The sequence below is a fragment of the Myotis daubentonii genome, chromosome 9 (genome assembly GCF_963259705.1).
Source record: "Myotis daubentonii chromosome 9, mMyoDau2.1, whole genome shotgun sequence".
In the NCBI taxonomy this organism is placed as follows: Eukaryota; Metazoa; Chordata; class Mammalia; order Chiroptera; family Vespertilionidae; genus Myotis; species Myotis daubentonii.
Window position 1 is genome coordinate 68,180,204 of NC_081848.1, and position 72,089 is coordinate 68,252,292.

Sequence of the window (72,089 nt, forward strand, 5' to 3'; positions counted from 1 at the left end):
AATGCCCGACATAAATTCCAGAATGTCAGAACTTCAGGGGACCTGGAGATTGCCTGATCCACTCCGTTGAACTCAGGCTTATAAAGGGAAAGGAAGAGAAGGAGAGTGGCTGAGGGACTTGTCTCTTCAAGCCTGTAACCTTTGAAGGCAGCATGCCGCCTCTTGGTACCTGCTGCATTTGCTGACATTAACAATTCTGTACATACAAGAGGCCTGCAATGGGCTCACACACCACAGGCTTCATTTACCTTCCAATAATTTGTCTCGGCACCACACTTTCCTCATGGCATTCTTCATGTCCGTGTTTCTCAGCGTGTAGATGAGAGGGTTAAACATGGGGGCGATCATGGTGTAAAACAAGGCAAAGACCTTGTCGTTATTGACAGAATCAGCTGTGGGGACATAGGTGAAGATGAGGGGCAAGAAGAACATGAACACGACAGTGATGTGCGAGCCGCAGGTGGAGAGGGCTTTGCGGCAGCCCTCGGAGGAGCGTGTCCTCAGTGTGGACAGGATGATGATGTAAGATATTACCAAGGCAACAAAGGTCAGAATGGACAGCACCCCGGTGGTGGTAATGATCAAAATAATCAACAGGCTTGTGTCGGTGCAGGCCAGCTTCAGCAGGGGGAATACATCACAGAAATAGTGGTCTATCTGATTGGGGCCACAGAAGGGAAGTTGGACAATAATCAATACATGCAGGATGGAATGGATAAAACCCCCAATGACAGAGGCCAACACAAGGACATAGCATGCCTTTCTGCTCATGATGACCATGTAGTAAAGGGGTTTGCAGATGGCTACATAGCGGTCATATGCCATGGCCACCAAGATGAAGATCTCAGTGCCACCAAAAAAGTGTGCATAAAACATCTGGGCCATGCAGCTGTTGTAGGAGATGGTCTTCCGCTGGGCCAGTGAGTCTGTGATCAGTTTGGGGGCCACCGTGGAGGTGAAGCAGACATCCATGAAGGACAGGTAGCTCAGGAAAAAGTACATGGGCTTTTCACTGAGGCAGCTGCCCCTGATGGTGACAAGAATGAGCAGGTTTCCTGAGAGAACAGCAATATAGCACAGTGAGAAGAGCACAGAGCAGGCAACCTTTGCCTCCTCACCACTAAAAAGTCCCAGGAGGATAAACTCTGTGATGTTGTCCTGTCCCATGGCTTCTGTGGGTTTGACCAGATAGAGGGAGGAAGTTAATATACCTGAAACACTCAACTTTCTGAAATTATTGACTTAAAAGTCACTGATCTAGTCAATAAATACGCATTGATCATTTATTATGATGCAATCACTATAATTGGTGCTAAGGGTAAGCAGTGTACAAAATAGGATCTCTATCTACAAGTACAGTGCAGTTCATTTGGACAAACAGAGGGTAAAAATAAAAGAACAAATAATCAATTAATTGCAATCATGATAAATCCAAGTCCCTCATGTACCATGAAAACACAATGAATACTTAAAAGATGAAAAGTCCTTTTTCTGAAAAATTCTTGAGAGGCAATTTTAGTATTATAACTTAAGAGTGATTTTTAAATCTGTTCTTCAAGGGCTGTGACCTCACTATAATCTCAGTCCTTTCCAATGACTAAACCTGTGCTAAATCCTGAAAGTTCAGTATTGTCCTTAGACTTCAGTGAGCTCATAATTTTAAATATTGGACATCTGGGTGACAATTTCAGAAAGTGCTCCTAGAACCTTTATACATTTTTCGAGGTAAAGGCCTTAAGCAAAGAAAAAGAAAAACCTCATAGACACAGACAACAGTGTGGTGATTACCAGAGGGAACGTGGGGTGGAAGGGGGTACAAGAGGGTGAAGGGACGATAAATGGAGATAGAAGGAGATTTGGCTTTGGGTGGTGAACACACAATACAATATACAGATGACACATATGTAGAATTGTACATCTGAAACCTATATAACTTTATTAACCAATATCAACCCAAAAAATTCAAGAAAAAGTTTTTTTGAAAAGAACCTTTTCATGCCCTAACCGGTTTGGCTCAGTGGATAGAGCGTCGGCTTGCAGAATGAAGGGGTCCCAGGTTCGATTCTGGTCAAGGGCATGTACCTTGTTTGTAGGCACATCCCCAGTAGGGGGTGTGCAGGAAGCAGCTGATCGATGTTTCTCTCTCATCGATGTTTCTAACTCTCTATCCCTCTTCCTTCCTCTCTGTAAAAAATCAATAAAGTATATATATATATATATTTTTTTTTTTTAAAAAAGAGCCTTTTCATGAACATATTTTTTAAGTGAAGGGAGAAAAAGAGCAACAAGCAGGACTTTGGGGGGAAGTGTTGCTGCATTGTAGGGACTTTTAATGCATTTACCGCTTCCTGAAATTGACCTTATTTCCCAGTTCACTTTCCAGTCTAACCCAGGAGTTCTCACCTTTTTGTCCTTCAGTCACCCTTTCCGGTGCTTGCTTTTAGGACACACTCTTGAAGGAGCTAACTGCATCCAGAAATCCTTTTTCACTCCATCTGTTTCACCACCTTGCAGCTCCTTGAATTGAACCACATTTTTCCTTCCCAGGCTTACTGCACACTCATTGGCCCAAGTCTTTGGAATATTTTAGTTACAAGGAAGTGCTTCTTTGGTGCAAAATATTATACACCATCTCTGACTTCCTCTCTGCAACCTGATCTATAATATATCACAAAATTGCTAAACTCAAAGCTCAGTTTTACAAAAAATAAATTCTACACATTGATTAGCCTGTTTATGAAGGATTATAAAGGTAATTGAACAATGTCTTTTACTTCATCTGAATTCCTATGAAATTGTTTTAGAAAAATGAACATTTGGCATACAAAGATAATTTTAATAGGATTTTAGGGAGTTCATGGATTTTTTTTATTTGAATTCCATTCATCAACCCCAAGTAATACCCTTGATCTAACTTCATGCAAAATCTCTGGAACTTTCACAAAACTCCAATTACAATTGTCCTGAGCTGTAGTACAATTTGTTTAAAATAAACAATTAAAAGTTCTTTTTAACTGTGAGTTACCTATTCTAGCCTAAAAGGTAGAATCCCTTACTTGAATACAGAATTATATTTAGATATTTATTTTTTAATACATTTTATTGATTTTTTACAGAGAGGAAGGGAGAGAGATAGAGAGTTAGAAACATCGATGAGAGAGAAACATCGATCAGCTGCCTCCTGCACACTCCCTACTGGGGATGTGCCCGCAACCAAGGTACATGCCCTTGACCGGAATTGAACTGGGGACCTTTCAGTCCGCAGGCCGACGCTCTATCCACTGAGCCAAACCGGTTTCGGCCAGAATTATATTTAAACATATAAAAGGATTGCAATCATAAAAAGATATACCAGGTTTATGGTTAAGGAATAGCAATATAAAAAGATGTCAATTCTTTCCAAATTAAACAATACAGTCAATAATTAAAACAAAATTCTTGTAAAATTTGAAAAGTTGGTTCCAAAGTTCAGAAACACTTCACATCCAGAATAGCTAAGCTAACTTTTTAAACGGAGACAGAAGAAGGTAGACATTCCTTCTCAGAACAGAAATATGTTATCAAGCTATGGCAAAGAAAGAGTTGTTGATAAAGACACAACAGTGGACTTAAAGGCAGTCAATAAATAAACACATAACTATACTGGAATTCATTCCATGTTTAAGTTGTGATTTCAAACTGATGTGAAATAATGGACTTATTAGTTACTGATGTTAGGACTTTGAATCTCCTTTTGGGGAACAAATATATTCCTCAAAGGCACAAAAAAATTATGTTCTACATGGCTGAAGATGCAAATGTACCAGTAAAATAAGAAAAATATTTAAGAAAAATTTAGAATGGGTTTATATCTTAAGTAGGAACATTTCTTTAAGCAAAGCACAAAAGGCAAATTTGTAAAATATATATAATATGTCTAAAATTTCTGTGACAAATTCCATCTGAATCAAAATTTTTAAAACTGGCAAAATCGGGGTATATATGAATCCTGTAAATCAATAATATATAACTAAGTAATCCATTTTTCTAAAACAGCAAAACCTTTTAGTAAGCAATATACAGAAAGGAAATTCCAGCTGGCCAAAACATATGTAAAAATATTCAGGATAATGCAAACTAAACAGTAATGAAATACTATTCTCACTTATCAACTTCATAAAAGTACAATTTTAAGTCTGTTCATATAAAACTTTATGAGCAACTGAGCAAAACTATCCAGAAGCATTCAGAAGTGTGTTTGTTGAAGACTCATTTAAATTTTGAAGATAGAAGTGATCTAAGTACCTGACAGTAGAACAGAAATAAGATGTGATATGTTCTTATTATTGAAATGTAGACAGAAATTTAAATTTTGGCTCCATATGACACATCTACCATGATACAAATCACTAAGATCTATTTTGAGTGTGAAAACAGATTTAGTCACATGAAAGCACTGAATATTATAGTGCCCTCATCACCCTTAAAGAACAGATGACCTCAGTACTATTTTCTAGATACATGGATATCTATTTCCTCTCCAGGAAATAAAATATTAGTATTCATGGATTCTTCCAGCTGCAAATAACTAATGTTTTTAAATCAAGTGATATACTAAATTATTTATCAATTAATGTATCAAAGTCATCAATTTTCCATGTTTTACAATATTTATTCTTTTTGTTATTGCTGTCTTCATCAATTATTTGATCATTTTTTCAAACTTTTATAGTTTTGTATCATTGCTTTCCTATCTGAAGTAGAGTACAAAACACCACTATTTCTCATAGCCTCCTGTCCTAGCATCTAACAATCTCAAGTTTCAAGCCAGATTTCAAGAGAGCATTCCCCTTGTTCATTTCCTGTTAAAACAGACCTCTTAAAATCATTTTGTAAACTATTAAAATGCCAATTTTTACATGAATTAGAAGCCCATAAAAGTTATAAAAGAAATAGTTACCAGGGAGATATATTTTTAGAACACATATTTATGGAAAATATCATTTCCTAAAAAAAGAAGCAGATAAGGATAGATTATTCCATAGCTACTCAAAGAACTAAGTTTACTTAGACTTGGACATTCAAAAGCAAAAAAGGAAGGAAAAAAAAGATATAAAAGGAAAAGAAAAAATAGGAACTCACATATTGAATATCAGTTCATTCCAATCAATATCTGAAGGGAAATCCTTGTCTTCTTGAACTCATGCCAAAAGACAAAAAAAAAAATCTATTCTAAATCAAATAGATCTCTTAGGGGAGAAAGGCAATGAAAAAAAGTCTCATGCTTTGTATCCAGCTTTCAAATTATATTTAAAATAAATATATTTTGAAAATTAACTTTCTGTATACACATAAAAGGAATGAGCATTACATCACAAACTGCAGGGAAAACGCCAAAAGCTCTCATCTTTTTTCCCTCCAACACAGTAATAAGCAGCAAGGCCCAGCTCCCTCAGTGCATAGGGCTTGGAAGCACCTGGGGAAGCTGCAATCAGGAGTATTTAAGGGCATGAGAGGACCTGGGTGCCATCTCACAGGCAATCCCCATGGTGATTCTTGGATAAGACCAATGAAAATAAATTGGTGATTTTAATTTGCTCTTGCTTCGACTTTTCAAGTGTGCTGTCAAAGAAATCCTTTTAAATTGCTTCAAATATGTGATGTTAAGTATTACATATAAATTTTATGGTCAGTGACCAAGTGGACTTAAAAGTAGCTTTATTACTTTCTATGAAGGGATAAACCCTAATACACTGATTATATTTCTTAAGAGCCTCCTTTTGCTTCCATGTCCAAGGCTAATATTAATTAACTAGAGGCCCGTTGCAGGAAGATTTGCACAATAGGGTTTCCTTCCCTTGGCTGCCAGCACCGGTTTTTCTCTGGCTCCTAGGACCCAGGCCTTTGGTCCAGCTGCAGCAGAGAAACCAGTCCTCTTCAGTCTTCAGTTGTCTTCAGTCTTCGCTCCGTGCCTGCATATGCAAATTAACCCACAACACATCTGGTGGTGGCGTCTGATTCTGCCCGCCCCGCCTCCCCGGGTCCCCAGTTGGGGCCCAGACCCAGTGGGTGGCATTTGGTGCTGCCCACCCGCCTCCCCAGGTCCCCAGTGATGCTGGCCCCAGCCCCTCCTTGAGCAGCAGCCAGTGCAGGCAGGAAGCTTTGCTTCCTCTGTCGCCTGGGGCAACCCAAGTCTCCAGCTCTGTGGCTGCTGCCATCTTTGTTGTGTTAATTTGCATACTCACCCTGATTGGCTGGTGGGCATAGCAGAGGTATGGTCAATTTTCATTTTTCCCTTTTATTAGTGTAGAAGAGGCCCGGCACACAAAATTCATGTGCAGGTACGGTCCCTAGGTCTGGCATGCAATCAGTGCCAGTGGCCCTGCAGCCGGCCCTGCCCCCCACCTCCACCCACCCCCCGGTTCCTCATTCGCCATTGGGTGATCAGTGCCTGATAGACGGGGGAAGGGACCAAGAGGTGGTCAGTGTTCCTTATAGTGACTGGTCCGGTGGTTGTTCTGGTCATTCTGCCATTAGGGTCAATTTGCATATTACCCTTTTATTATATAGGATAGAGGTCTGGTGCATGGGTGGGGGCTGGCTGGCCTGTCCTCAAAGAGGCCCCGTATCGGGGCAGGGGGTCCCCAATGGGGGACATGGTCAGCCTGGGCAAAGGGCCACAGGTGATTTGCATGCCAGCCATGCCCCTGGCTTTGTCAGGAAGGACATCTGGAAGACATCCAGTCTATCTGGTCTAATAAGCATGTTACCATTTTATTAGTATAGATGTTGACGGTGCTCAGCTTTTTCTTAACATGCTTAAGGTCAGACTTAAATGTCCCTATTTCCACAAAGCCTTTCCTCATTATGTTGTCTTTCCTATAACTGCATTTCATACCCCAAGTTATCCCATCACACTCCCAGTACCTAAATGACCTCACTTTCCATTTTCACAGGTTTACATTCTCACACAGAGAAATTATCATCTTTTTTTTCATGCTAAAGAAGTTCTAAAGTTCCTAGTATGACAAAATTTAACACAGATTTAGTAATCTTAATATAATTTAGTAATTTATAAATAGAAGTGGAAGTTCCAAATTTAAAACAAATACTCATGTTGACTTTTCTATGTAGATAAAAATGCAAATAAGAAAACATTGAAATCAGAAAGATTCTTAGTGATCATGTAATTAGAGACAATGATATTGACAGATGGTGACAAAAGGTGGTATCCATCTCTATTGCATTAATATATTTTTCATCCAAATATCTCAGTCTCTCTGAAGTTACTGTCTTTTCTGGATTATATTAAAACTCGCTAAAAATAATTCATACCTGTGATGTAACTATTCTGCTTTAGCCTAAAAATCTTCCTCTGATTATAACATTTTTTGTCTTTAATTGGTTATTACTTTAAAATTCTCTACCATCAACTACTGTCTCCTTTACTTCTAACCCACATAAATATATCTACCTTAATTTGGGCCACTATGTGACAATCATAATAACTCAATGTTATGAACAAGTTACCATAATTGGTATGATTAAGAGAAAACTTAGTACTTCCCCAAAATTCAAAGGGATCATTTTTGGAGGAGAAAAAAAAAAGTAGTTTTTAGAAAAAGAATAATGAGTGCAACCTCAATAGCTAAAAGCTTTCAAAAAAAAAAAACTCCTTCAAAATGTGAACTTTCTCACCACGTTCTGTCACTGTACCAAAAGGATCTAGGTAAACATGAGAAAAATTTGAAATATTATCCCAAGAACTAAAGGGAGATTAACTAGATTATCTATATATTGTCCCTTAAAACATGAAGATCCTACTATTATTTTAATAGAATGCTTTCTTCTGAGTCAGGAAGAACAAGCAAGTTGAAGGTCTATGCTCAGACATTTAGAACACAGTGTCTAATAAATGAGACACTAGGAAGAAGAGCCTGCTGAACGATGGACATAAGTACATAATGTGTAAGTATAAACAGAACACTACAAGCCAACATGAAGCAGGGCAGGGAAAACACCAGGTCAAAATCACAGTGACAGTAGGCAGGCAAGAAAAGCAGGGAACAGTGATGGCTGTTTGTTCCTGGGCTGTATCTTCTTCTACTTAAAATTGACTGGAGTCCTAGCTGGATAGCTCAGTTGGGTAGAGGTCATCCCCATACTGTAAGGTTGTGGGTTTGATACTCAGTCAGGGTACATAAAAGAATCAACCAATGGCCCAGCCAGCATGGCTCAGTGGTTGAGCCTCACAGTTCAATTCTTGTTCAGGGCACATGCCTAGGTTGCGGGCTTGACCCCCAGTGTGGGGCATGCAGGAGGCAGCCGATCAATGGTTCTCTCATCATTGATGTTTCTATCTTTTTCTCCCTCTCCCTTCCTCTCAAATCAATAAAAATATTTATTTTTAAAATAAATCAGCCAATGAATGCATAAATAAATGGAACAACAAATCAATTTCTCTCTCTCTCTTTTACTCTCTCTCTAAATCAATAAATAAAAATAAAAAATATATAAATAAATATAACTGACTTGACACCACCCAGTATATGTGTGCACATTGCCTTTCTTCCTGAAGAAATTAATTCTAATGCCCCAAATTAGCATGATATTAACTCCACAATAAGAAGATAATATTCTCTGTGGGCTTCTTCTAGATAGGTCCAAACTATGAAGAAAAATTTGCAAGTTCCAGTCATCATTTGTCATCTGAGACGAGCTTCCTGCTCCAGAACTTCCTCATGGCATTTTTCACCTCTGCATTCCTCAGTGTGTATATCAAAGGGTTGAGCAAAGGTGTTCCAAGTGTATAAAACACAGCTATCATCTTATCCAGGGGGTAAGTGGTCGCAGGGCGGGTGTATGTAAAAATGCAGGGACCAAAGAACAAGATGACCACGATGATGTGGGAGACGCAGGTGGAGAGGGCTTTTCTCCGCCCTTCAGCACTGTGGTTTCTCAGAGAACGCAAGATGACCACATAGGAGAACATCAGCATGACAAAACTCACTGTACAAATGGTCCCACTGTTGGACACCAAGAGAAGATTGATCACATAGGTGTCCGCACAAGCAAGTTGCAACAAGGGCTGCAATTCACAAAAATAGTGATCAATTACATTGGGGCCACAGAAAGGTAAACTCAAGGCCAGAAAAACCTGAACTAAAGAATGCACACAGGACCCCACCCAGGCCACAGCCACCAACACGCCACAGACCCGCTGATTCATGATGGTCATGTAGTTAAGGGGCTTACAGATAGCCACATAGCGGTCAAGGGCCATGAGGATCAGGATGAAGATCTCCAGGCAGCCAAAGAAATGGAATGAAAAGACTTGGACTATGCACTCATTGAAAGAGATAGTAGTATTCTTCAAAAGGGCGTCCACAATCATTCTAGGGGATACGGAGGTAGAGAAGCAGGTATCAGATAAGGACAAATGGAAAAGGAAGAAGTACATTGGACTCTCAAGTGTCCGGCTGGTCTTGATAGTAGTAATAATCAGAAAGTTCGCCAGCAACATCGCCAAATAAAAAAGCAAGAAAGTGCCAAACACTATTTTCTTCTTAATAGGATCCTGGGTCAATCCAAGCAGAATGAACTCAGTCACATTATTATTCAGCTGCATGATTTCATGAAAGAGGACAAGGGTGAGTGTAAAATATTTTATCTGCAAAAATAATAATGATAAAGGAATTAATTCATGACATAAAGTGTGATTTGATGAAATATCTTAAGAAAAATAAATATTCCTCATCATGGACATTGTAGCTGTGGTTTCTTATTATGTCATCTCAATTTTTTGAGCCTGAGTTTGTAATGACTACTTTATAGGGTCCTATGAGCCCCAAATAAGCTTGTGAATTTTGTACCTTCCTATAGTACCCTTTAAGTACAACTCTCCTGTGGCAGCCTTTGGTGATCATTTTGTGAAAAATGAAATTCTCTCTCCAGTTCTCTAAAGGCTCGCTTTGCAGCTTTTCTTAAATTATTACATACTGTGCTGAAATTCAGTTAGCTTCCTTTTTGGAATAAGAAACTTTGGAAACTACATATTCTCGGGATTATATTCTCCATCATGCCAAACCCAATGCCTTGTGCCATGTAGGTGCTTAGAGTGTCTTTACATTGAACTTTCTCTATTACCTCTTAAAATATCATATCTGATTGTTTTAGTACTATTCTAATTACAAAACACATTCACATCATTAATTTAATGTGGCCTCCTCCTACCTATTATGTATAGTAGACAGATAAACATGCTCCCAACTTACAAATAATTTTTTAAAAAAACCTGAGATCAACTTTAAATAAGTTAGTAAGTCAGCTCCACACCCTGGAGTAGAATAGCCCACACAGCCAAGTAAGACTTGGGGATCTGGACACCCAGAGAAAGGATTACCTTAAGCATCTGACGTGTTTTACATGAATCCTTGGCCTTGAAAGAATGCAGGGAGAGCTTTGACACTGTTCCTATCTTCCCGACACTGATGTTCGGTTTAGTGCTTGTCTTTGTGGATGACCACATTCACTATTTCCAGAGGTGCGTTAACACCTTTCATCTTGGGTTCTGAAAGGAACTTGTAACAAAAATGGGTAACAATGATCTGGAGGCAAAACCACACTAGCAAAATAGAACATCTTCTAATAACTTACCTGAACTTTCCAAGCAAGTTTAGCCAACTTTAGAATAGCTAAGTATGTTGAAACCATGATAAACAGACCACGTGTTGGGTTGGAGATAATGGGGAAGAGCTTAAAGGAAATAAGCTGGGGAAAGATGGACAACAGATGAGGATGGAACACAGAGACTTTCATCCTAAAAGTCTGTTTTATTGCAGAGGCCACAGTGAGGATCAGTATTTTCCTTAAGGACTTTTTCTTAAACTACTCAACCCACCCTGACTCAGTTCTACTGCACTTCTATCTTAGGGAGAACCCCTATGCTCATTTTATTTCTATGAAAAATTTACCATTCTCTGTGGGAAAATTAATAGATTGTACCAAAATTCTTTATCCCTCAAAATCCCAGGTTAAAGAATGATAAAGTCTCCCTCCCATGCATATGACACATTACTTTTCACCTTCATTATGGTTTTTAACCTTCACATTGTCCTGGTTTCTCTAAACTTTCCATGAGAAGCAGTTGTTCAGCTTTTCATACTAAATCGCAAATGCACATCAACTGCAAATATGTTCCTATGATACAGTATTAGCAGCATGCAAAGCAGAATAATTCCAGACTGATTTACAATCTTCCCTTTAAAGCTGTCACTTGGAGATGGAAGAGGTAGCATTCTCTAGCAGCTAGGTCAGGCCCCTACCTCTATGAACAGTTTCTCTAACTTCTAACTAGACATATTCTCCTTTAACTTGTAATACCCATAATGAGGATGTATCTTGCTCAGCTACTGAACATGAAAAGCATTGTAAACTTTTCTGCACTCTGCCATCTCAAGAAACTTTAATAAACCTTAGGCACGGAATTCATTTTTCTCTCTCCACACAAGGATGGCTTTTCTCAGACCTAGTGCTCATAAAACATTTATTGAATTCAAAAGGTTGTGTTATATCAAAAACTTATTTTCATTCTACTTATTTACTACATTAACAATAAACTTTTTAAAACATGTTTTTCTTTTCCTGTCTCAGAGGAAGTACGAGCAGTATAAGACATATAGAAATATATTTTCAAATCATGTTGGATTGTTCTGTAATAATACTCCCCTGACTATAGAGATGTCAGTCATCTGACACTTACCTGTTAGAGTACTCTAAATCAGTGTCAAGTATGTCCATCCCTCTTGGAAAGCAGGAAGAAGAAACAACAGTGTCGTAGGTGAAAGAGGAAGTGGAACGTCAAGAAACTACTCTGCTCCCATTGAGTGCCCTTAGCTGTCCCTCCATGCATTAGGAGACAAAAACTCTTCTTGTTTCTTGTCATTTATTTTCACATATAATCCAGGGAAGGCAGTGTGGTGCCTGAAGCCAGAGGTTCCATTCTTACCCAATTTATCTGTATCATATTTGAAGAAAAAATTTAGAACACTAAAATAGACTGGTGTCCTGTGAGAGGAAGACAGTTTCTTTAAAGCAGAAACTTTCCCTTGTGCATTAAATATTATTAAAATATGTGATCTAGAAAGTTAGGTTTGAGGTATATGATTACGCCTCTATTAATAAAATGTATATTTATAATAATGTTTCCATCTATATCTACATGCCTATGTTAATTAAAGGTGACTTTCAGAGGTTCAGAGAGCCATGAAAATAAAGGATCTTAGAGTAGTACATGATATCATAAAGTTCTTCGTTCCCCAAAGTTTAGCGAGTTCAAAAAACTAGCCAAGTAAAATACGATCTTCTGTTTGGAAAATGATCATGAGATGTATCATCTTTACTCTCTTATTGCTGTGCTACCCCTCTATATAAATAGATGAACTTCCAGAATCTTGAGCCCCAAGTGGATCTGGTATCTTCCAATGGCAGACCTTGTCTGCAGGTACTTTTGCCTACAAGAAATTACTTAGAAGTGAAGAACTAAAAAAAGACAGCCTAATTAAATGTAAATTTACCTTAACCCTATATTGTAATTTAATCATCCAATATGAGCATGTGGGGGGAGGGGAGATAAATAGGTGAGCACAGAGGATTCTTAGGGCAGTGAAACTACTCTGTATGACTCTATAATGATGGATGTGTGTCATTATATACTAGTATTTGTCCAAACCCATAGAATGTATATCACCAAGAGAGACCTCTAAGGTAAACTATGGACTTGGATGATTATGAGGTGCCAATGTGGGTTCACTGAGGGTAACTAATGGACCACTCTGATAGGGGACATTGATGATGGGGGGAGGCTATTCAGATGGGGGGCCACAGGGTAAATGGAAAATCTCTGTACCTCCTGCTCAATTTTGCTGCTCAACCTAAAAATGCTCTAAAACATAGTCTTCCATTTAAAAAATACAATGTGATTTATTAGTTGATGTATAGACTTTTACACACATATGCCAAATATTTCTCTAAGGTGTAGTTTTTGGGGGTCATAAGCTATATTGAGGTGACGACAATAATGTATTCTTTAGGTCAGCCTTAGTTACAGCTGCCTTGGACTCCAGCCCTGCCTTTGGCTCATGAAGCAGGGAAGGGAAAAGTGTATTCCCTGATGTACATGGCAAACTGTGGTCAGCATCACCTTCCAACATGGTCTCTTGGTCTCTGAGGCTGATGCAATGCTTTAATTATGTAGAATGCTTGATGCCAAAACCACTTCCACACTAACAAGCACTTTTGTCTAACCACTCCCCAGTGATAACTTCTAGCAACCAATGGTTCTTGGCAAGAAGCTTTAGCAATAAATCTTACCATTTAGCTACTGAAAATGGCTCCTACCAGCAGACACAATTCCCCAACATAGTGAGAGAATTCTCTGAAGACATTACATCAGCCACCTTGAATGGCATCTTCATCTCCAGTACCTTTTCCATCACGAACTGTGGCTGAGGCCTCTTTCCTTTTCTCTCCATCCATGGGTGCATGCCAACCCTCTGCCCTCACAAAGAACATCTTCCTAAGATCACACTCCTCACCCTTCCACATTCTGAGTATAAGCACAGCACCAACTTCACATTCAAAATCTGTGGGTCCTTTTGAAGTTTCCATGGCACATCCAGGTACCTTTGTCAATGTATGGACAGTTGTTTCTCAAATTTGAGTATCTTGCAGAGGCTTTTAATAAAAATGTTGTGAAGGTCAGCTTTGACCTTGGTGTTCAGCCAAAATTATTTATCAGCCTAAACTTCAGCATTTAAAAGGCTGAAGAGCCCAATGCCTACATTAGTGTCATTTCTGACATCTCTGCCTGTCAGGGATATGATGGCATATGTTACGGTCATATCCAATCTGCAACTCCACAGTCCATGTATCCTGTTCTACCAATAAAGTGCATAAAGGATGATTAGGATGGTTAGTGATAAAGGACCACATGTGCTAGAGGACTCTTTCCACCTTTCTTTTTACCTTTAAAATCCCAATAACTTCTTCTCTTTCCTCATTCTCAACCAACCTCTTTCTACTTCACAAAGACACCTTGAAGCAATCAGAAAAGAATTTCTACAAACTTGCATCACATCCTCTGTCCACCCTCCAGCATTTGTGGCCACATATTCAGACTCCCTGCCTGTTGTGGTAGAATCTTGATCCCTATAAGCTAGCTGTTCTGCGACCTAAACGCAACACTCCTCTTGGAAAAGTTGCTATGGAGAGAATTCTCCCTTCTCTGCAGAGGAGAGATTATTTGACTTGAGCACCACCCCATTGGAATATCAACTACTTTTGCCATTAATTTTTCCCCTTCATAGTAAAATATGTTGGAAGAATTTGATATTTTTTCTTATTTATTATACTAGAGGCCCAATGCATGAATTCGTGCGCCAGTGGGGTTCCTCAGCCTGGCCTGCGGGATCGGGCCAAAACCAGCTCTCCAACATCCCCTGAGGGGTCCCAGATTGCAAGAGGGTGCAGGCCAGGCTGAGGGACCCCACCGGTGCACAATAGGGGCCAGGGAGGGACGCAGAAGGTTGGCCAGCTGGGGAGGGACCGTGAGAGGGCTCCAGGGTGTGTCCAGCCTGTCTTGATCAGCTGGACCCCAGCAGCAAACTAACCTACTGGTCGGACCATCTACCTCCTGGTGTTCAGTGCACATCACAGCAACTAGTCGACTGTCTGCCCCCTGGTGATCAGTGCACGTAATAGCAAGTGGTTGAGCGGCCTTAGCATATCATTAGCATATTACACTTTGACTGGTTGAACCGATGACCAGGTGATGGGACACTTAGTATATTAGACTTTTATTACATAGGATTATTTTTCAATTATTGTTTATATTCAACGTTATTTTGTGTTAGTTTCAGGTGCACAGGACAGCGGATAGACATTCATATAGGTTACAAAGTGTTCCCTCCTATAATTCAAGTACCCACCTACCATCACAGGTAGTTACTACACTATTGATCCTCTGGCCATTCAAGATTCCTGTCCTCCAAGTCCATTCTAAACCAATACCAGGCAGGTTTCTCCACCACTCCACCCTAACAAACTTCCTGTGAATATTGCAAATGACCTCTACATTACTGAATCCAATGGCCAGTTCTCAGCCATCATCTTACTAGATCAGCATTAGATTTACATAACATTCTTACTTTCTGGACATTCTTTATTCACTCAGCTTCCAACTTACCTTAGTCTCTTGGTTTTCCTCCTGTTTCACAGGTCACTCCTTATTCTCCTTTCTTGGTTCAGGTTCTTCTCTCTGACTTGTTAAGATCGTTCTACACCAGTCTCAATCCTAGGTTCTCTTCTTTTCCTCTGTCCATGCATATTGCCTCAGTAAATGCATCCAGTCCCATGACCTTAAATGGCAGAGAACTGCTGAAGACCCACAAATGTATTTCTGCATCCCAGATCATGCTCCCTAACTACAGACTCATATAACTAACTGCCTGTCCAAATATCCACTTTGTTGTCTAATCCACATCTCAAATTCAGAATATATAAAAAACTGAACACCTGCTTACAACCCCTCAACCTTCACATCACCATGACCACCATGCTCCTTTCCCAGTTCATGGCAATTCCATCCTGTCCATTTCTGAGGCCAAAAGTCCTTTTAAGTCACTCTTTACTTCTTTCTTCACACAATCTGACACTAAATTCTGCTGGTTCTACCTTGAAAATACATCCAGAAGCCAGCATTCCTTGCTATTTTTACCAACACCAAATAGTTTTTACCTAGAGCATTGAAATTAACCTATAACATTCAGCAAAATGTTCCTCTGTGAAAATGCAATGTAAATATTTGTCAGAGAAACATGTATAGAGTCTCTAAGTGGGATATTTTATGCTAAATTCTCACTATACCATTCTTTTTCCCAAAAGCTCTGCATGTCTCCCACCTCCCTCTCAACTCTGAATCTGTTGAAGGTTTATTAATGCTAAAGTGGGACACTGCTGGGTAACTGCAGTTCTAAGAACTGCTTTGCCTGTCGGATTTTTGAGCTATTACACTTGCTTCCAGGAATTCCAATTCCTGCAGAATATTATAAGCAATACTTAAACTATTTAAAATGGCAAAAGCTGAGTTATTGCCAAAAATGAGAAGTAGCAGAAATTAGAATCCTATATAATAAAAGGCTAATATGTAAATCAACTGAACGGCGGAACAACTGGAACAACCGAACAACCGGTCACTATGACGTGCGCTGACTACCAGGGCGCATGCATGAAACGTGGCGGGCATTGGCCATGGCGAGATGGTGGAGCAAGTGAGCAGGGGCTCTAGACAAAGGCGGGGTGCCGGTCATTGTCATCAGGGTGAACCTCTGGTGGTTACTGAAAATTATTTGCTCCCACGTGCCATGGTCCCCCCTCCCCCGGCGCTTGCACCTGCTGCCACACCAGCCCCACTCACACCCGCTGCCAGCACCAGAGCCACCGCTCACACCCATAGCCAGTGCTGGAGCCACCGCTCACACCCACTGCTGGCACCCAGCGCCAGTCCTGATAGTTTGGCGCCATCAGCGGGTGCAAGCTGCGGCTGCCGGCCCCGATCTCCCCTGAGGGCTCCTCCACTTCCCCCTGCTCCTGAGGGATGATCGGGGCAGCAGTCACCACTTGCACCCACTGATGGCACCAGTCCCACTAGCATCTGCTGCTGGCACCAGCCCAAATCATTCTGTGCCATCAGCGGGTGCAAGCGGGGCTGGCACCATCGGCATGTGGGAGCAGCGGCAGTGGGCAGAGAGGGGATTGGGAGCACAGAGGATGGGCTGAGACCCACCCCTGTGCCCACCGCAGCCTTGCAGCCCACAGTTCCTTTCAAGGTGCACAAATTCATGCACTGGGCCCCTAGTAAGAATATAAGATTCCTAACTTCTTTTCATCATCTAACAGTGATGTCCTACCTAGGAGGCTTTGAAATTTTCTCTGTTCACAAGGTAAGGTTAAAATGTAAAAACCTTTGTCCATCAATGTGTCTTTTTTTATTTCTACTTTTATTTTTTATTTATCTTTATTGCTGAAAATATTACAGATGTCCTCCTTTTTCCCCTATTTGACCCCCCTCCACCCCTTTGAAATGTGTCTTTTATGTGAGTAGAAACAAATGTTTCTCAAATCAGATTATAAAATCCTTTTCTAAATAAAAAAAATTATCTTGAAGTCCAGTGTCAACACAAATTATTTATGAATCAACATCTCTTTTATAACAGGCTCTCAAAGCTAAAATTTTGACTAAACACAATAGCTGTGAAGTTACAAAGTGTGTCCAAATCATGTGTGCCTCTCTCCAAACCAAAGGAAATGATAAACATAAGTATCCTACAAAGGATATAAACCAGGTCAGAGTGTAAAGTGGGAGAGTAGTTTTGAGAATAGCTTAGGGGAAATCACCCCAAAGTGTGTGTGTGTGTGTGTGTGTGTGTGTGTGTGTGTGTGTGTGTGTGATGGAGGGAGATTTCAGAGTGCTAGTCTGAGAATATAGCATGTTCCTCCATATTGCTCAGCCCAATGACTGAAACTCTAGGCAGGAATAGACTGGCTGACTTACAGGTGGATTCCGGTGAGGGTGGCTAGTGGATATCAGCCTACATCAGCAGTGTTTCTACATTAATAGCATTCCTAGGGCAGAGATACATGATCCTTTCCCTGTGGAATGCTATAGAGGAGCCATAGGAGGTCTTCTAGGAACCAGCCCAATAGGGCCACTTGAAATTCCATGTACAGTATTTTGAAGATAACCACTGGCTTTCTAAGAACTAAGCAAGAAGTCAACAGAAATCATAACAGACATTTTCCTCCTATGTCAATGGTACTAGGATTAAAAGACCTACAAAAAGTCCCCAAAAGGAAGGGGAATTAAAAGCTTTCAACATTTGCCAGGCAGCCCAGTAACAGTAAGGCACTTGTTAAGATACCTGGTCAAGTAAGACCTTAATGTCCCCTGACTGCTTCTCCCACCTTCTCTAATTGACCCCATATCTAAAATCTAAGGGAATCTGGGCTCTATATTACCTAATAATGAGAAGAAAATTTCTGAAGCTTTCTGAGTTTTCACTTAGGCACAGATAAATATTTCCTTACACCATAATAAATTTGAAGGAATAATGAGAGATAAAAATTAAAGTTTTATTTTGAGTATGTCTTGGTTACTTAAGAACCAATTGCACTTAAATATGATATTCATACAAACAGATTCAAATGCTTTCAAAACAGAACTGTAAGACATAAAATTAGAAAAATTGTTCACTCGGAAGGAGTATGAAATTAAATTGCCACTTGTGAATATGGTATTGAGAGCTCTGACAAATGTCCCATCTGGGACTGAAATTTTTATTCTGCCACCACTTGTCTAAACCAGAACTATTGGGAAACTTTGGTTAACATAACATTGTGTCCTCAATTGATGGAAATGCTTTACAGACTTGTGAGTTCATTGTGTTCCTTTCTCATTAGCCCATATGACTAAAAATAATACTTTCTGGTGCCAATTTGATGGTAATTATAAACTTGAGTGCTGAAATGGCATGGCAGTACTTGATTAGGAGGTGGAGGTGGACGTGGAGGGGGTGGTGGTTGTGTGTGTGAATTATACATATACATTATGTTCTCTTCAAAAATGAAAAAACATTTTATTTTTTAATTTCAATTAATATTATGTCTTTTTAAATATATATTTATTGATTTCAGAGAGGAAGGAAGAGGGAGAGAGAGATAGAAACATCAATGATGAGAGAAAATCATTGATGATAGAGAATCATTGATCGGCTGCCTCCTGCACACCCCCTACTAGGATTGAGCCTGCAACCTGGGCATGTGCTCTTGACCGGTATTGAACCCGGGACCCTTCAGTTGGCAGGCTGATGCTCTATCCACTGAGCCAAACTGACTAGGGTGAAAATACACATTTGAAAACATTCTTATATAAAAGACCAGAGTTAAGAAATAGTAGACCTGACTTTTGATCCCAGATTCTTCCAAAAAATCTGATTTTTCAGTTCTGAGATAGAAGAAGAAAAAGGCTTCATTCCTGTCTTTCCTGGTACCCAAATAAACTTAATAGCCCAGGAAAATCAATGATAGAAAAATATCTTGAGATTTCATTTTTCCTTCAAATGTTCACATACTCAAAAAATGATGCTCAAGGAGGAAGATAAAGCTCCTTCTCTCCCATATGAACAAAATCTCCACTTTCCTTTCTTCTTTTCTCTCTCTTCATCATGCATTGCTCTCTGTCCTCCCTTCCCCGCTGTACCCTTCCTCTGCATATTCCTGCTGCCAAACTCTCTTACTGTCTCTTTCTCTCCTTTGTGAAGAGCGGTGTGAAGACCCCAAAGAGCAACTGACTGGCTGGTATTGCCTATCTCATCCAAATATAACATTCCTCCCTTGCTCACCACTCACAAAATTAATTTTGAGAGATTTTCCAGGGACATTCTAGGTTCTCACTGATGTTTCTAGCTTTCATTGGAGTTAGAGGGTTCACCAATGTAGATACCCCCAGGGAAGTAGGCTCAGGCACAGATTTCCAGAGCAGCATTTTCTCAGACATGTTCTCTAATCTTCAGGTTGTCAAGACAGAAATCTTGGCTCTGCAAGTGTCCAGACATTCAGTAGGACAAGAATGAAACCTATAAAAAAATGGTGCATACACACACAGACTTACTCTGTCATTAGTCAGTACTTTTCTTTCTGAAGAAAAATTTGTATACGAAGCCAAATTACCTACTGAGTATGGTCAGATGTTGATAGAATTCAAGTACGGATCAGCATAGATTGTTCAAAATAATTATGGACTTTAAGTAGTAATCATATTCTAATGCAATCTTCTCAGATTTCTTAATTGTTTATTTCCCAACAAGAAAATTTTGCCTCGCCCTAACCAGTTTGGCCCAGTGGATAGAGCATTGGCCTGTGGACTGAAGGGCATGTACTTTGGTTGTGGGCACATCCCCAGTGGGGAGTGTGCAGGAAGCAGCTGATTGATGTTTCTCTCTCATCGATGTTTCTCTCTCATCGATGTTTCTAACTCTCTGTCCCTCTCCCTTCCTTTCTGTAAAAAATCAATAAAATATATATATTTTTTAAAAAAATATTTTGCCTTTCCTATCCATGAAACAAAACTAAGCTGTTAAGGCAGTATACATTAGAATCCCCATATATCATTTATCAACTGGAGTCATCCTTTGCTACACCATAATTTTTTCATGGCGTTTTTCACTTCTGCACTCCTCAATGTATAGATCAGAGGGTTGAGCAAGGGTGTCCCAATTGTATAAAACACAGCCACCATCTTGTCTATTGGAAATGTGGTCAGTGGGCGTGTGTATATGAATATACATGGGCCAAAAAATATGACAACCACAATAAAGTGGGAGGTGCATGTGGAAAGGGCTTTTTGCCTACCTTCTGCGCTGTGGTTTCTCAGAGAGTACAAGATGACACCATAGGAGATAAGCAGGATTATAAAACTCACCATGCAAATGGCCCCACTGTTAGAAACAACTAGCAAATTTATCACATAAGTGTCCATGCAGGCAAGTTTCAACAAGGGCTGCAAGTCACAGAAATAGTGGTCAATCACATTAGGGCCACAGAAAGGCAATTGCAAAGCTAGTACTATCTGTGCTGAAGAGTGGATACAAGATCCCACCCAAGCCAGAATCACCAGCACACCACAGACTCGCTGGCTCATGGTGGTTGTGTACCGCAGAGGCTTACAAATGGCGACATAGCGATCAAAGGCCATGAGGAGGAGCACAAAGATCTCCATGCAGCCAAAGAAATGGGCTGCAAAGACCTGAGTCATGCACTCATTGTAGGAGATGGTCTTCTTCTGAGAAAGGGCGTTCACAATCAATCTGGGGGCTGTGGTTGTGGAGAAGCAGGCATCAGCAAAGGACAGATAGAACAGGAAGAAGTACATGGGACTGTCAAGGGTCCTGCTTGTTTTAATAGTCACTACAATGAGAAAGTTCCCCATCAGTGTCGCAAGGTAAAGAATCAGGAAGACCCCAAATATTGCTTTCTGCTTTCCTGCATCCTGTGTCAACCCAAACAAAATGAACTCAATCACACTATTATTCATCACCATACTAGTAGCTGAAGAAGGTAAGGTGCAGTTGACGCAGGTTTAATCTGCAGAGAGAAGAAAAGACATTGTCATGTTGAGAAGATTAGTGAGCTGAACTCAATTCCTTGTTTCTGCTCCATCCTGTTACCTCCAACTGCCTTTAATCCCCCATGAATCTTTGTAAATCTGTGATGTCCAGGCCTCTCCCAGATCTACCTGTTGTTCAGAAACTTATCACATTGGACCAAAGTGTCTGCATTTGGGGAATAAAACAAATAAATGTCCTTTAAAGAGTTTGATTCCTACCAAGACTGAGAACTGCACAATTTGTACTTTCCTTGGGCAAGTGACTTACCCTCTTTGAAATTCAGCCTTCCTGTGAAAAAGGAGAGGGCAAATATTTGCCCTGCCTTATTCCAAGTTTTCCTAAAATTTGGAATATGCATATGTAACCCATACATACGCATACACGTACACATGCTTATTTCATGAGCTTTGAAATCTGATCAACACTATTCCAATATAATTATTGTTCAGTTCTCTCATTTTTGTGTCCATTATCCCAGAACTCTTCGGGACACTGGTGAAATGTTTTATTTTAACAGTCTTTTACCGATGCCTCTTGTGTAGAAGATGCCAGCTTTACCAATTGTCTTGATATAACAAATGTCTGGACAATTCTTTGAAGTGGCATAACTTGGGAAACTTTTTTTCCTGATTTTTCTTTTCTTCTGTTAATCCTCACCCCAGGATATTTTTCCATTGATTTTTAGAGAGAGTGGAAGGGAGGAGGAGAGATACAGAGAGAAAAATATCAATGTGAGAGTGACACACATCCTGACTAGGGCCAGGGATCGAGCCTGTAACCTAGGTAGCAACCTAAGCACGTGCCCTTGACCAGAATAGAACCCGGGACCCTTTAGTCCACAGGCCAGAGCTCTATCCACTGAGCCAAACCAGCTAGGGCGGGGAACTACTCTTTATTTACTTTACTCTTGAACTTATCCCATTAGAATATTGAGCCTCTCTGCTGATGAATTTGACCTGACATAAAATTTCTAATATGCCTATAATCTAAGTAGTGTTTTTACTTGTATATATTACTCTTTACTGTGAATTCCCTTTGATAAAGAGTCCAGCCCTAGCTGATTTGGCTCAGTGGGTAGAGCTTCAGTCTGCAGACCAAAAGGTTCTGGTTCAATTCCCATCAAGAGCACATACCTCAGTTGCAGGCTCCTCTCTGGCCTGGGCCCTAGTCAGAAGGCATGTAGGAGGCAACCAATCAATGTGTTTCTCTCACACCAATACTTCTCTCTGTCTTCCCCTCTCTCTTCTACTCTCTCTAAAAATGAATGGAAAAATATCCGTGGGCAAGGACTAGAATAAGAAAGAAGATGATTCCATAATCCCAATAAACAATTTTATGATGGTTTTATATCAAGCCCTTATTCATCACATATATAGTTTATATGATTAAAAACATCATATAATATTTTGTGTTTTCATGTTGGCTTAGAATTGTTTTAATATTTCTTACCATGCTATTATATTTTCCACAGTTAATTGTCAATTTAATTATGTTAAAATATATACATTTGTCCATTTAGATACTTATTTTGCTTCCAGTTGTCACTCATAAATAACAATTTTATAAACAACTTTAGAATAATTTCCCAAGTATGATATTGCTGCCCCAAATGCTAGAGATTATCATTGCTATTGATAAGAATTAAATTTTTCAGTATCTTATACCCTTTTATTAACTATATTTTTACTATAGAATAAACCATGATGATGATAAAATATTTAAAGAAGAATATAAAAAGAAAATATTAAAATCTCTCCCAAAATTATTTGAAACTATAATCTTGGTCTCCAAAAATAACTCCTTTTGGTTTTTTGTATCTCTTTCAGAAATTTTCTATAAAGTTATTTGCATGTGTTTATTTATATGTCCTTTTTTTATGGAAGTATGGCCAATATTTGATTTTGATTATTTTATAGAAAAGCTAGTGGTGCACAAGCAAAAAAGAAAAACAACAACAACAGAACAAAAAAAACAAAAGCAGGTTATCTCATATCTTGACATTATCTTATTATCTGACTGACTTGGTTAATAGGCATTTTTATTATATTTATATAAATTTTTATTAGCAGACATATTTAATATTTTAATCTTTTTTCCTTTGAAGAATGTTTTACCTTTTGTCAGCTCACTTTTTGTGATCTTGATTACCTGGTAAAGATATTAATCTAGAAAAATCACTTATTTCTTGGCCTGCGGGCATCCCAAAAATGATGGCACAGTGGCTCTGACTTGTCACCTCTTTTCTTAAAGAAGTATCAGAGTGCTCGCTCCCAATTAGTTTCAGAGGGGCACAGCAAGATTATACATCCCCCTCAATAGGGTCCTCTGCTGTCATCATCAGTGCTGTTAAGACTTCATATTTTAGAGCAGTTTTAGGTTCACAGCAAAATTGTGAGACAGCTACAGAGATTACCCATATGGTCCCTGCCTCCACACACACATGCCTCCAAGCTCACACCACTATCAACATCCCCACCAGAGTGCTGCATCTGCTATAATTGATGGATCTACAATGACACATCACAATCACCCAAAATCCATAGTTTATCTTGGGACTCACCAGGGTGGTGTACATTCTGATCTGGACAAATGTGTAATGATATGGGTCCATCATTATAAAAACCTACAGGGTATTTTTCACTGTCCTAAAAACAGAGTCATTTTTATATTCACAGAACATAGAACATAATTCCTTTCACACAATACCTAATACTGGTACTTGATAAATTCTAAATAAAATGTATCACACAAATTAAAAGAAGGAAATAACACTGAGTGAGCTTTCTATGTGAGTTTTCAATGTTAGATTTATTAGCTCATCCATACCAGACAGTCAGACCGATATTTCATAAACATCAGTATTACAAATGGCCAATCCTAGAATTCTTTAAGCAAATCCTCACATGGGTCCTCTCTCTTTCTAAACAGAGAGAAAAGACACAGTTTCAGATATGCCCTCTTCTCCTTACTCTTTTTGTCCTGTCCTCCTTCTTACCTCCAAGTCACCTCTTGAAAATAAAAGGCTTTAAAAATATAATGCATCATGAATGTAATAAAATGGTTACTATGATTTTCAAATGCAGTGGCTGAAATACTGACCATGGCTTTCAGAGCCCTCTAACTCTTGCCATCTCTTGCTTCCCACTTTTTCCCCCAGTATTTCTCCTTATGCATGTTTCAGCCAAGCCTGACACTACCCAGATCATCTGTTCTCTGAATTTTCTATTTCCCACAGTGGCTAGCAGACCTTACTCAGATATAACCTCCCTTTCCATAGCTACCTTTATACAGAGTGCCTAGCTAAAATGCCATCTTCTCAGCAAAACATTTCCTGGTTTTACCAGTTGAATCACTTTCTTGCTAATGGCCACCCAATGTTAGTGTGTGTGTGTGTGTGTGTGTGTGTGTGTGTGTGTTGAATCATGTGATCCTAATTGTAGCCCTTCTCTCACTTTTGCTTTAATGTCTTTTGTTCATTTGATTTTACAATATCCCATAAGGCAAGTTCATGTTGTCCTATTTTGTGAACTTTGGGCTAAGCTGGGAGGCAGAAGTTAGCAGACAGCAGTCAGAAAGGAGCCAGGTTCAGAACTCAAGCTTTTGTGTTCCATGGCAATTCCTTGACAACCTGCAAACTTCAGGAAGGGGCAAAGAAATCAGCATTTTCTATGTAAATGTGAAAACTGATAGTGAGGAGGGGATAGAGAGCTAAGAGAATGATGGCAGGAATCAAAGCCAAAAGGGGGAAATGTGCATGTGGGGAAACGAAGGAGGAAGGGGGAATTAAGGGCTGAGACAGAAGAAAGAAAACCCACAGTGCAAAGCGAGCATAAACCCATGTTAAAGATAAAGAGTAATTTGCCCTAGGATTTCACTAGACAATTTTGCTTTGCTCTCTCCCACTCCTCATATTACCCCTTTCTCCAACCCCAGAAAGAGGATGTGATTTTGGGCTGTAAGTGGGGTGACAGTGGGTCCAACATTATTATCATTAATATTAGAACAATTGACATCATAGTATTATAGAATCAGAGTAACGATCAGTATCAATGCATACTGATTGCCTATTATCAGTATGCACCTCTATGATTTTCCTGTCCCTACGCTTTGCAAGTCAGAAATCTGCAGGTATAAGATACTACACCTCTACTCCCTTCGATGTACCCCGTTTGCAGTAAGAATCGGGCCTAAGACAGTGCTGCCTCAAGCAGAAGCCAGTGAAAGTTGGGGAGCCCTGGTGTGTCCGAATCTCCTCATCACCCTCAGGAACATATTCCTGGAACTCCCCGTTTTCCAAGAGACAGAACTGCATGATGGCAACTGCCCTAAAACCCAGTCCTGAGTGGGAGGCAAGAAAAGGGAAATGGTGCAGTGCGGCTTGAAGACTCACCTTTAAAAAAAGAGGTGATATCCAACAGAGAGCTCATAGTTTTCACTCTTCCAGTTCTGATCTATTTTACATGCGTTTGCAACATGCAAATTGTACTTCAAATGGATCTGCCTGGCTTTCTGTTGCAGGATCTATGGGGAGGGGACATAGTCCATGGATGGTCAGCTCTTCCTAGAAAATGTGAACTAGACTCTCCAAAAGGGCCTGGAACACCCGCAGAGAGTTTCTTACTTCTACTCTTAGAACTTCCGAGAATAAAAAGGAAATATTCCCACTACTCTGTGGTAGAAACTTCTCTAAAGCCAGGTCTAGGACTCCAAAACATTCCCCTGCAGAGCACATGAATTAAAGAATTCTTCTTCCTTCATGAGATATTTATAGGTATTTCATCAAAGTTCACAAAACAAGCCTCTGGAGAGATGAGGACTCCACCCTTCCCACCCAAACTTGACGGATGGCTCAGTGAGTTAATCAGCTCAATTAATCCTGGATCACAGCAAACCATGGGGCCAGTTCACCCCAAACAAGGCTGTCAGTGGACAGATCCTGTCCTCAGAGCTCCCCTCCCCTCCTACTCTGCCCTAAGGGACTCTTCCCATTTCAGTTATCAAATGCTCCACCCATGCACCTGCTCTAAGGAAAAACCATGCTTTCTAAGTCACATTGAGGCATAGACTACTAAAAGTTACCAAAGGCTCTGTCCTTCAAGTCAAATTTTTTCTAATGGCAGACAAAGCTCTGAGCCCAGGAGAAGGTTCAAACAGATAGGATGTAATTGCATTCTGGCTCCATCATTTGTTTCTTGACTGTAGTCAAGTTTCTTCTCCAAGTTTCCTATTCTAGAAAATGTTATCATTAAAAATAATAATTATGACAAGTCATAATGATATTCATAAAATATAATATAAATAATATAAATAATTATAATGAAAACTATTCATCAAAAGTTCTATCATTTCTAAAATAATGTGAAGTAAGTAAATCAGTTGGTAAAGGAAGGAAGAAGAAAGAGAAAATGAAAAAAACTTTTTTACATATTTTTATTTATAAATTGATTTCTTAAGTATAATTTATATACAATAGATACACTATTTTAAAAGAATAGGAAATGAGTTTAGACAAATGTATACACATGTATAACTGTCACCACATGGTAGGAGTTTATCGATTTCATTCTTCTATTCACAGAAGCAGATTTTAGCTTTTTGTGTTCTCTTAATATTTATATATTTGTTTGTCTTCTGCTCTTTATTATTTGGTTTTATTTTTATTTTTTAATAGTCAATGTTTTTATTTAGCACAATGCTAGTAGTTGCCATCTTTCCTGTTTTCTGTTTTCTTAATTAAATTTATGGAGGTGACATTGGTTAATAATGTTATATAGGTTTCTTTTTTTATAGACACAGAATTTATTTTTTAACCAAATAAGTGGCATAGTGAATTTTTATTTTTTATTTTTTATTAAATATATTGGGGTGACATTGGTCAATGTGATCATATAGGTTTTAGGTGTGGGGTTCTCTGAATAAGATTATATAGGTTTCAAGTGTACATTTCTATGACACATCGTCTGTACATCACATTGTGTGCCCATCAATCAAAGCCAAATCATCTGTCACCATATATTTGACCTCCTTTACCCTTTACAACCCCTGACCCCCTACCCTCTACTCTGGTAGCCACTATACTGTTGTTTGTGTCTATGAGTTTCAGTTTTATATCCCCCATGTGAGTGAAATCATATGGTTCTTAACTTTTTCTATCTTATTTCACAGCATGTTATTCCCAAGGTCCATCCATGTAAATGGCAGTATTTCATCTTTTCATTTGGTTTTATTATACAGTTCCTTCTGAGAATATGAAGGCAGTCTGTTCCAAGTCTCCCAGCTTCTGGTGGTATGCTGGAGTTCCTTGGCTTATAGATTCATCACCCCAATTTCCACCTTCATCTTCAAGTGGCATTTCCCTTGTGTGCATCTGTCTCTGTGTCCGAATTTCCCCATTTATAAAGACACCTTTCATATTTGATTAGGGCTCATCCCAATGACCTTATCTTAAATTGATGGTCACATTCACAGACATTGGGAGTTGGACTTCAACATCGTTTGTGGGGATGCAATTCAATCCATAGCAAAAAGTGCTCTTCAAAAATTCATAATTTCCCAATTCCACACTCCAGAAGTAACTGTTAGTCCCTTACATATTCTTCCAGATTTTCCTATGTAAAAAACTGGATCATTTTCCATCATTTCTAAAATTACAGCAATATAGCACAGATTCCTAATAAAACTCTAAATTGAAGCATAATATAATTTACTTAGATAATAAATTTAAAGTTAGGGTGTACTTTTATTACTAATTTAGCACAATATTTTTTTTATATTTTTACTTCTTACACATCATCTGTTTGAATTATGTGTGATGAACTAGAGATGTTATAATAATTACAAGCTCTGATTGGCAGTTATAATTATCTATGATGACTATAAAATGAATAATGGAGTAATTATTACTTAATTTCAATAGTTTAAGGTCCTAATAAAAGACAAACAACAAAAGGAGGGAGCTTTTTGCTATGAAGACAGGAAGAGTGAGCAAAATATCATAAGAGGAGAAACATATATCAGTTCAGGGAAACATGGAGATGATCTCCATAAAAATTACACTATTATTAGATCAAAAAGTTGTAAGAGGTAAAATTATGGACAGATATTGGGCAATCATGAAAGCCAGGTCATGCAATTTTATTTTGTTTTATTTTGCATAAGCAAAGAGAAGATTTGGGAACATGAAAAAACAGGAAAGCAGGTCTTGACAAAATGTATGTATTGGGTCAGACCAACACCACCTCAGAGTTTTATCATTGAATTCAATCATTATTTCCTAACACTCTTGCACTATCCTAACTCTCTCATCTGAGTGACATCCCAGTAATAGAGAATTCTGTTTTCCCTTCTTTAATTCTTACTTTTACCTGCTGAAATCTAAAACAGTCCAAATATATTTGATACTAAAAAAACTTCCTTTTTTTCCAGATAGACATCTTCCTCTATTTCCTATTCACCTATATTACTGTTACTAAATATATATTTAATTGAATAATACAATCCTAGATTATATATTATTCTTATATAATCTTATTCAAACAATTTTCACTTTCGTTATTTTATTTGACCTGCACATTACTTTGCAAGGTAAGTATGCCTTGTTCTTTCAATGTACAAAGTTTGACCTGTTATACAGAAAGTTTTCTAAGCACTCTAAAATTAGAGTGGGGTGCTACTAGATAGCCTCTCTCTCTAGCATTCACCACTCATGTCACATAAAACATCAAGCCCTGACCACACAGATTGCACCCTAGAAAAGAGAAACCCTGAGCCCTCCTAGAAGGATGCCAATGGATGCCTACATTTTCTGTTCTGACTCCAAAATCAATACTGTAAACTGCATAGTGAGCCAAATATCAAAGTAGAAAATAGATACCTACATGATTAATAGAAAGAAGAGGAAAGAGAAGAAAATGACACTGAAGTTAGAGCAGGGGAGAGGAGAGTGAGAGTGAGCAGACCCAAGGAAAGAAGAGTCAGGGGGTAGAATACAGAAAGACAGAGAGAGGGGAGAAAATATATATAGGAGGATAGTTTGATCCAAGATTTCATCACAGAATTCAACTTCTTTCTCCATGACCCACTGTAATATCACTAACCCAAAACCAAATATGGGGTAGAACAAGGGTTCCCAAGGATCTTGAAAAACCCAGCTGTGGAATAAGTGCTGCTTTATCTTATATTCTGTCCAGATTCTCTTCAAGTGAAGGGGCTTCCCCCAAGACAGAAAATTCTGCCAAGCTGGCCTCAATGCCATGCACGGTTTATTGGCCCCTCTGTGAGCAGAGATGCTTTTGAGAGTGTTGAGGCCAGGAAAGACTTAGGGACCCTGGACCACTCTGATCATTCATTGCAGGAAACACTCTCAGCAGCTCCATCCCACCTGCAAGTCACACTGAGTGTAGATGCCATCAGATCAGTCTTATCTTTCATTGCAAACCACCATCATTCTAGTCCACACTTTCCCCATGGCATTTTTCACTTCCTTATTTCTGAAGGTATAAATCAGAGGATTGAGCAAGGGCGTTAGGATGGTGTAAAAAATTGCCACCATTTTGTCAAAGGAGAAAGCAGATGGGGGTCGGGCATACACAAATATGCATGGGACAAAGAACAAAACCACAACAGCAATGTGAGATCCGCAGGTGGAGAGAGCTTTCCACTGCCCTTCAGCACTGTGGGTTCTCAGAGAGAAGAAGATGACACCATAGGATATAAGCAACAAAGAGAAGATGATGACACAGATAAACCCACTGTTGGCCACCACCAAAAGGCCAAAAACGTGAGTGTCAGTGCAGGCCAGCTCAAGTAATGGGTACAAGTCACACATGAAATGATCGATAACGTTGGGGCCACAGAAGGGCAGCTGGAAAGTAAAGAGAATTTGTATCGTGGAATGCAGGAAGCCCCCCGTCCAGGCCACCCCCACCAGAATGCTGCACAGCCTCCAGGTCATTATGGAAGAGTAATGCAAGGGCTTGCAGATGGCCACATAGCGGTCATAGGCCATGACTATGAGGACAATCACCTCCACCCCAGCAAAGAAGTGTTCAGCAAAGAGCTGGGTCATGCAGCCTTCAAAGGAGATGGTCTTTCTCTCATAGAGAGAGTCCACGATCATCTTTGGGGCAATGACGGTGGAGAAGCAGGCATCCAGGAAAGACAGGAAAGCCAAGAAGAAGTACATGGGGGAGCCCAGGAGTGCTGGGCTGCTGCTGATGGTCACCACAATTAGCAGGTTGCCCCCAACAGTTGCAATGTAGCCGAACAAAAATATAACAAATACCATTTTCTGAACATTGGGATTCTGTGAAAGCCCCAGGAGGACGAACTCAGTTACAAAGCTTTGGTTTTGCATGATTTCCAAGGAAAAGCGAAATGCAACCAGATAAAATCTGCAATTATGAGAACAAGTTCACCTGGGACCAGTTTATGATACCATCATAGCACAGTCATCAAGTTGGTGCATCTATATGAAAAGCTGATCATATGCTTCTGTCATAATTGAGAACACAAAATTAGAAATTTGTTAAAGGTGGTAGTGGGAGGTCAGACAGAATTCAGCAGGAGATAAACTATTAAATACTTCAAAATGGATACAACTTTAATATAGGAGAAGGGAGGTATTCACATATGGTAGGGATGAAACACCGTTTTTATCTCAACTGCCAGCTCTGATCATTTAGTAGTGGTTTCCCAGAGGGAATTATTGAGGAAAATTCTGAAGCTGCATCCAAATTCTAAGGACAGAGAACTGTCACTTATTGGTCATCGGTGTGGAAAGCAAGCAGGGATGATTTGCATGCCACCCCTGATCAGGAAACTACTTTATCTACAAAGAGAAGAAGAAATAACCCCCAGTTTATGTGGCACTTGAAAAATCATAACTACGTTTCCAATTATTTTTTTATTTTTTTTCATTGTTGAGAGTATTACAGATGTCTTGGGCCTTTAAGATGAATTAGTTCATTCCCTAGAAAAAATAGAAAGATCTGTGTAAAAGTGCCTACTCTATACTTACACGTAACAAGTAAGCATGTATTGAGTTGTGTTCTTTATTCATCATTTAAAATAAGAACAGATGTTTATGATAAATAATAATACTTACTTAAGATTATTGTCATGGTGACTAAGTTAAATAATGCAAAGAAATCAACTATTTAGGAAATAGTCCATGTTATATCTTATTACCACTATTTTACTGGTAGGCAATTCACACTTAAAGAGAAAAGGTCAAATAAATTACAGATGCTGGATCTGGAATTTAAACAGAATCTCTAGCTCCAACACTTAAGTATTCCTAATGGATCAACAGAGAAAGGAGCAGTGAGTTTTCTTTTTAGCAAGAACCTAAGAGCAGGGCTGCCCTTTCTACTGTCTCCATCCACCCGTAAAAAATCAAAGCCTTCTGATTCCTTTGTTCATGTTTGAATGAGAACTCTTGATAAAGGACACAGAGTACATGATATAGATTCAGAAAGTAATGGTCCAATTACTACAGATACAAACTGGCAACAACCACATAGGTAAATAGGAATAGTATGTTGAATACAGCTATAGAGTCTTGAGACTTTTTAATTATTTACTAAATAAATACTGTGTGGCCCAATCTGATCAAGTACAATTTGCCATTTATATGACTTTATTGTAAGGATGTTCATCTATAACCTACCTGTTCATCTCACAGGATTATGATGAGAGTCAAATTGGGAAAATGTAACAGTTGCTTATAATAAATGCCCTCACCAATTGTAGTCACTATTCTCTCACTTAGCAAACCAGCCACCTTATTCAGCGAAAGAGTCATCCAGATAATTACTCCAACTTTTGACTTTGTTTTTCATAGCCAAACAACAGTTTCCAAGAATGACTGTGTCCTCACCTGTACATATGACAGAAATTTGTCAAATGTGTGTGTACATATAATCTGTTAAACAGATGAGTAAAATAATAATGTTTACTGTGAGAATTAAAAATAATCTGATTTTGGTGAAATCCACTTAGAGCTAACAAAAACAATTTACAATAAATATACAATTGTGTATGCTAATCTGCATCTTTATACTTACTTTTAAATGACCATCTCCATTATACTCCCAGTATACTAGACATTCTTAAACAGAGCCTGCACTATGAACACCATATTCAGCTACAAGTTGTCACCAAGAAAACAAGGGTATAAAGCAAACCTATAAGGTCATTGGATCAGCCAACAACCATTTATTAAAAAGTAAAGAATATCAATATATGACCCAGCAGTTATCAGCTTATCTTAGAGTCAAAGCCGGAGAGACAATGAAATAGAATGAGTAAGAACACCAGCTCCAATAAACAAAACAGAAACACTCTTAGATATAGAGAATGAACTGAGAGTTGCCAGATAGGAGGGGAGCTGGGGACTGAGTGGAAAGGGTGAAGGGATTAAGAAGTACAAATTGGCAGTTATACAATAGTCATGGGGATGTAAAGTATAGCATAGGGAATACAGTCAATAATCTACACTAATAAAAGAGAAAAATGGTAATTGGCGTACGACGATACCCTTTTCATTGGCTAATCAGGGCTATATGCAAATTAACTGCCAACTATGATTGGCAGTTAACTGCCAACTAAGATTTGCAGTTAACTGCCAACTAAGATTGGCAGTTAACTGCCAACAAGATGGCGGTTAATTTACATATGTAGGCACAATGCAGGGAGGCGAAAGGGAAAGCAGGAAGAAGCCCCCTGCCACTGACAGCGATCAGAAACCCAGGGGGGAGCTAAGAGCTGGGGGGCAGGGCAAAGGCGGCCCTGGGCCGCCTTTGCCCTGCCCCCCAGCCATGATCGGAGAATCAGGCGCCTTTGCCGCCCTGGCCAGTAATAGCAGGAAGTAGGGGTGGAGCCAGCGATGGGAGCTGGGCACGGTCGAAGCTGGCAGTCCCGGGAGCTAAGGGTCCCTTGCCTGGGCCTAAAGCGGAGCCCAGGATCGCGGGCCTAGGCCAGAGGCATTAGGCCTGGGCAGGGGCAGAGCCTGCAACTGCAGGGAGCTGGGGGTCCCCTGCCCAGGCCTGACACCTCTGCCAGAGGCCTCAGGCCTGGTCAAGGGGCCGATCCGGTGATTGGTGATTGGAGGGTGATGAGGGTCAACTCCTCTGGCCGAGGCATCAGGCCTGGGCGGGGGGCTGAGCCGGGGATTGGGGGGATATGATGGTCCCCTTGCCCAGGCCTGAAGCCTGGGTCAGAGGCATCAGGCTTGGGCGGGGGGTGGAGCAAACGATCAGAGGGAGATGGGGGTCCCCTGCCCAGGCATGATTCCTGGGCCAGAGGCCTCAGGCCTGGGCAGGGGCCAGAGCCAGTGATCGGGGGGAGATGGGGGTCCCCTGTCCAAGACTGACACCTCTGGCGGAGGCGTCAGGCCTGGGCAAGGGGCTGATCAGGTGATCGGAGGGTGATGGGGGTCTATGCCTCTGGCTGAGGCATCAGGCCTGGGCAAGGGGCAGAGCCAGCAATCGGAGGGGCCTGGGGGTCCCCTGCCCAGGCCTGATGCCTGGGCCAGAGGCATCAGGCCTGGGCTGGGGGCAGAACCAGTGATGGGGGGAAATGAGGGTCCCCTGCCCAGGCCTGACACCTCTGTCAGAGACGTCAGGCCTGGGCAAGGGGCCAATCCTGCGATTGGAGGGTGATGGGGGTCAACGCCTGAGGGCTCCCAGTATGTGAGAGGGGGCAGGCTGGGCTGAGGGACACTCCCCCACACACACACCCAGTGCACGAATTTCGTGCACCAGGCCCCTAGTGTTGTAATAATATCCTAGCTGGATGGATAGAGCATTGGCCCGAGAACTGAAGGGTCCCGAGTTCAATTCTAGTCAAGGGCAGGTGACTCAGTTGCAGGTTTGATCCTTCACCTGCAAGGCAACCAATCGATGTGTCTCTCTCACATTGATGCTTCTCTCTCTCTGGCTCTCCCTCTCCTTCCCACTCTCTCTTAAAAAAAAAGGCAAAGAAACCTCAAAGGCTATAACAAGATCATGTCAAAATAATAAAAAAAATAATAATAATGTTGTAATAACTATGTATGGTGCCAGCTGGGGGATCACTTCATAAGTTATATCAATGTCTAACCACTGTGCCCTAGCTGGTTGGCTCAGTGGATACAGTGTCAGTCTGCAGACTGAAGGGTCCCAGATTCGATTATCCCTAGTAGGAGGCATGCCGGAAGCAGCCAGTCAATGATTCTCTCTCATCATTGATGTTTCTCTCTCTCTCTCCCTCTCCCTTTCTCTCTTACATCAATAAAAAATATATTTTTAAAAATAATTAAGAAATATATAACCACTATGTAGTACAAAACTAAAATAATATTGAATGTCAATTGTGATCAAAATTTTTTTTTAATTTCAAAACTAAAAAAAGAACATCAGTTCCAGATTAGTACAGACATAGGTTCAAATCCAGGCTCTTCTACTTAGTTATATTGGGATGGAAATGTTACTTAAACTTCTCAAAGACTCTAATTCTACTTCTGTAACTGGGTAAAATAAAGATGCAAGGGTTCCTATGAGAATCAGATAAGGCAATACACATAAAAACCATTGATGCAGCCCTAACCGGTTTGGCTCAGTGGATAGAGCATCGGCCTGCGGACTGAAGGGTCCAGGTTCGATTCCGGTCAAGGACATGTACCTGGGTTGCGGGCACATCCCCAGTAAGAGGTGTGCAGGAGGCAGCTGATCGATGTTTCTCTCTCATTGATGTTTCTAACTCTCTATTCCTCTCCCTTCCTCTCTATAAAAAATCAATAAAATATATTTTTTAAAAAAAAAAACCATTGATGCAATTAGAAGCACAAGAGAAAATTCACAATAGTGAGAACAAGCCCCTAAAGACATTGACACAGACCAGAAACGACAATTGATATTTCCTCCTAATTCCTGCTTCACCATGACCAAGGCTGATAAGTATTTTTAACTCATCCTCTTATTTACAAGTATAAAATATTTTTGGTAACAGTGTAGATGTGGTATTGTTTCAGTGTGCAACACTTTTAAATGTCTTTAATAACCCATGAATAAATTATTGTGGCCCTCAGACCCAATTTTTCTCAGGTAGCTTCACTGAACAAAGAAAACCAAATAGGGTGAGGAAGTAGAGAGGAAGACCAAGGCTCTATATTAATCTAATAATTAATTCATAGGCTCCCCACTTCCCTTATCTGGGGAGTTTCTAAGAGTAATACCCATTTAGAATTAAAACATTTCTTAGATATGAACAAATCAACCCCCTCATTTTTCAGATAAAAGGGATTTCCAAAGTTTGTGTTAAAACTTTGACAAAAGAGTCCTAGACCATTTGTCTCACTGGATAGAGCATGGGTCTGTGGACCAAAGGGTCCCAGATTTGATTCCGGTCAAGGGCATGTATCTGGTCGAATATCTCACATCGATATTTCTCTCTGTCTTTCCCTCCCTCTTTCACTCTCTCTAAAAATCAAAAAAATATCCTTGGGTGAGGATTAAAAAATAATAATAATAAACTTTGACAAAAAAGAATACAATGTCCTCATAGTTTATGATAAAAAGATTCATGATTTTAAGTAATTTAAAAGGTAACTGTCCTAAATGTAATGTGCTGCCTGGACTGAACCCTAGAACAGAAAAGAGACAGTAGTAGAAAAATTATGACATGTAAATAAATATGCTGTTTCATGAAGAGTAATATATCAATATTCATTCATTGTTTTGACAAATATAGTAATGGAAAATGTATCATTAGGGGAAAACTAAGTGAGGAGTGTACAGGAACTCTCTTTACTATCTTGGAAACTTTCCTATTAATCTAAAATTTTGCCAAAATAAAATTTTAATTGAAAATAATACAACAATTCTTTGTTTCTGCTATTGAAAAACTAGCAATTACAGCCTCATCGTTTCCTAGTGTCATTGGAGAAGCCACTGAGCCTCAGCACCCTTTCCCATTGAACAGCCCATGTTCAAGCTGCCTGGCCCACAGAGTCACATCAAACAATTACGAGTGTGCTTTCCAACATATAATTCAAAAGGACGATGTGAAATATTAATAGTAGCATTATTTTTAAACAGTGTCTACACATACACAAAGAACTGGAAACTTGAATCCATAATAAGGATAAAATGTTTTAAAATCATGCTTTTTAAAATTATATTACTTCTAAAATTGCAATTAAACTATTTCATGTAATCCTTTTGGAAATATTTTAGCAGATATTTTCAGGATTGGAAACATATCTCTACTCCTTTTTCTAGAACCCAGCACTAAAAAATTATTCTAAAGGTGAAATGAGGTATTGTCATTTCATAATGGAAGATGATGCACATATTTTATGATAGTAAAAATTTAGAAATATCTACCACGTTCAATAATAGGAAGATGTTTATGTAAATCAGACTACTACAAATTAAGATGCTGTGAATAAAGTACTATAAATAATAGGACATAGTTGGTAAAACACATTTATAATATATTAAATGAGAAAAAATTATAATAATGCTGCTTATTTGCAAAACATTTTAATACAATTTTAAAATCTAGAAAAGAATATATGAAAATAGAGTTATTTTCAATATGTATCTTGATATGATTATGAGTCAACATTAAAAATCAAGGTTAGAACCCACACCACCATATTTTCCTTTATTAAAACAGGTTTTTTTTAAAGGGATATGGGCTTGGAGGATAATTTTATTATCTCCAGTATAACTAATTTTCATAGGTGTAACCAACAAGCTAACATAAACTTTTATACTAAAAATTGTAAATTAATGTAAATCTTTCATAAATAGCCGTATCATTGGCCCAGCCCTTGCCATCCCTTTATACACACTTTGATATCAATTTGAAATTCATATACTTTTAGGGTTAGACTCCACTCTTCAGGTCTAGGCTCAGACCTTTGGGACGAGGCCCAGCATTTCGGGGCGAGGCTGGGCCCTTCAGAACCAGGTCAGCCCTTCGGGACTGGGCTCTCTCTTTGGGATTAGGTTCGGCTCTTAGTGGTAGGCTCGACTCTTAGGGCCAGGCTCGGCTATTGGGACTAGTCTCTGCTCTTCAGGGTTGGCTGGGCTATTGGAGAGTAGGCTGGGCTCTTCTGGGCGAGGCTCCATCTTTAGGACTAGGTTTGGCTCTTCTGGACCAGGCTCCACCCTTCGGAACTGTTCCAGCCCTTCTGGTTAGGCTTGGCTCTTCGGAATTAGGCTCAGTCCTTGGGGACTAGCTTGGGCTCTTTAGGGCTTTGTTGGGATCTTTGGAGCTAGACTCAGGTCTTGAGGACCTGAGGTTTGCCTCTGAGGCTCCAAGGCTAGGCAGACTTGAGGCTAGCATCAGTCTTGAATAATGTCACACTGCACATTGACACATCACCGGCTTTTTACTTCTGTTGGCAGCAGCAAATTACAATGAGTCTAAAGGGTCTGAGCCCCAGACTGGCCTGGAGGGAACAGACACTCATTCTAACCAAACTGTTCCCCCCGCCCCCCGCCAACCCCCCGCCCGCCATTCCTTCTGCATTCCATCATGAGCCTGTTCCCATACACTAAAAGGTTGCAGGTTGATTCCCAGTCAGGGAACACACCTAGGTTGCAGGTTTGATCCCCGCTCAGGGCACTATGGAAGGCAACCAATCAATGTTTCTCCCTTCTCTCTCTCTCTCTCTCTCTCTCTCTCTCTCTCTCTCTCTCTCTCTCATTAAAAAAACACACATCCTCGAGTAAGGATTAAAAAATAATAAGATATTTTCATTCTCCAAGCAACCATTTTTATCTACTTGGGGGAGATAATGTCGCCATTTCAAATGTATGTGTTAGAATAACCTACTTATTTTTTAAAAGGGAGATAATTTGGTTTCTTAAACTTAGACCTAATTAAAATTCTATCTGTGCTCTAAACTACACAAATCTATATCCTATTCTTCTCTTCTGTATCACCCAATTAATAAAAAAATTTTTCATAATACTCATTGCTAACAAAATCATATTTTCCATTGATTTGTTTATTACCCATCTATTCCTCACTGGATCTAAGCTCCAGACAAAATACAACCCTTGTTTGTATTATTTGCTATTGTGTACCCAGCTCCCAGAACTCCCTGGCACATTATAGGCAATAAAGAGTATTTTTCAGTAAAGGAAATAAGTCAAAATTTCTTAAACTTAATTGATCATGGAGCCATTTTGTAAGTAATAAGTATTTACTAATACAAAATTAACACTATAGTGCTAATCAATATTAACACTATGGGATAACAGTGGGAAAAGTCCTATAACATTGAGCTCTTCAAGGTATTAACCTCAATCATGCCCAAGAAGTACCAGTCTTCTCAATGATCAAGTTGCTTATTTTTTTTCTCAAAACATCTCTCTCACTTACATGTCACCTTCTTTAAAATTCAATCATTTGAATTTCTTTTCTTGAGCTCATTGCATCCCACATTTTATGAGGCCCATCAAGAGAAATACATCTATGGAAATGAGATCACCAGATGACTTTTCCCTGACATGAGAAGAATTAAGACAGTGCAAGTGACCTAGGAAGCGGAGGTCAAGGGAGAGCTGAAAGGAAGAACGTGGCCCCCAAAATAAGGAGAGGCAGTCTCAAGAACAATCTTCAAAATGTGGCCAGTGATCACTTACTGAGTGTTGATATTTTCACATCATACTAGCAAGGACTATTGTTTAGTGGGAAGAATAGAGGAGGAAGAGTCTAAAAGAATGACTTTATTGCTTAGCTTTATTGAGGCTCACTTTTTTTCTGTATAAAATAAAGACCTATCTAATAAAAGTTGTTTCTTCATTAAGAGAGTGAAAATATGTTTGCCTCATAGTTGGCCTTGAGCAATAGTTAGCTCACTCCCCTCACTTAATACTTTCACTGAGTTAAAAGTCAAAATTATACACCAATAATGAACTATCAGAAAAAGAAATTAAGAAAGCAATCCCATTTACTGTTGCCAACAACAACAACAAAAAATAAGGGACCGAGGAATAAATTTAACCAAGGAGATAAAAGACCTATATTTGGAAAACTATAAGACATTGAAAAAAGCAATTGAGGAAGATACAAATAAGTAGAAGCATATACCATGTTCATAGATTGGAAGAACTGACATAATTAAAATGCCCATACTACCAAAAGTTATCTATAGATTCAACACAATTCCTATTAAAGTACCAATGACATATTTCACAGAACTAGAACAAATATTCCAAAAATTTATATGAAACAAAAGAAGACCCAAATAGCCTCAGCAATCTTGAGAAAGAAGAACAAAGTTAGATGTGTCACAATATCTGATATGAAACTATACTACAAGGCCATTGTAATCAAAACAGCTTGGTACTGGCAAAAAAACAGACATATAGATTAATGAAACAGAACAGAGAGCCCAGAAGTAAACCAAGAAATGTATGGTCAACTAATATTGTCTAGGCTTTTTGCTAGGTGCTTTCGATAACTTTTAATGTACTTTACTGAGGCCTCAATGCTCATGTACATAGATCCAGGATATGAAATGGAAAGAACAGTGATAAATCCCTAAATTGATGATTCTAGAGTATTTTTATCCAGAATCTCACTGTTATTTTTCAAAGTCTTCATACATGTGTTACTTGAATGAAATTGGCTTTTCCATAGGACTTTGATCTCAGGACTTCTTTTATTAATTCATTTATTCATTTATTCATTTATTCATTTTTATTGTTGTTAATCCTCAACTGAGGATATTTTTTTCCATTGATTTTTTTAGGAAGAAAGGAAAGGGAGAGAAAGAGGGAGAAACATCAATCTGACAGAGATACATCGATTGGTTGCCTCCTGCAAGTGCCCCAACTAGGGCCAGGGATTGAACCTGCAACCCAGGTACATGCCCTTAACCAGGAATAGAAGTGGTGATCCTTCAGTGCCAGGGCAAGACTTCTTTTATTTTTGCTTAGCTTCTTAGATGGCATATATGGGGAAGAGGACAGTTGATGAGTGAGAGAATCACTGCTGACTTTTTCCCTTTTTTGGCACTATGTATCTACCAAAAGCAAAAAAGAATACCCCCCTTTTTTTCTATCAATGGTCTGCAAAATTTGTTAATTTTCTTTCACAATTTACAATAGATAAAAGCCTCCCTGTTTATATACATCATCATGTTCTTGACATTTGAACAGCCTAAGTTACTCTCCTCTTCAACAAACTCTTCATGGCATTTTTCACCTCTGTGTTTCTCACTGTGTAAATGATAGGATTAAACATGGGAGTGAGGATTGCAAAAAACACAGTCACCAACTTGTCCACAGGGTAGGTGACCACCGGGCGCATGTAGGTAAATATGCAAGGCACAAAAAAGAGTACAACTACGGTAAAGTGGGAGACACATGTAGAGAGGGCTTTGCGCCGTCCTTCAGAGCCGTGGGATTTCAGGGAGCACAGGATGACTATGTAGGAGATGAGCAGCATGGAAAAAATAAGCAAGCACATGGCCCCACTGTTGGCGGCCACTACCATTCCCAGCCTATAGGTGTCGCTGCAGGCAAGTTTCAGCAGTGGAAAGAGATCGCACATGAAGTGGTCAATGACGTTGGGACCACAGAAGGGCAAGTTGACCATGAAAAGAATCTGCACAGTGGCATGCAGGATCCCCCCGATCCATGCCACCATCACCAGGAGGCGGCAGAGCCCCTGCCGCATGATGGTCATGTAGTGAAGGGGCTTGCAGATGGCCACATAGCGGTCATAGGCCATGACAATAAGGAGGATGATCTCTGATCCTCCCAATAAGTGTTCCACAAAGAGCTGAGTCAGGCAGCTACCCAAGGAGATGGTTCTCCTCTGATAGAGCAGATCGATGATCATTTTGGGGGTGGTGACAGAGGTGTAGGAGGCATCTATGAAGGACAAGTAAGTGAGAAAGAAGTACATGGGAGCTGAAAGTGTAGGGCTGAGGGAGATGGTAATAACAATGAGCAGATTGGCCAGCACGGTAAATAGGAAAATGAACAAAAAGACAATGATGAGTATTTTCTGCAAGTGTGGATTCTGCGTGAGTCCCAAGAGAATAAATTCAGTCACATTGTTGGTATGTATAAGGTGATCCATTCATAAATTACCTACGAAGAGATAAAGAATGATGCCTATTAATCTTCATAGTACAGAAATAGGGTAGTTACTGTTATGGTGGAGCATGCCTTTGGTACCCCTCACCCTACTAATTGTTTCAATTCTTTCTCACTTCCTCCATAATGCTTTCTCTCTTCAGACACCTAGTACCTGTCACCTAAAAAATAACTATAGGGCAACATTGGGTGTGTAATTTACTGAGAAAATAGTGGGCTCTATATATGTGATCTGGATTCTCCTCTAGTTCCAATTCTATGATTTTGCTAAGTCAGTTCAATGCCCCGTGCTTCTCAGTCTTCCTCTATGTCTGTGAACTTACAAATTGTAATTCTCAGATGTATTTCACAAGCTGTAAAGTGCTGCACATAAGTAAAGAATTATTTTCACTTTTAGAATTTATATTTGAACCTAAAGTTCTAACTATTGGGGGGAAAAACAGGGTCAATAAGCATCTATCACAAACAGGAAGGTAGAATGTATAAGTGGCTGGAAGATACACCCTCCCTGGTACCTACCATTATACATATGCTATTCAGGTGTGTTTCCTCATTGTGCCTGTATAGTGGCTGGCATAATTTCTGCCTGGAATGATACCTATTGGATGATGAACAGATCCTTGGTAAATTGCCACCTTCTTTCTTCTCCATGTGTAAGAATATGCGTGCTCCCCCAGCACAGAAACCTAGGAATTTAAGGGCTCCCATTCTCCTGCTCTGTTTATCATTGCTCTCTACTTTATGAGAAACATAAATAAGCTTTTTAAAGAAAGATGCAGTCCAGCTTATCAGTTTCTGGCTCATTTTATAAAGTATGAAAATATTAAATGCCTCTGGAAAGGAGTATATCCCTGGGTCATTTTACCTTCAAGACAATTATAGTGTTTGCTAATTAAATTTTTATCCTTTAAAACTCTGTTTATATACAATTTTAACATAGTCACATTCAGTAAATTTGTGGCTTCAGTATACTTGGAAAAAAAACAACAACCCTTTGATGGGTGTTCAATATATGAGGATCTATCATCAAAGGAAGCCCTTATTTTCAAAATAAAAAAAATAAAACAGATATCCCAAGAAACACCAATCAGAAAGGATATATGCACCCCTATGTTCATAGCAGCACAATTCACCATAGCTAAGATTTGGAAACAGCCTAAATGCCCATCAACAGATGAATGGATTAGAAAACTGTGGTATATCTACACAATGGAATACTACGCTGCTGTAAAAAAAAAAAAAAAAAGGAATTCTTACCATTTGCCACAGCATGGATGGAACTGGAGAGCATTATGCTAAGTGAAATAAGCCAGTCAATGAAAGAAAAATACCACATGATCTCACTCATTTATGGATAATAAAGACCATTATAAACTGATGAACAAAAATAGATACAGAGGCAGAGCAGCATCAAACAGACTATCAAACTATAACAGGAAGACTGGGGAGGGTCGGGGCGGGAGGGAAGAGATCAACCAAAGGACTTGTATGCATGCATATAAGCATAACCAATGGGCATAAGACACTGGGGGGTAGGGGAGGCCGGGGGAAGGACAGGGGGGGGGGCAAGAGACATATGTACTACTCTTTATAATACTTTAAGCAATAAAACATTTAAAAAACAAATTTAATGCAAAGAATAGAAATATTCTGCTGGCTAAGACAAAGTATTATATATATATACACTCACAAGCATATAAAATCTATTATTTACTGTAAGTACCTAATACACTTTTACTCATTCAACAAATATTTATTAGACAATACTTTTACGTATTAATGTATATTCGTTTGTTCACACAAAGTCATAAAAAGTGCCCCTGTCACATGCCATCGGTAACCCCTCCCAACATTTCACCACCAAACAGCAGCAGAATAGCCACTCATTATATGAATGATTCTCCCTCCTCCTGTAAGCTTCTGCCACATGCATTGTCATGCTTTCTTCTCCCATCCTCCCATAACACCCTCACCCCTCATCCCTGGTTACAGGAAGATATTCCATTACTAACTGAAAGAGGAGATTTGGGAACATAAATTTCCCAAAAGAAATAAAGTAGAAAATATAAATATAATAAAATGTGCTCTGAAAATAGAGATAGAGATAGAAATTAGAGAGAGATAGAGATAGAGATAGAGATAGAGATAGAGATAGAGATAGAGATGGAGATAGAGATATTCCTTTCCTTTTAAAAGGGAAATGGAAAAAGAAGCTTATTTTTTAACTGCCCAAAATGAAAATCTTACACATATGTGAAACAAAGCACAGTAGCCTCATTGAATTCCCTTATTCTGGGGTGGGCTCCCCAACAGATGAGAAAAGAGTATAGTGCACATAGTAAAAATAGATATAATTAATAAAAGTGATTTAGAAATAACTATGAAGAAATAGAAATTACTCTGTCTCTTTTTATTTACTCTTACAATGTTTTCTCTATGAATAAACCCTAAAGGAAAGTATTTTAAAGAGAAAAATCATTGGGTACAAATATGTTCAATACAATTATTAAGAGCTATGGAAAATTAGAAACTGCATAGGATGTCCAACATTAGAGAAAGAATAAGAAAAATATAGTATATCTCTTTGAGTAATGATTAGTTTTTAAGAGATTTTTTTAATTGTGCAATATCATAGGAAAATTCCTAGGTTGTAACATTAAGTGGGGAAAATTTTGGGTGAAATTTTGAATATATAGTGTGATTCTAACTAACTTAAATATATATCAAATTTTTAAAAAATATTTTTAGTTCTAAATTGGTCATATTGTACTTACTTGTACCTTTCCTGATGCCTGACATGCTGAAAAATATATTTAAACCTCATATTTGGTGAGGATGGGGGTGAGTATATGATTTCTAAGATCCATTTAAATCTGAAATTCTATAATTATGTGATTTTCGGGCAGGGAAGCAAAATCTCACCTACGAACTTGTCTGGCATAGCTCTGTGGCCAGGGCGTCAGGTAGCTGCTAGTTCACCAAGAAAGAAGGAAAGATGTACTGGTAAGCTTAACAATGCCAACTAGCTCAGCTACAGTAAGTGTCTCTGTTGACTTAATAATGACCTCTGGAGAAGACCTTCCTCTTGAGCCTCATAGGAGTGCCGCCACACATCCTGTCTGTAGGCAAATTCTGTGACGTTTTTAGTGATGGCTAATTGGACCTCCTGGGTATTTCGCCATCATTAGCAGATCTTGCCAACAACCCAATTATTTCACATAACTTAAGTGACCTTTGAGAACTTTGGTAGCATTCACCTTTAATGTGTATCACCATAGATGAAATAAGGCAACCCAATGATTTTTAACCCAATGTTTTCTCTCTTGCAAACATGGTTGCTTTGGTCTCTGGCTTGCCCTTGCATTGATATCATCTAAACATTTTGGAGAATTAATAAAGAAGGTATCAAATAAGGTATAGTTGTAGTGTTATCACAACCAGGTAAAATCCACTTGCTCCTTTTATAAAAATTACTCTTATTTATCAGAACCCTTTATTTGTCATTCATCCACTGATTTATTTGGTTTATGTCCAAACCTTCATTGATTTCCCTGCTAATTCAATAACCATTTATTTTTTAAAAAAACATATTTTATTGATTTTAGAGATGAAGGGAGAGAAGGAGAAACATCAATAATGAAGGGAGAGAGAATCATTGATAGGCTGCCTCCCGTATGCCCCACACTGGGAATTGAGCCTGCAACCTGGGCATATGCCCTGACCAGGAATCGAACCATGACTTCCTGGTTCATAGGTTGACGCTCAACTACTAAGCCACAGAGGCTGGGCTCAATAACCTTTTCTTAAACCCCTAGTTTGTGGGAGGGGCTGGAATGGGTTCTACAAAGGAGGATGCAGCGACATGGGCCTGCTCTCAAAGACCTCCTTGTGGATGATATGAACAACCAACATTCTAAGGAAAAAGAGAGAAGACTTTAACAATGTCAGAGAGATGCACTCAAAGTATGTAAAGAGGCCACATAACCAAATGCAGACGCCAGGATGGCATAGCACTGCACCATGTCCTTGGTACTGGCATGCTGATTTAGGCACTTCAACATGTTTCATGGAAGATAAAATGAACACAGAGATTAGTATTCTCAATGCCTAATCTTGAAAGAACCACCTGAGTTTCCTATCACTGTTGGAAGCAAGAGACTATTTCTGTGTAAAGAGATTAAGAATTTGGAAGCAATGAGGCTCCAATTACTTTCTATGTTTTATCAAGTAAGATCATCTCCACTCTTGGAGAGAGAGAACTCCTTTAGGTTTGATAGCTCTCAAATGTGATGCCAGAAGCCACAACTTCTACCAATAACCATAATGTTTACAGAAAATCAGAAATGCATTCATTATGTAAAATGAAACAATCTATTCCCAAAATGTTTAACATTTATTGTACTTTTTTAAAGTGCACCCAGAGAGTTAATTTAATGTAGACAGACGCTGGGGCTCACTGTGATACAAGGGACTTAAATCTGCATTTCAACCTCTGGGGGAGCATAATTTATCTAGAGTTACTGAATGGGGTTCAACAATTTTATTTTTCAGTCCAAAATGTGATCATAATATACAAAATCCCCCATATGCTACCAACATAGTGTGAAATTAACAAAGTTCATTTCTATAGATTTATCCTCAGCTATGCATGCATACTTAAATTTTTAATTAAATTTATTGGGATGACATTGGTTAATACAATTATATAGGTTTCAAGTGCACATTTCTGTAATATAATCATCTGAATATTGCATTTGTGTACCCACCATCCGAAGTCATACCTTCTCTCATCACCATGAGTCCTCTTTAGCCTTTAATCTCCCCCACCCCTCTTCCTCCTGCTCAATATGGTTACCACCATGCTGTTATCTGTATCTATGAGGTTTTTGTTTGTTTGTTTTTTGTTTGTTCATTTGTTGCTTTCAGTTTTATATCCCACATATGAGTAGAATCATATATGGTTCTAAACTTTTTCTGTCTGACTTTTTTCACTAGCATGCTCTGAAATTTTAAAGTAATTAAACTTGGCCAAGACATTTATTTTTACTGTTATATTAGCAATTCTTTAACTGTCTGAACTTTTAATTTTCAAATTTTACTCTCCTGGACTAAAAGGGTCCAGGTTTTAAGAGGCCACATTTCTACATAGCATGGAGCTACCATACTCCACAAACAAGAACCTGAAATAAAGCAAAACAAAACAAAAAAATGTAGTCCACTAAAGAATCTTAACACAGTATGATTATCTACATAAGGGATTAATTCTCTTATGCAGTTCTCTTGCTCTCTTAAGGGCTATAATATATTCCACTTAGATAAAGATTAATATATATGACTATTTCAGAAAATTAGGCTGAATAACTCAAAGGAAATAATTTTTTTAAATGTAATCACTGATAATGAAATTATTCCTTGATTCTGTGAAAGAATAAACATCATGTTCTGTATGAGGGACACAGTCTACTTTCAACTAAGGCCACATAGTTACTGCAAACTTTCCTCATGGCATTTTGCATTTCTGCATTTCTCAGGGTATAGATTATGGGGTTCAACAGGGGAGTTATGAAAGTTAAAACCACAGTCATGAATTTATCAATGGGAAAGGTAGAATTGGGCCTTGCATACAGGAAGATACAAGGGACAAAGAATAAAATGACCACGGTTATATGGGACGCACAGGTGTAGAAGGCTTTGCGTTTTCCTTCCAAACCATGTGTCTTAAGGGAGTGTAATATGACCCCATAGGAAATTAAGAGGAGGAAGAAGGTGACAGTACAGATTGCTCCTCCGTTACCTATCATAGAAAGTCCAACGAGGTAGGTATTGGTGCAAGCAAGTTTCAATAAAGGATACATATCACACGCAAAGTTGTCAATGACATTGGGGCCACAGAAAGGGAGCTGATAAATAAAGAGAAATTGAACCAACGAGTGCAGAAAGCCTCCAGTCCAGGCCATCAACAGCATGAGCACACATACCCGCCGATTCATGATGATCAAATAATGAAAAGGTTTACATATGGCTACATATCGGTCATAGGCCATCACCACCAGAAGAATGACTTCAGCACCAGCAAAGAAATGATCTACAAAGACTTGAGTCATACAAGCCTGGAAGGAAATAGTTTTTTTCTCATAGAGCAAGTCTACAATCATTTTGGGAGCAATGGCAGTAGAATAGACAGTATCTATAAATGATAAGTAAGCCAAGAAAAAGTACATGGGGGAACCCAGCGATGGGCTGGACATGATGGTCACCATGACAAGCAGATTGCCCACTACTGTCACAATGTAGATGAGTAAGAATACAATAAATAGAACTTTTTGCCCCTCAGGGCTTTGTGTGAGCCCCAGGAGAATAAACTCCGTCACATTGTTCCTACTTCCCATGTGTTCTTCTGAAGATGTGGACCTCAGGTGTCAGAGGCTGCAAAGAAAAGGGCCAATAATGAATTTAAGAGGATCACAAGCTTTATGTCAAAAAATGGAATGCCTTATTCAACAATTTTTGTTCCACGGGGCCTCACACAGGGTAACTCTTTAGAAAATCAGAGTTTGGAGTCTCCTCCCACAATTACTCTATTCATTTTCCCTTCAACTACATTTCATTTCTTGCTTCAACTACAATGATGAGAATTCAGAATTCTAACTGGCAGGCAAATGTGCATGGGCCTATCAGTGAGATGATCTACTGAACAATAGGAAAGCTGCTTTCTTCAGAACATCTCTCACAAAGACTGAATTTTTTGACATCATATTTCACGTCCTGTTTCCATGAATGCTTCTTGACATTCTGAGATCTACCATGAAAACAATCTCATCTCTAATAACTTTACTTATGTACTTTCATAAAGTAATGCCTAATGTGGAAGCATAAAATTATAGGCTGACATTTAGATAACTGCCTTTCTGAGTTACTTTACTTTTCACAGTAGTGAAAGAACCAGGCACATCATGAGTGTTTATTAATCTTCATTTTATTACACTGAATTTTAAAACTCATAAAAGAGCAACATTCAATATAAGTATTAAATTATTCCCAACCAAAAAAGTATAATGAAAGCAATGTTGTTGTTTTTTTGAGAACACACTCGCCACACACACACACACACACACACACATACACACACACACACAATTGACATTTATTACAACCTAGGTTTTTGGAGGGAAAAAATGGATAATTCAAAAAAAATGTCAATGGCTACTACATCGACATTTTTGTTTACCAAATTATTTATAATTTATTATTTCTAGCCATAGCTCAATTCAGAAGGCCAAAATAGAGATTTTAGGCAGAGTCATGGTATAGTAGAAATAAGTCTATGCTAAAAACCTGGAAATACTATTTGATTTTGCTCAGTCATCTTGGAAAAATCACATCCTACTCTTTCCAGATGTATGCATTTCTGAATTCTTCTCATTGACACTTTTATCCTAAAAGGCATGCTAACACTTTTGCTGGTTGGCCATCTTTATATTAATCAGATGAATTAGTATGTGTTAAAGGTTATTTGATTATTAAAGTAGTTAATTAATCAAACCAGTTATTTTGTTCATATTGCTAGTTCTTGGTTATCTAAGTCAGTGTGGAATATAAGGCATTTATTCTCATTGAGGAAAATAAATCACTTGCTGAGCCTTTCAAATGTGATCCAGAGCCAATTATACTTGTAATGTGTGCAAGTTCTTTTTGGCAGAATTATTTTAAGTGTGCTCTGTTTCAGTGTCTATATTTGCAGGCTATTTGTGAAGGGCAGAAGATTATTCTAGGAGATTTGTGCTTCTGGGCAAGCCAATCTGTACTCAATCATCAGGAGGAGAATAAAAGTGTAGAAAAGAGAAAATAAGAGATAACTCAGAAAAGGCAGATAGAAACCAGCAAACACCATAAGCTGAATGAAATATGCTTTGAAATTGGTAAATAATTTGGTTTGAGGAGGCCTGAATGAGTTCAGAGTAGAGGAATTTCAGGTTTCCTGAGCTGTCAGCCCAGAGGTGAACTGGAGCATAACTTAGCATCAGTATCAGAGCTGCCTCAAGGAATCTTCATATTTTCAAATAAAAGAAAAATGAAAAAAAATTAAATTCTAAACTTTAAGATATATTAATATAAGAGACTAGCTGCCTAAAGGCATTCCATCTTCAGGGCTTCTTGAAGTTCATTGCATATAATTAAATAACTTCAACACAGTAATGACGCTATAGCTGCATTGGTAATGGAAAATAAGTACTCACAATTCATAGGAGTTGTCTGAGCATCCAAGAAATCAACTTCCAGTAGGAGAGTCTGCCACCTTCACCTGTTGAGTACTTATAGCACTTACCTGTTTAGAACTGTGCTTCCCAGTCATCTGTTGGGTCTATCAGGATAGTAAACATATCTTAGTAGTAACTGTATCTACAGAATCTTTGATTGTCCCTTACACACTTTAAGCAATCAATAAACATTTGACTATCAAAAATGTTCTTATGAGCATGTAATTATTACTCTAAACTATTGAAAGCTATTAATTTGTTCAGAATGATATAAAATTCTATGTTTTATCAATATTGTACTTTATTAAATATACATGTATCTGCTTCAAACATTTGTGAGATTCTTCAAATATCTTAACATTTTCAATGAGAACAAATAAATCATTAAGGAATGCTCAACAATGTAAATCCATGATAACTATCCCACAATGACAATTAAAACAAGATAAGTAGATCTATAGTATGCCAAATTCAACAACATCAGGCAGAAAAATGAACCACTTACATGGTATTCAAGGCATAAAATACTGGCAAGCACTTTCAACCAGCAAGATGTTAAAAAATGTAGATTCTGAAATTTTGAGTTTCAGTCCAGATCTTTTTAAAACATAGGCTCACAACCCATGCCTAAATGTTTCTATTTAACTATCTATATGGTTATATCTGTTTCCCAATTAAGCAATAGGTTTTTTAAATGATTGAGCAAATGACCAAAAAAAGATGCAACAAAAATGTTGAGGTCCTATTAAACACCTACTCAGCTTATCAGATTTTTAATAAAGATATGTTTTAAAGAAATATCACATTTTCCAAGTCAATTTCTTCATAGTAAATGAGGGAAAACTATCTATAAAGCCTGAGTGTGGCTTATCAGACCTTAGGGACAAATAAAGAAGAACAACAATCAGAGAGGGTAAATTATTCAACATCATCCGTATAATGAGACTTATAATAGCATCTAACATGTAGGATGGTTTTAAGGATTAAATAGCACAACACAAACAAAGCTCTCTGAAGAAATGGATAGTAGTGATAAATGCACAACAATGTGCTATGTCTATTTATCAAAACAAAAAAATACTCACACAAAACCAGAACATTTAAAGATACTAATACAAGATAAGAATTATAAAGAGCTACTGTAATCCTTACTATCATCATAACATATTAAAATACAAAATATATAATTGTTGGATTCTCCATATAAAGCAATCTACATACATTATTGTGAATACCATATATGTCCACTTATATTGTTGCATTATTTATGTTATGCTATGTGTTCTCTCCATTTCAGTATGCATTTAAACATCTCTAATACAAAATATCGAAGAAAATTATTATCATTGTATTTGTTCCATAATATTTTACAAAATGGATAAAGTGCATTCACTTTCTTATTCTGGAGCTTCTGGCATAAAACATCTGAAATCAAATGATAAAACCTGCTTCTTTATAAGATACATAATTCATTCAAACTAAGTCCATCTATCCCTATTCTCAGAGCAGTGAAGAGTATTTGTAAATATGTTACCTTGATTTTTTATTTCTTCTTCTGTCCTCTGTTCCAAATCCAGGCTTCTGCAATTCTGTCTTTGGTTCTGGAAGGTGAAGTTCAGTGTGATGCAGATAAGTCAGAATTGCCACCACATCAACCCAGGTGTGACTGCAGAGAACAGATTAGGGTACAGCTCATCACTGCAGCTAGAAATGCTTACCACATCCAGATATAGCTCTTTTTGCCTGTACAAAGCATGACAGTCTCCTTCAGCTTTCATAAAGATTTTACCATTTGGGTTATGGCATTCTTCAAAGTTTGGCTTTAAGAAGACAGTTAATATCATGGATGAATCACCATACTTTGAAGTTGTCATTGAGAATATGTATTAGTAATCAAATTTAAAACCTAATTCTTATGTTTAACTGACCAAATAAATTGACAAAATTTTTAATAGCATATTTAGTCAATAATGCAGAGAGCTGGATATTCAAATAAATGGGCTTTTAATATTTTTAAAATAGTCATATGACTGTTTTAATATGGCACATGTCTAGCAAAGTAATCACTTTTATTTTACTACATCTTGACAGTAGCATTAATACCCAAGGAGAAATCTCCTCCCAGTAAAGGAAGATATGACTGGGGACTTAATCAGTGATAAATAACAAATCACTTTACTGAGTTGTTAAAATAGTTTGTCCCCAAGGCTGCTTGTTCAAAAATAAATTCACTGAGGAATTGTGCTGAGACCTTCTGCATGATTCTTCCAGTGCATTCTATGTTTTCAGAGGCTTCTCCTGGCCAATCACCTTGGGGATTAAGTGAAAAAATAGCAATAGAACATCAAAGAGAAAATCACTTATTAATAACAAAATAATAACATTCGTGAACAGCCTTTAAACACCCTGGAACCTGAACCAGGAAGGGAGGAGCTTTAACATCATTATGTACTGGTTCCTCTGACTGGATAAGCACAGTGACCTATCTTCAACTTCACTGATTCTTTTTTTGTTTCCTCCGATCTGCTGTTGAGCCACTTTAGTAATTTTTTTTTTCAATTATTGTACTTTCAACTCCAGAATTTATTTTTGTTCTTTTTCATAATTTCCATCTGTTTATTGATATAAATCATTTAGTGTTGAGACATTGTTTTATAGTTCTTTCCTTTAGCTCCTGAGGCATGGTTTTCTTTAGTTCTTTGAATATTTTAACATAACTAGTCTTTGTCACTGATCTGACAAGTTTCCGGATTACTTGGAAGCATCTGACAAAATAAAATGATGACATGGAGGCAACCGATCATGTTTCTTTCACAAGGATGTTTCTCTCTCCCCTCCCCTTTCTTCTCTCTCTCTCTTTTTCTCTCTCTCTTTCCCTTACTCTTCTCTCTAAAAATCAATAAACATAACCTCAATTGAGGATTTAAAAAAATTCTTTAATCTTGCAAGCTCTTTGTAAGTAGTTTTCAGTTGTTCCTTTGAAGAGTGATATCTGTTCCTTTCAGGTGGAGATTTTCTTTTGTAATGAACACATTTTTATGGGGAAATACTGAAGGCATCCCCAATAAAGCTGAGAATGAGTCAAGGTTTCCTTTATTCAGAGTTATTATACCACTTTTTCCTCTATTAAGTGACATAATAATATAAAAATGAGAAATACAATATAAATATTTGAAAGATATTAAAAATCATTAATGAAATCATTATCACTCAGCAATAGTCTAAAAGAATCTTTAAATCTTAAAGACCTAAATAAATACTGAGACTTTTTCCTGTTCTCAGATAAAATGATAGAATGATTCAATGTGATCAAGATATCACTTCTTCTCTAAATTAGTTAGACATTTAATATGCTGTCTGTCAAAATCTTAGTAAGTTTCTAAGATCTCCAAAATTATTCTAATACTTATGTGGAAAAGAATTTTTTGAAACAGAATTTGTTGTTTTTAATAAGACTATTGTGTGGTAGGCCTCTTATCAGATATCAAAATATACTTACATGACCTAAAATAATGTGGTATTGGTTTAGGAATAATTAACCAATCAAAGGAAAATAGTCTAGAAATAGATACACAAGTATTTGGACTTTAAATAGAGTAAATATGACATCAAATTAGGAAAGTAGGTTGGTATATAAGGTAAAGAATATAAAACTCTAAACTCTACAACTTAAGGATACATACATGTGTAATTAAACTATTTTTAACTATGATTAACAAAAAATTCAGCATAGGGATTACCCCTGGAAAGAGGCAGAGGAATGGTATATACGGGTAATTTTAATATCGATCATATTCTAGGTAGGAAGCTACAAAATCTAGAAATAAATTGCATATATTATTGGTATGCATGAAAAAATACATAATAAAATTTTAAAATATTTTTATTGATTTTAAAGAGAGATGGGAGAGGGAAAAAGAGAGAAACATTGATCAACTGCCCCCTGCACAGCCCCTACTTGGGACCAAGCCTGCAATCCAGGCATGTTTGCTGACTGGGAATCGAACTGACAACATTTTGGTGCATCAGACAACACTCATCCAATTGAGGCACACTGGCCAGGGCATAGTAAAAGTTTAAAATAAGAAAATGTCTCTTTTTTGTTGTTAGAAAACTCTTACAAAACATAGATGATATTTCTATAATACAGTGAAAGCAATTCCATCGTCTTCCTAGTTCATGATGTTTCAGTATGGGTTACAACTAAAAAAAAACACCTGGTTGTTGTTGTTTGTTATATAAAATTTAAAAACAAAATTTTGTTTATACCAAAATAATCTTTATTAAGTCTATAATTTAAATTATTTCAGTTGAATACAATTTTTAGGAAACACGTTGCTATGCAAAATAATGCATTTATTTACCCAATCTTCAGTATCATTAAGACAAAGTAAATTTTATGTACTCTTTGAAGAATGGCAAAAATGCATATAATATTTGGTGAGGAAAGGCATGAAAATATATTTATGGCTTTAATGAATATGGTTTTCTATCCTCTAATCAAGAACTAGAATCTGTTTTCATTGTCGGTCATCCCATACAGGTTCATGTCAACCTGTGAACAGCTCCAATATTCCATCTAACAAAACTGCTCACTGTCTGTGTCTTTAACCAAATATGGGACCATCTCCCATCTAAACATCCTGAACTTCAAATGCATAGACATCAACTTAAAGAACAGAAGTAATCTTTTTTTAATATATTTTTTACTTATTTCAGAGAGGAAGGGAGAGGGAGAGATAGAAACATCAATGGTATGGAGTGGATCCAGAGACATGAAAGCATGGAACAGAGTGAGGGATCTTAGAGGGAAAGTAGAGATGGTGGATGGGTGGGAGGTAATCAACCAAAGACCATGTATGCATAATGCGTAACCCCTGGACACAGACAGTAAGGTGGTAAGGGCCTGGGGTGGGGGTTGGGGGATGGTTGGAGGGGATCGATGGGGGAAAAAAGGGGACATATGTAACACTTTCAACAATAAATATTTTTTTAAAAAAGAAAAGAAACATCAATGACAGAAAGAAGCATTGATCGGCTACCTCCTACATGTACACACACACACCCTCTAGGGATCAAGCCCCCAACCTGGGCATGTGCCCTGGCTGGGAATAGAACCATGACCTCCTGGTTCATAGGTGGATGCTCAACCACTGAGCCACACTGGTCAGGCCAAAAGTAATCTTAAAGACAAAATGCATAAGGCAGCTACAGAAAGTTGCTGTGTGGATAGGATAACAAACATTAACTGTTTGGCCCCAGAAATTTGTTCTAAACATTAGATGAATTGTTTTCTCATTACTTAGGGTAACAGCAAATTTTCAAGGGTAGCTTATTTTTCAATATTCAAAGGGGGGGGAAAGCCTCTTTCTTCTAACGTCCCATTTTAAAATAAAGAAAAAGTTACAAGGTGAACTTAGTGTACTTTTCCTTGTATAGGACAAATACCTGTGCCTTTTATTCAACCTGCAGAACTTCTCTATTAGATTGATTCTAACCTCAATGGATAATTTATTCTACTTTTTTATGCCTTTATGTAAATGAAGAAAAGCATCCCTAAAACCCCATTGAGTTGACTAAGTCAGGGGTCCTCAAACTTTTTAAACAGGGGACCAGTTCACTGTCCCTCAGACCGTTGGAGGGCCGGACTATAGTTTAAAAAAAAACTATGAACAAATTCCTATGCACACTGCACATATCTTATTTTGAAGTAAAAAAACAAAACAGGAACAAATACAATATTTGTATTTGCATGTGGCCCGTGGGCCATAGTTTGAGGACCCCTGGACTAAGTCATCCATTGTTACAATGGACTGCCTGTTTGTGCTTCAGAATTAGTAACAAAAGCATTCAGTATGGGTGACAACATGCTATCTATAGTTAACTTCTTATGCCAGAGCTTTTTCACAGCATGTTTCATTTCTGGATTTCTCAAAGTATATATTAAAGGATTCAACATGGGAGTGACAACAGTATAGACCACAGCTATGGATTTATCAATGGGGAAGTTAGAAACAGGTCGAACGTACTGGAAAATACAGGGAACGAAAAAGAGGACAACCACCGTGATATGGGAACTGCAGGTAGACAGGGCTTTGCGCCTCCCTTCCTGACTGTGAGTTTTCAGAGAATTGAGGATGACTCCGTAGGAGACTAATAGAAAAATAAAGATGCACATACAAATTGCTCCGCCATTGGCAACCACAGTGAGGCCTACAAAGTAGGTGTCAGTGCAGGCAAGTTCCAACAGAGGGTACACGTCACAGAAGAAGTGGTCAATGATATTGGGGCCGCAAAAGGGGAGGCTGTACACAAAGAGGAGTTGGACCAAAGAATGCACAAAACCTCCAACCCCAGCCACTGCCAACAGCAGGATGCAAACCTGTCTATTCATGATGGTTATGTAGTGCAATGGCTTACAGATGGCCACATAGCGATCATAGGCCATCACCACCAGAAGAAAGACTTCAAAACCTCCAAATAAGTGTTCCAGAAAGAGCTGTCCCATGCAAGCCGAGAAAGAAATTGTCTTATGACAACGGAGTAAGTCTATAATCAATTTGGGTGAAATGGCAGTGGAATAAGCCGCATCCATGAGTGACAGATAGGCAAGGAAGAGGTACATGGGGGAGGCCAGGGAGGGGCTGGAAAGAACAGTGACCACAATGAGCAGGTTGCCCACCATTGTCATAATGTAGATGAGTAAAAATACGACAAATAATGCTTTTTGGCCCTGTAGATCCTGAGTGAGGCCCAGGAAAACAAAGTCTGTCACATTGTTACTACGTCCCATTTAGTCTTCTCTAAAGCCTGTTTCAGATGAGAGGTCAGGAGAATGGGACCTGAAAGGAAATTGTGAACACAACTATGAATACATTATGTTTTGAAGTACATCTTCATTATTATACCTTTACAGAGGTTTACATACAGTAAACATTCAGTAAATATCTATGAGTTCTTCTTCCCATAACACATTATACCAGTGGTTCTCAACCTTCCTAATGCCGTGACCCTTTAATATAGTTCCTCATGTTGTGGTGACCCCCAACCATAAAATTATTTTCGTTGCTACTTCATAACTGTAATTTTGCTACTGTTATGAATCATAATGTAAATATCTAACATGCAGGATGTATTTTCATTGTTACAAATTGAACATAATTAAAGCATAGTGATTAATCACAAAAACAATATGTAATTATATATGTGTTTTCCAATGGTTGTAGGTGACCCCTGTGAAAGTGTCGTTCGACCCCCAAAGGGGTCGTGACCCACAGGTTGAGATCCACTGCATTATACCTTCCCTTGACAATTCTATTTCTCCACAGATGATTTTATTTGGGTTACAAGTAAGAGGTTCCATCTCTAAGTGGATTGTCTATAGAAAAGAGTATCAAATGCCCAACAGTCAGTCATTTATTTAATAGAGCCTTATTTAAACTGCCAGTCCAGGCACAGAGGCAGCAATAACTTACTGTCCGGTGGTGATCAAAAAACAAAAACAAAACAAAACAAAAAAACTCTGAACAAATTGGCATAGAGTCAGCTCTCCACGTTTATGGTATTTTTGGTGAGTATCTTTATAATATGATCTATGTCGCACCAAAAATAATGTCCCTTTTGGAATAACTCACTTAATACTATGATAATCCACTATTAGATATTCAGTGCTTTGTGTCTCAAAGGATGTTTCGTCTTCATGGATCTCTCATTAAATTTCAAGAGGCTGGACTTTGCACTGTATCAAACTACAGAATTCTTTAAGTACATTGTTCTCTATAGCAGTTACTTGGTTTGACTCGCCTGTTGGCTCTTTTTGACTGTCAGCTTTTGAAGGAGTTGTAATTCTCTCCATTTAATCTTTGTCTATTCCAGCACTCTTAACATAGAGACACAATTTAGATTTTCAGCAAATATTTTTTAACTTATCTGACTCTTGACTATGATCAACAATTACATTAGCAGCTAGTTGTTTTATGGGTTTTTTTTCAAAGCTCTTGGGGCGACCTAGGTAATGAAGGAGAAGAAGAACACGGACACTGAAAAGAGGTAAAGGACAATGATACAGGGTTTTATTTATAATGCTCCCAAGATACTGAGAGTGCTCAAAACCAGAGCTTCGGTCCCAGATTCCAGACACCAGCAGTCCCAAGGGAAAAGGCCAAGTTCAGAGTAAGAAGCTGTGGGTTTCAGTCATTTCGAAATATAATTGGAAGTCTGTCTCAGTTTGCTCGTTGTAAAATAAAGGGCTTGAACGAGACCAGGGGTCCTCAAACTTTTTAAACAGGGGGCCAGTTCACTGTCTCTCAGACCGTTGGAGGGCCGGACTATAGTTTAAAAAAAAGCTATAAACAAATTCCTATGCACACTGCACATATCTTATTTTGAAGTAAAAAAACAAAATGGGAACAAATACAATATTTGTATTTGCATGTGGCCCACGGGCCGTAGTTTGAGGACCCCTGAACTAGACAATCTCAGGAAGCATTCCCAGACATGCTCTGAGACCTTTTGTGTAACACTATCTTATGCTATTCTGCTGACTTTTCTTCATATTTTTATAATAAAATAAAAATTTCCAAGCTTATCCCTGTTCCCTGAAACATGCTATCCAGTGGTAAATGGGATTTCATAATTACAGAAACCAGATAATGATTACAAGTTACTCTGCTGTAGCACACTGATGACTAACATGGACCCTGGAGCTGCACTGCCTGTGTTGGAATCCCAGCTTTCCCACTTACTATGTCACCTTGGGCAACTTAATAAACCTCTCTGTGCCTCAGTTGCATAATTTTTAGAATAGGGCTACCAAGAAAGCGTGCCTCTTAGGTTGTTTTATTACAAGTAGAGTACCTAGAATGCAGTTGGCACCCAGTAAAGGTGCAATAAATAAATGATAGCTATCATCAATGTTCCTGAATGCTTCACTATGAGCACTGCATCAGAAGAAATCATCTGGATCTTTGTCAATGTGATAAGAATTATAGTTGGGCCCTAGCTGGTTTGGCTCAGTGGATGGAACATCAGCTTGCAGACTGAAGAGTCCTGGGTTCGATTCCAATCAAGCGCACATGCCGGGGTTGTGGGCTCGGTCCCCAGTATGGGGAGTGCAGGAGGCAGCCAATCCATGATTCTCTCTCATCACTGATATTTCTGTCTCTCTCTCTCCCTCTCCTTTCTTCTCTGAAATCAATAAAAGTATTTTTTAAAAAAGAATTATAGTTGGGTACAGGATGAGATTGTATGTCTCAGGATTATCTACTTGATTATATATGAGTAGTAATATTTACCTGTGATGGAGCATATTTTGACTGGAAGCAATCAGAATAACGGGGGGGGGGGGGGAGTGGAATCCATACATCATAGGAAAAACTAAAAACAGAAAACAAAAAGGATCAAATCAGGAAGGAGAAATTATATTTAAGAAATTAATATCCACAAGTAATAATATTAATGTGATAATTACATGAGATTAGTATTCTTTAAGAAATCTTCTTCAGAAAGAGTTTCTTTCTTTTTTAAAAAAATTTATCGATTTTTTAGAGAGAGGAAGGGAGAGGGATAGAGAGTTAGAAACATTGATGAGAGAGAAACATTGATCAGCTGCCCCCTGCACACCTCCTACGGGGATGTGCCCGCAACCAAGGTACATGCCCTTGTCCGGAATTGAACTTGGGACCTTTCAGTCCGCAGGCTGATGCTCTATCCACTGAGCCAAACTGGCTAGGGCAAGAGTTTCTTTCTTGATGAAGTGCTAGAAGTCCCTTCGGACTTCCAGGGGTTTCTCAGGAGGCATCTTGAGAAGCCAAACAAATAAACACAGAGCACATCTTATTAAATAAAAGCAAAGAAAATTAGAAAAACACACAAACACACATTGATTCCTTGGTGTCCCCTACACCTGATGGTAAAGAGAGAAGAATTAAACAACTCAAAATTAAACAAGAGAGAAGAATTATACAACTATAGATACAAACCGAAATTTTTTGCTTATTCGCTGCTGAGGAAAATTACAGAATTACTGAAGCTGAAAGGTAGACAAGCTGATTCCATTCCCAAAGACTTGGTGGCAGAGGGAGGGAGGACATGTGCAGAAAAAGGTTGAGCTTCCTTTGGAAGCCAGCTGTGAGGAACATCCTACATGCCTCATTCACATTGATGCATCCAGTTTATTCAGCTGTTCTATCACTGTTGAAGCTATAGACTGATAAAGGCACAGCTATTGAAGAACATAAGGGTACCAGGTAGTCTATATACAATTCTCTGCTTCTCACTCCTTACTTCACACTGGATCTATCTAGTGCCCTTACTCATTAATAACCAATGTTGGGTTTCAGCAGAATAAGTCTTCTATTAGCCAGTTAAGGTACTTAGATGTAAAAATTGGATATATAAACTCTTCTCTGTTGGTTAAGTCATCAAAGATTTGATACCATAAAAACTGATAGTATTACTAAGCTTTCAAATTAAGCTACTAAGTTCACACGTCTCTATATTTAAAAAAAAAAACATTTAACATAGTTTCTTAAGAGGGTGGCTTTTTAAAAAAGATAAATTAAACTTCCATAGTAACAAAAATACCCTCTAAAATACTTTAAAATCACAGTTTTATGTCTCTCTAAATGATAGTAAGCAAGGTACTTCCCTGAGCACAGGTCTCTTTTTAAATATGTACAAATAGGGTTGCTGTGATCATTTTAAAAGGTTCACACATATCAAGCTTCTGTATCAGAGTCCAAAGTCCCCAGTGGGGAATGTGGTCAGTAATATTGTAATAACTATGCAAGTGGCAGGGTGGTTACTTGATGTACCCAGGGGGCTACTTTGTGGAGTATACGATTGTCTGGCCACTATGTTGTACCCCTGAAACTAGTGGCTAGATCTTGAGAATATCATCCTAAGCGAAATAAGTCAAGAACCATATATCACTCATATGAGAGATATAAAACTGAAAGCAACAAATGAACAAACAAGGAAAACAAAAACCCATACACAGACCACAGTATGGTGGTTACCAGAGGGAAGAGGGGTGGGAGGGTAGTAAAAGGTAAAGGGGGTCAAATATATGGTGACAGAAGATTTGACTTTTGGTGGTAAACACACAATGCAATATACAGATGATGTATCAAAAATTCTCTAATTTAAAAGTCTTAAAATAATCACAAATGTTAGCATTGGATAAAATATAACAGCCTATGAACCAAGATTATGAATCATTAGTTTATTTGTAATGCATCACATGTTTCACTTTGTTATTTGACAAAATGGACAATAAACACCTGTCAGGCTATAATGCTAAAACCAAACATATGTTGTATATTCTGGTTAATTTCCACGTTTTTCTAGCTTAATTCTCTCAACTCAACTCAGACTTCCTTCAATGAAAATATATTTAAGACACGAGAAATATTTAAATATACTGTATAAATTTTCAATGAGCATCCCTTGGTCGTTTTAAGAACTCACCTTGGGTCTTCCCCTTGGTCTTTAAAATCAATGCTTCTTTCACTGGCAGTAACTGTAGATCCTTGCCTATCTATGTGTGACTAGAGAGCACAAGAATGTATAGCTGATCAGCAGATCTAGAAATAGTTTCACGCGGCCACACTCCCATATTTCCACACAGACGCCCCATCACCTCAGTCTTTCAGACAAGTGTTGCAGTATCCAATGTGGATGTCTAGAATAGAAAGACACTTAAGTAAAACATAAATGTTTCCTTGCAAAAATAGACACTCTCACCTGCTGGGAAAATCTCTTCACAGAAAAACAAAACTGCTCTGTTCACAAGGCTATGTAAAAACTGGCTGAATTCATGGAAATTAACTGGCCAAATCCATTATTTGCCAATACAAAAAAAACACACCAAGATTTTAGAACACTACCATTAGTTATTCGTACCTCTTCTCAGTCAATTATGAAGTATCCAAAAAGTACTTGACTTTGAGGATTTAGGGTAACATTCATGTCTCTGGTCATTAATCTCTCTCTGTAGCCAACAAGGCAAATGCTGGGATTTATCGTCCTTAAATGACTGAGTATTCTCACAGAACTCTTTAGCCTTTCAGTCACTCAAAGAGTTTATCCCTAAAGACACTTTTTTCCCTAATTAAAAGTATGTCTCTACCCCTCCCCAACTTCATCCCAGAACATCTGGATGGTATACAGGTTTCTACAAGCAACGAGATATCTATCCCAAGGAAAATAATAACAAGAAAACATTTAGAGGACCAGATATCATTTAAAGAGAGACTTCAGCTTAGGCAGAAATTTGAGTTTTCAGAAATCTCTTAAGTATTTCTATCAGAAAAATAATTATCCCACTTACATGGGCAGACACGGCCTCTCTGGGTTTTTACATCATAACTGATTTAAATGAAAGAGAATGTAAGGTCATTATAGATTAGTTTATTAGAATATTTGGAACAAATACAAATGAAGTAATCTCTTCTGGACAGTTTTCTCCCCTAGAAAAATCCTTAAAGAAAAAAGATTTGGGCCTTGCCAAGAAAGAGTAGCAAACAGACAAATATATGAAAAGCCTGTAATTTGAAAAGAAAAAAATTAAATAAATTGAATAAGCATTTATGGGTTTCACATTAGGAAATCTTTAGGTAAAGAAAATAAAATTTAAGCCAAAATGGAGAACCAGTCATGGGCTCCTTTATTCAGCCATATCCTTAGAAAATGAGATCCCTACACTAGATGTTAAAGGCCCTGAGTCTCAGAGGCAGAGAAGCCTGGGACTGGGAAATTTATGGAAGTTGATGTCTCAACTATTGAAAGGACAAAATAATCACAGTGGTTTCTTTCTGAAGGCCTGAATCTATGTCAGAGGAATGGACTTCTAGTCCATTCATTCAGTTCCTTATTTTCATTCTAGTATCAAGCAACTGTTTCTACAATAAATTATTTTCCAACAAGAGCCTGCCTCTACATCAAATCTCTGATGGCTTCCACTCTTATTTCTTTAACATGGCTTACTATGTGCTCCACAGAACATCTTCACATCCATGTATATTGCATTTTCTAGGTCACAAGGGCCTTAGATAAAGAGGCATTAAGTACCTATCTGAACCTGATGAAGATTTTCATGATGGACTGAGCCCCCCGCCAAAGTTGGTGATTTCCAGCTCAACAAAGATATGGATGGAATCCAGCAACCCCAAATGTTGCATGTATTACTTCTAAGATTTAAAGAGTACATCTTAGTACTATTCGTCTCTGAATGGTAAGTGGCAAAAGATGGAGAAGTTATCTTTAGTTTAAAAGAACTATCTACACTAATAAAAGACAAAGATGCTAATTGACCATAGCTTCGCTATGCCCCCCAAGAAACGCCCACCAGCCAATCAGAGTGGCTCTATGCAAATTAACCCAACCAAGATGGCGGCCGGCAGCCACGGAGCTGAAGCAAGCAGGAGGCTTGGTTGCCCGGGAGATGGAGGAAGCCAAGCTTCCCGCCAGCCCTGAGCCGGCTGCTGCCTCTGCTCATGGCAACAAAGTTTCAATTATAGAAGACAAATAAATCCCAGATACCTGCTTCCAGCCAGCCTCCACTGGGAGCTTGAGTGGCTGGAGGCCATGGCCAGCCTGCAAACAGCCATCAACCCCTCATGCAGGCTAGCCACACCCTCATGGGGTGAGGGTCCCCGCTGGGGGCTTAGCCAGCCTGAAAACAGTCCTCAGCCCCTCACCTAGACTGGCCAGGCACCCCAGAAGGACCCCCCACCCTGAAGGGGCTGTGGCTAGCCTGCAAACGACCCTCAGCCCCTCACCCAGGCTGGCCAGGCACTCCTATATAATAAAAGGGTAATATGCAAATTGACCCTAACAGCAGAACAATTGGGAATGACTGGTCACTAAGACACAAACTGACCACCAGGGGGCAGATGCTCAATGCAGGAGCTGCCCCCTGGTGGTCAGTGCGCTCCCACAGGGGGAGCTCTGCTCAGCCACAAGCCAGGCTGATGGCTGCCAGTACAGCAGTGGTGGTGGGAGCCTCTCCCGCCTCCTCAGCAGCACTAAGGATGTCTGACTGCAGCTTAGGCCTGCTCCCCACTGGCAAGTGGACATCCCCCTAGGGCTCCCGGGCTGCCAGAGGGATGTCTGACTGCCAGCTTATGCCCAATCCCCCAGGGAGCAGGCCTAAACCAGCAGGTGGTCATCCCTCGAGGGGTCCCAGACTGCAAGAGGGCACAGGCCAAGCTGAGGGACCCTCCTGAGTGCACAAATTTTTGTGCACCAGGCCTCTAGTCTGATATGATAGAGGTTACTGAGGCCTAAACTATGACTCAGACCTGGAGAAGTAATATATCCATAGGTTTAATTCTCTATGCCCCTTCCAGATAAATGCAAAGAACTATTAATGCTTTCTGCTTATCTGAAGGATAGACACTTTCTAGATAAGATTATATTTGCAATAGCCCAGAAGCTGAATTTATATGCTCCAATAAGAATGATATACTGCAAACACTAACTGATACATATGTTGCTTCAAAATGTGCAATAATCCACAGTAACTCTCTATAAACCACTTCTATTGTCATATTTTTAAAATAAAACTTAGATATGGACATACTCTAAATAAGTTAATCTATTACATTGATAATATTATAACAGTTCCTTAAAGGAAGAAGCTAGGGAGGATGTGGGACCTATGATAAACATTATTAGTCAAGTATGACTGATCAATCTAGCCAAAATACAAAGCCTAGGCCAACTGAGCAAAGTTATGGGAATAATATAGTCCATGACCATTAGAGAATGCCACAAGCCCTGCCAAATTCATTACTATCTCATTCACTACCCTAGTAACAGAAAGAAATACTGTTACTGACTCCAAGGGAATTATAATGGGAAGTTACTCATGCAATGCAATTGGAACTCCATATTCCTAGTGCTCAGATGTTCTTGGAAGTGTTTGTTTTATGAACCTTTGACGCCTGGAGGTTTGTCAGAAGCCTAATCCTAACACCCTGTTTTGAAAACTTGTATTTAAGATTCAATAATTCCCTGACACAGTGTCTGATACAGCTCATTTGAAAGACAACTACTGGAAGACATTGGAATAACACAGAGGGACTTCAGGCCATGCCTCATGAAGCAGAAGAAATACCCAGCCAACTTCTGCCTGGATTCCCGGCACACAAAATTTTGAAATAAAATAAAACTGTTGTTTTTTAAAGCTACGAAGATTGGAGTCATGTTCTATGTAGCAAAGTTAACCAGAGCAAACAGTAGAACCTGGAAGTGTGGTGCTTTCTCAAAAAAATTTCAAGCATGTGCATTGGCTTTGGTCCAGGAGTCATGGCAGCTGAAAGGTCTCCCAGGCTTTTGCAATTAGAGATTTAAAAGATAGGAGGGATGTCTTTTTGTTGTTGTTTTGTTTTGTTTTGTTTTGTTTTTTTGTTTTGCAATTAGCTAAATGTCTGTCTTAGCCCATTTGGGCTACTGTAACAGAATACCATAGACTGGGTGGTAGACATCAAATATTTATCTTATAGCTCTAGCAGCTGGGAAGACCATGATCAAGGTGCTGGCAGAGTTGGTGTCTGGTGAGGGACTGCTTGCTAGTTCACAGACAGCCATCTTTTCACTGTGTCCTCACCTGACATAAAGAGCAGGTGAGCTCTCTGAGGTCTCTTTTATAAAGACACTAATTCCATTTTAGGGATTCAACCTTCATGACCTAATCACCTCCCAAAGGCCCCATCTACAAATACCACCATATTATAAATAATTCAAATCATGAATTGGGGGGTGGGGGACACATACATTCAATCTATAACAATGTGCAAAAGTAGAATAATTAATTATATAAGTTGTGATAAAATTAAATGCTTGCTATTATTTGGTGAATAGTATTGTGTTTAGGGAGACTTCAAGATGATATATCTGTAAGACTTTCAACAATAAAGATAAATTTTTTAAAGGCGATATAAGAAACCTCTATGTAATAAGAACAGGGGTAAAACTCGGGATATCAGGTTTTCATAGTGTGATTTACCCTTGAGAAGGACCAATGCCCCCTAGCCTTAGCCCCTTATGAATCCAGACTAAATACAGAGGCAGAATCATAAGTTTCTTTGATGACATGCTTTCTACCATGTTGGAGGCAAACAGTATTTTGTTTCAAGCCTGATGCATGGAGAAGATGTTATGAATGAGGACTGTCAAAGAAAACAATATATTCTGGACTCTTTATTATCTAATAATCTGTATTAACAAGAGAGGTAAAAATAGGATATATTGTCAGCATCTTTCTTAACAATGATATCACCCAAAATATCTGGTCAAGTTCTGTATTACATATTTGAAGCTCATGAATTCTAAATTACCTAGGAATATTAGTGTATTATCTTCATGAAAATATAACACCAACAAAGTTGATCCACATGAGGAGATGATATGATTTCCCAATCAGAAAAATACATAAGATTTTGTTATTTTTCCGCATATCTGCCTTGCTCATTCAGATTATTTATATATACTTAGCCTCCTTATGATTAATAACAGCCCTCTGAAGCATCATTCATTCTCCTTCAACCTTCACATGCTAAGCAATATGAAAACAATTATATTTTTTAAATCTGTTGCAGATACAAAAATAAGAAATATACTTCAAATACTATGTGGGCTATCTTTGTGAGGGAAGAACTGAACTAAGTTTTTATGTTCTATTTCTTTTATTTTCTGAAACTGTAATAATTGCTATTAATTCTGCAAAAGATTATATTATTAAAGGGGAAACATGAAAAAAATCTGCCATTCACTAAAATAGATATACAGTATTAACTATAGCAAATTCATCACATAGAACATAAATCCATAGTACCAACAGAAACATTTTACACATAAAAACTGAGCATATATTTTTCCAACAAATTATAAAAATCTTAAAATATTAGGAAATCATGAAAATTTTAAAAATATATTTTTATCATTGGGAGTATTCACAAAATAAATGTTTTTCATCGTGGCCCAGTTATTAAACCTGAGGAGACATTTACTACAGTTAAATAATCACACATGGCTTTCCTGGAAGGAACAATTCTTCATTAAAAATAGGTGCTTCCTAGCCAGTTTGGCTCAGTAGATAGAGCGTCAGCCTGTGGACTGAAGGGTCTTGGGTTCAATTCCAGTCAAGGGTATGTACCTCGGTTGCAGGCTTGATCCCCTGGCCCTGGTCAGGGTGTTTGCAGGTTGTATCTCTCTCACATCAATGTTTCTCTCTCTTTCTCTCTCTCTCTCCCCTTCTCTTCCACTCTCTCTAAAAATCAAAGGAAAAATGTTCTTGGGTGAGGATTAATAACAACAACAAAAATAGGTGAAACATTTATCTGCTGCCTCATTTTCTTCTGATCCAGAGATTTTTCATAGCACTTTTCATCTCTCCATTTCTTAGAGTATAGATTAAGGGGTTCAACATAGGAGTGATAACGGTGTAAAACACAGCTAAGGATTTATCAATGGGTAAGGTAGAAGGAGGTCTCACATACATAAAAATACAAGGGACAAAGAAGAGGACCACCACAGTAATGTGGTAGCTACAGGTGGCTAGGGCTTTGCGCCTCCCTTCCTGACTAAGAGTCTTCAGGGAGTGCAGAATGACCCCATAGGAGATGAGTAACAGCACAAAGATGACCACACAGATGGACCCATCGTTGGCAACCACAATGAGGCCAATAACATAGGTGTTAGTGCAGGCAAGTTTTAATAAGGGATACATGTCACAAATGAAGTGGTCAATGACATTGGGGCCACAGAAGGGAAGATTGTAAACAATGAAAAGTTGAACTATAGCATGTAAAAAACCTCCAACCCAGGCCAACAGTAGCAGTACAATACACACTCGTTGATTCATGATTGTCAAATAATGCAAGGGCTTACAGATGGCCACGTAGCGGTCATAGGCCATGACCATCAAGAGTAAAATCTCAGCACCACCAAATAAGTGCCCTATAAAAAGCTGGCTCATGCAACCTTGGAAGGAAATGGTTTTCTTCTCATAAAATAAGTCTATAATCATATTTGGGGTAAGTGTAGTAGAATAAACAGCATCCATAAATGATAAGTAGCCAAGAAAGAAGTACATTGGGACATCCAGACTTGGGCTGACCATGACAGTCACAATAATGAGTAGGTTGCCCACCATTGTCACAATGTAGATGAACAAGAACACAACAAATAATATTTTCTGACCCTGAAGACTCTCAGTGAGCCCCAAGAGGATAAATTCTGTCACATTGTTTCTTTGTTCCATAGATCTTTCTGTATGTCTTATTTCAGAGTTCAGGAAAATTTACCTGTAAATGTAATTATTACTCGTGACTTCCTGAAATCTTAGGATAATTTGTACATTCATTCAACAAAGAGGCATTATGATTTATTATGTTGCAGTAATTCCAGAGATTATAAAAATACAAGGCTGATTGAAACATGGTCCCTAACCTCAGCAATCTTACAGACTAGTGAAGAGGCAAGTAATTGGAGATATATGTGAAGAAAGAAGACATTATAAGACAAGTGAGTTGCCACAAGTAGCTTTCCATCTGTAAGTTAATGAAAGTATATATAGCTTATACCTTATACAAAAATAAAAACTGATTAAAGGTTTAATAAAAAAACTAAAGATTTACTTCATGTTTACTTTCTAGTTAATAAAAGAGATGACTTTCTATACTCTAGAGATGGGAGAATCTTCTTAACTTATCATTGACATCCCAAATAGACATTGTCCAAATTTTTTAAGGATTTAGTAATAGATACCACAAAGTCAAAAGACAAAATTAGTTTGGGGGGAAATTTACATTTCAGAGTACATACACAGAGTTAATATCTAAAATAGACAAAGAGCTCTACGTAATTTAACAAAGGAAAGATAAGCAAACCAACAGCAAAGTGAGTGAATCAGGAAAATAAAGGAAAAATAAATCAAAATGGCCAAAAAAACATACAAAATGCTGAAACTCACCTGTAGACAGAAAAGTAGCAATTGAAGGTTTTCTTACTGCAGAATTACCTTGGATTTTTTTAAAGTCATTCAATCAAGTTTGGCAGATGCTACAGCATCCTCTAATTTTTAATAGATTAACAAACAATTCCTAAAGAACATATTAATTGAACCTATCATAAAACTTAAAAATATCTGCCTATTAAATACCCCCAAAAAGTTATACTTGAAATTAGTTTCCAAGAATACTGAAGTACATAATATTCTAACCACTTTGCTGTACATCTAAAACTAGTACAGAATAATATTGAATGTAAATAATAATTGAAAAATAAATTAAAATTTCAAAATCAATACTGATGCTAGAAAGGTAAATTGATTCTGGATCTTTGTAATATGAAAATATACAAAAGAGTATTACAGAATTGAATTAATTCCCACATATTCTACTAGCCAAAAGGACATGGTAGAGTATAAGAATTTACATAGAACTAATTTTTTCCTTTTTTGATATTTATTATTAAATTGATTTGGGTAACATTGGTCAACATGAACATATAGGTTTTAGGTATGGTTCGAATTTAATGAAGTAACATTGGTTAATAAAATTATATCATTTCAGGGTTACAATTCTATAATACATCATCTGTATATTGTACTGTCTGTTCACCACCCCAAGTCAAGTTTCCTTCCATTACCATTTATCCCCCCTTTCCCTCTTCTACTTCCTGCTGCTCCCCTTTCCATCTGGTAATCACCATACTGTTGTTTATGAGGTGGGGGTTCTTTTTGCTTAATCCCTTCACCTTTTTCACCCAAACCCCCCACCCCACCCTTCTGACAGTTCTCAGTTTGTTGTCTGTAATTATGAGTCTGTTTCTATTTTGTTTGCTAGTTTGTTTTGTTCATTAGATTCCACATATAAGAGAAATCATATGGTATTTGTCTTTCGCTGACTGGCTTATTTGACTTAGCATAATACTTTCCAGGTCCATTACATAGGAGAACTTGTAAAAGACTGTGAATTTTCACACCACCAATGTATCGTTCAAAGCCTAGTTCAGAATCATATGTATAAATTTACTTCCTGAGTTACCTGCATAATGAAAGAGCCACTCAATTCATGTTCTAGGCTGTGCTGCCTTCTCCCTTGTCCTTCATGCACTGAGGCCATCTCTGCGGATAGAAAGAACAAGGTAACACATGTACCATCACTGATGCTTGAGCTGTTTCCATGTGACCAACTCTGTCCAGGCTGATAGGAAATCTGATTCACTCTGAACTTGATTGTGAACAGAGACCCAAAATGTCCATTGCCGGCAGAATTTGTCCTAATAACAAACAAATGTTAAATCAACATTCTGATGGGAGAAAAAATAGTGTATGAGTTATTTAGATAAATATGTTGTAGTTTGTGTTTTGTAGCAATAAAAGTGAAATAGCCTTTCCAACATCATGATTCCTAACCAGGTATACTGGCCTGTCGTCATAGAGCATTGTTGACCATCGGGTTACCTGAAGGATAAAGAATAATTTCCTGTATATTCTTAATATCTTGATTTCATCATTTCAATTCCTGGAAAAGCTAGTCATGTGAATACTGACACTGACAAACACTTTCTGAAGTGAGGGGCAAGGTCTATAAACATTTTATCTACATTGGAACTACAACACAGATTACTGTGTCATTCAATTGGTGCATTTCCAAGGGTGAGTCTTCTCTAATTAAATTCATTGGGACCTTAATCATAATATGGAGGGCAGATTCTGCATCTCCAGAGATGCCACCAGGATAATCACCCTGCAGAACAGGACTTACAGACCATGTCCTTGGGGAAAATCATAAAGGTCAAATGACCAAAAAGGGCAAGTCCAGTCTGGGCAGAAACGAAGTATGCATAAACTCTCTTGTTTAAATCATGACCTTGAGTTCATTGTCTCTCATCCCTGGACACAGTTAGATAACCACCATAGATCCCTCTTCTTGTGTCTTCCTTGAACATACCCTCTGCAGTGGCTCCCTGCTCTCTGAGTCACTCTACATTACATCACTTTTTAAGCACTTCTCACTCTGAGTGCAGCTTGATTTTTATGCTTACTTACTTAGTGCCTATATCCCTCCACTCAGAAGTGTTATGTGGTAGCCCTAGCCGGTTTGGCTCAGTGTACAGAGCATCTGCCTGTGGGCTGAAGGGTCCCAGATTCTATTCCAGTCAAGGGCACATGCCCAAGTTGTGGGCTCGATCCCCAGAATGGGGTGGGCAGGCTGCATCCGATCAATGATTCTCTCTCATCATTGATGTTTCTATCTCTCTGTCTTCCTCTCTGAAATCAACAAAAATGTATATTTTAAAAAGAAGAAAGTGTTATGTGGTATATTTCATTATTCTGACATATACCACTGTGCTTAAGGTTGCAACTTCTAAACCCAAAATACATGGACTCAAATCCCATTCAGGCATTTTCTAATTCTAAGATCTACAGAAAACTAAACTTTCCAAGCATCAGCTAATTCTTCTGGAAAGCATTACTTGATTTCATCAGGCTCTTATGGGGATTAAACCATAACTTGTCTTTGTAGCATCAGCCAAATTGCAGTAAACAGCAAAGCTTTTATACTAATGATTGTATTATAGATTTCTTATTTGCCATAAAAAGTTTATTAAATTTTGGGGTCTTGCTTAAACTGATTTTAATGTTGTAGACATTCCTTCTTTTAAAGTGAACTGTTTAGGCAGTGAATCTCACCAATCTCACATGAACCTGGGGGTTTTACTCAGAATCCTGAAAGTTCATCATGATCTCCTAATATAATATCTACATGGAGTTGAATAATAAATGCAAACCATAGAGTTTTTTAAAAGTTCAACAGAAATGGAGCACTGATGAAGAAGTGAGGGAAGCAACAAAGACAGTGACACTTATTAAGTACCCACTGGCTGACAGGCACTATGAAGTATGTACTACCAATTCATCATATACATGAACCCAGATTAAAATCAGATCTTGAGAGCTTGTGAAATACACGCAATGTTACATGAAGTAATGAGACAGAAGTTGATACTAGTTGTGTGAACTCCATACCCAGAACCCTGCTGCTAAGAGAGGCTGAATTAACCTAAAATACATAAACGTCCTTGCCTGAAGTGCAAGGGAAAAGTTATCTCACATGGTATTGGTCATATGAGGAGGTACTTTTTTCATCTAAGGAAATAGGGACCAAGGCAAGATACTTAGAGGTCCTCATCCAAACAGAATGCGGCTCTTGATAGTTCAACAAGAAATATAAGCCAAGATCGGCCCCTGCTGGAAGTAGGGTCAGCACCAGCCAATACTTTTTTCCTTTTAAATATACTTTTATTTTTTTAATTTCTTTATTGATTAAGGTATTACATATGTGTCCTTATCCCTCCATTACCCCCCGACCCCCCCACCCCCTCCAGCCCCCGCTCATGCTCTCACCCCGCTGTTGTCTGTGCCCATTGGTTAGGCCTATATGCATGCATACAAGTCCCTTGGTTGATCTCTCCCCCTTTCCTCCAGCCATACTTTTATAAGTTTACTA

At 38.4% G+C, this 72,089-nt stretch overlaps 8 protein-coding genes across 8 annotated transcripts; all 8 read right to left on the minus strand.

The window, feature by feature from the left end:
• Positions 1-240: 240 nt before the first annotated feature.
• LOC132242307 (olfactory receptor 4P4-like) lies at positions 241-1,167 on the minus strand. Its single transcript, XM_059711206.1, has one exon. The coding sequence runs from the start codon at positions 1,165-1,167 to the stop codon at positions 241-243; it is 927 nt and encodes a 308-aa protein (XP_059567189.1).
• Positions 1,168-8,677: 7,510 nt separating this feature from the next.
• Positions 8,678-9,607, minus strand: LOC132242308 (olfactory receptor 4C16-like). Its single transcript, XM_059711207.1, has one exon. It carries the CDS (start codon positions 9,605-9,607, stop codon positions 8,678-8,680), a length of 930 nt encoding a protein of 309 aa, XP_059567190.1.
• Positions 9,608-19,729: 10,122 nt separating this feature from the next.
• Positions 19,730-21,133, minus strand: LOC132242309 (olfactory receptor 4C11-like). Its single transcript, XM_059711208.1, has 2 exons — positions 20,233-21,133; positions 19,730-19,731 (listed from the first exon to the last, which is right to left on the minus strand). Coding segments are annotated over exons 1-2 (903 nt in total).
• Positions 21,134-29,619: 8,486 nt separating this feature from the next.
• Positions 29,620-30,558, minus strand: LOC132242310 (olfactory receptor 4C15). The gene has a single exon (XM_059711210.1). The coding sequence runs from the start codon at positions 30,553-30,555 to the stop codon at positions 29,620-29,622; it is 936 nt and encodes a 311-aa protein (XP_059567193.1). The 5' UTR covers positions 30,556-30,558.
• A 9,806-nt stretch (positions 30,559-40,364) lies between these two features.
• On the minus strand, positions 40,365-41,291 carry LOC132242311 (olfactory receptor 4C3D-like). The gene has a single exon (XM_059711211.1). It carries the CDS (start codon positions 41,289-41,291, stop codon positions 40,365-40,367), a length of 927 nt encoding a protein of 308 aa, XP_059567194.1.
• A 5,452-nt stretch (positions 41,292-46,743) lies between these two features.
• Positions 46,744-47,760, minus strand: LOC132241952 (olfactory receptor 4A15-like). The gene has a single exon (XM_059710902.1). The coding sequence runs from the start codon at positions 47,695-47,697 to the stop codon at positions 46,744-46,746; it is 954 nt and encodes a 317-aa protein (XP_059566885.1). The 5' UTR covers positions 47,698-47,760.
• A 7,609-nt stretch (positions 47,761-55,369) lies between these two features.
• On the minus strand, positions 55,370-56,359 carry LOC132241690 (olfactory receptor 4A5-like). The gene has a single exon (XM_059710621.1). It carries the CDS (start codon positions 56,357-56,359, stop codon positions 55,370-55,372), a length of 990 nt encoding a protein of 329 aa, XP_059566604.1.
• Positions 56,360-66,919: 10,560 nt separating this feature from the next.
• On the minus strand, positions 66,920-67,834 carry LOC132242312 (olfactory receptor 4A15-like). The gene has a single exon (XM_059711212.1). It carries the CDS (start codon positions 67,832-67,834, stop codon positions 66,920-66,922), a length of 915 nt encoding a protein of 304 aa, XP_059567195.1.
• Between the last annotated feature and the right edge of the window lie 4,255 nt (positions 67,835-72,089).

What these genes read in the sequence shown, in the direction of transcription:
- LOC132242307 (XM_059711206.1), bottom strand. Translation starts at nt 1,167, where the DNA reads ATGGGACAGGACAACATCACAGAGTTTATCCTCCTGGGACTTTTTAGT.
- LOC132242308 (XM_059711207.1), bottom strand. Translation starts at nt 9,607, where the DNA reads ATGCAGCTGAATAATAATGTGACTGAGTTCATTCTGCTTGGATTGACC.
- LOC132242309 (XM_059711208.1), bottom strand. Translation starts at nt 21,133, where the DNA reads ATGGTGATGAATAATAGTGTGATTGAGTTCATTTTGTTTGGGTTGACA.
- LOC132242310 (XM_059711210.1), bottom strand. Translation starts at nt 30,555, where the DNA reads ATGCAAAACCAAAGCTTTGTAACTGAGTTCGTCCTCCTGGGGCTTTCA.
- LOC132242311 (XM_059711211.1), bottom strand. Translation starts at nt 41,291, where the DNA reads ATGGATCACCTTATACATACCAACAATGTGACTGAATTTATTCTCTTG.
- LOC132241952 (XM_059710902.1), bottom strand. Translation starts at nt 47,697, where the DNA reads ATGGGAAGTAGGAACAATGTGACGGAGTTTATTCTCCTGGGGCTCACA.
- LOC132241690 (XM_059710621.1), bottom strand. Translation starts at nt 56,359, where the DNA reads ATGGGACGTAGTAACAATGTGACAGACTTTGTTTTCCTGGGCCTCACT.
- LOC132242312 (XM_059711212.1), bottom strand. Translation starts at nt 67,834, where the DNA reads ATGGAACAAAGAAACAATGTGACAGAATTTATCCTCTTGGGGCTCACT.